At 27.8% G+C, this 72,089-nt stretch overlaps 3 protein-coding genes across 3 annotated transcripts in view; all 3 read right to left on the bottom strand.

Annotated features, from left to right (window-relative positions):
- Positions 1–290, bottom strand: part of LOC122505151 — a 1,767-nt gene extending 1,477 nt beyond the window's left edge. Inside the window, exon 1 of the mRNA XM_043616625.1 lies at positions 1–290. This exon is cut by the window's left edge and continues 3 nt beyond it. Within this exon, the coding sequence (XP_043472560.1) occupies positions 1–201 (201 nt within the window). The 5' untranslated portion in view covers positions 202–290.
- A 5,727-nt stretch (positions 291–6,017) lies between these two features.
- On the bottom strand, positions 6,018–10,307 carry LOC122505164. Its single transcript, XM_043616644.1, has 3 exons — positions 10,170–10,307; positions 8,316–8,674; positions 6,018–6,420 (listed from the first exon to the last, which is right to left on the bottom strand). Exons 1-3 carry the CDS (start codon positions 10,268–10,270, stop codon positions 6,140–6,142), a joined length of 741 nt encoding a protein of 246 aa, XP_043472579.1. The 5' UTR covers positions 10,271–10,307; the 3' UTR covers positions 6,018–6,139.
- Positions 10,308–21,586: 11,279 nt separating this feature from the next.
- Positions 21,587–38,406, bottom strand: LOC122505174. The gene is made up of 4 exons (XM_043616656.1): positions 36,932–38,406; positions 33,179–33,414; positions 27,997–28,907; positions 21,587–21,935 (listed from the first exon to the last, which is right to left on the bottom strand). Exons 1-4 carry the CDS (start codon positions 37,617–37,619, stop codon positions 21,797–21,799), a joined length of 1,974 nt encoding a protein of 657 aa, XP_043472591.1. The 5' UTR covers positions 37,620–38,406; the 3' UTR covers positions 21,587–21,796.
- Between the last annotated feature and the right edge of the window lie 33,683 nt (positions 38,407–72,089).

Here is a 72,089-nt window from a genome sequence, read left to right on the forward strand (position 1 = left end):
GAAACTGTCCTTCCGGAAAATTTGATCAAGAAGACTGAGAACTTTGTACTTCATGCAGGCGATTTCGTCGTTCTTTTGCGCACAATCAGCTTTGGTTTGCTCGACAATTGAATCCATGCTTGTACCCTTCCAGAATTCATTTTTAGTTGGCTGGGCTGTTGCCACTAGGAGAATGGAGCACAACACAATAATTAGCTTCATGACGATGGGAAGCCTTTGGAAAAAAGTTTTTAATTCTTTTACTAAACAATCTCGTGTTTGAAGAGAGTTTGTCAAGGACAAACGACAGTTGTGCGACTAATGCCAATATGGGTTGGGCATGTGCTTATTTATACGAGGCCTATTGTTGAATAAAATTATCCTCGCCAACGTTTCTTTTACTTTGTCCCTCTCCCTCCTTTTTTTTAAGTAGTGGACGAATTTTCTTTTCGTTCAGTATGGTCTTCGATTATTGAGGTCTCATTGCGAACATGTCGCGACTTGTTAATGAGAATGAGAGAAAGAACGAGATAGGGTTGAGTGGAAAAATTATGAACTGGTGCGAAGGTTTGATATTGAAAATTAAATCGAAAACATTTGTTTCTTTTTATTTAAAAAATAAATATTGGTGATCATAATTTCCTTTTGAAAATTGAGACATTTGTGATTCCAAAGAATTGGGAAAATAGTTTTAGTCGAAGTTTCTGAATGATGATCAATATTCCGCAGGGCACTTGGAAATTTGTTTTTGAGACAATTAGAATTTTTCCTAACATCTCTTAGTTTTCTAACTATAAATTTCTTTCGAAATCAATTAATTTCTTTTTGATTTGATTCATTTCTTTCTAAACCAATTAATTTTTTTTCGGCTTAATTAATATCTTTGGGGCCGTACACATAATACGTCACGCGGCTAGGGGGAGGGAGGGGGGGGGGTGAACTCATGTGTTACGTCACGATCTTTTAAATTCAAAGATAATAATAAATTATATGTGACAATGTCACTTTTTCTAAATAAAACAAGTTAAGAATGGTTTGAACTATTTAATATCTATTATGTATCTGTTTAACATCTATTGGCATATTATTTATAATATGATAAATAATATCCCGTGTAGAAATATCCCTATTATGGCCATATTAGGGAATGAAACACACGGCCCGACCTGGGCCAGATCGGGGCGACGATCAAATGTGGATTTCCTGATCAGGGCCATATCGGGCCGTGTGTTTCATTCCCTAATATGGAAGGCCCGATCAGTCCCTGATCCGGACCATAGCGAAATTTCTACACGGGATATTCTCTTAATTTGAATCAGTTAAAAATCATGGTTTTAACTGTCAATCAGCAGTGACTGACTTTTTGCTTCTGAATCAGTTAAAAATAACAAAAATTATCCACAAAACACCGAAATTTTTCTAAATATTGTATATTAAAGATTTGCTTGCATAAGTCAAAAAATTTACTTGCAAAGTTTATTTTAAAATTGTGTAAAGATTTAAATTTCTCACTCCAATCAATGTCTATCGTCAAATTTTCTTAAAAATATAGCTTGAAACTTTCCTGAACATTTGAATTGCATTTTCGACTATACTTTCGTGAAAATCTTCCTGAAAATTTAACTTAAATTTTCGGAAAAGTTTCCCGCTAAACATTTATTGAAGTGGGATATTTAAATCTTTACACAATTTTAACTAAACTTTGCATTTAAATATTTCGAAGCTTGCGAGTAAATCTTTAGTAAATTTTTAGGAAAGTTTCGGTGCTATGTAGGTAGTTAAACGTGACTAATTGAATCAATCAAAAACAATTGTATTGAAACATCAGTTATTTTCAACTGATTGTCAGAAAAAAATATTACTATTTGAATTAGTGACTGATTTTTTGCTTCTAAATCAGATATTCTTAACTGATTTAATAATTTAGAGTGTAAGATATAATATACATATATATTGTCCAATGTATAAAATTTACAGTGAAATTTACGTGTGTGACGTGACGTAGGGGGGAGGGGGGATTCAAGATTTGTGACGAAGTGTGACATAGGGGGAGGGAGGGGTTAAAAATGGTCAAAAATCGCGTGACGTATTATGTGTACAGCCCCTTTCTGAATCAATTAATTTTTTTCTAATTAATTAATTTCGGTTTGAATCAATTCATTTCTTTCCTAATGAACTTAATTTTTTCTGAGTCAATTAATTTCCTATCGATTCTTTTTCAAAATTAAAAATTATTTAATATACAGTTTTCTTGAAAGCATCAGTAAACGCACACAGCATCGAAACTTTTCTAAAAGAGGAAATTACTTTGACTGCAATGTTCGGAATCTTTAGTTACGAGGCTATTTAAATTTGAAGTAATTCTTTAAATTTCGACTGTTTTTCAAAGTTTGACGCGAAAGTTGACTGAACATTGCATAAAGTTTAAAATTTCTTCAACTCTCATGCAATGTTCAGTCAACTTTTACGTCAAACATTGAATAACATCGGGAATTTAAAGAAAAACTTCAAGTTTCATGAGCTTTGCACTAAAGATTTCGAAGGTTGCACTGTTGCAGTCAAGCTAATTTCAACTTTCAGGAAATTTTCGGTGCTGTGTGAGCATTAATACTAAAGTGTATCAATATGATACGAAAATGTGGATCAAATAAAAAATTGATGTACATTTTTGTATCAAATTGATGGACTTTAGTTTCAACTTTATACTTTCAAGAAAACTGTGTGATTAATTAACTTTTATAATAATTGTAAGATTGAAATAAATAAACAATTGTACCAACCCTCATCATCATAATATTACTTCATTTATTATACAATACAATTTCTATAATATTTTCTAAACGAAATTGTTTTCATGTGTGAAAGTGATGGATACAGTTTTAGAAATTATTAATGCGGACACATACTTCCGACTTCCGGACGCTATCAATCCGGAATCTGTTGATCCACATTTTTGACCTCTTCTTCGCACATAATTGAATAAGTCATTCTTACATATCAATGAATTCACTTTCCAACAGCAATTACCAGACTATAATTGATAGTTTTTGAACGAATCGTGCAGATAATTTATTAAAAAGTTTAAGATTCTTTTGGTAAAGATTTTTTCAAGTCTTATTCGTCTCTCTTATAAAGTCTTTGCAACTTGAAAGAATCTTTATCTAGTTCGGCTAAGTGCATTAAAATAAAATTGAATTTTGCTATATGTATCAACCATTTTAACCCTTTAACGCCCAAATGTGCTGATTTTTAACTTCGGCTTCAAGCTCATAATATTAAAAGGAAAAAATTATTCAAAATTCTACAAGGACATATCCATACGTTTTTGGGGTCGCTCTTTCGAATGGCATGGTCAAAATTTCCAAAAAGTGACGTTTAACCATTATTTTTTCAAAAATACTCAAAAAATACAAGATTTTGGACTGTAATTTTTTTTTCAAATCCAATTTTAGTTGTCATATTGATTTTTCCAAGTCATCTAAGGTATAAAAAACGTGTTCCCGATAGTTTTAGTTTGAAAATATGCTTTGCGTTTTAAGATTTTCCGTATTTTTTGATTCAAAATGGCGTTTGAAAGTTGACAATTTTCCAAAATTTAACACAGGATGGATACAATTTTCAAAAGTTCATAAAATCGATTGAAATTTGTTACTCGGGGGTTTTTGGGGTCGCTGATAACGAATCTGAAGACAGATTTAAAAAATTCAAAATGGCGGCTTCAATATGGCGGACGATAATATTAAAAATTTATCCTATTGGCTTCAAATTTGTTATAAGGGGGTTTTTGGGGTCGCTGATAACGAATCTGAAGACAGATTTAAAAAATTTAAAATGGCGGACGATAATAATAAAACTTCATATATTGTCTTGAAATTTGTTACTCGGGGGTTTTCGAGGTCGCTGATTACGAATCTAAAGTCATATTTTCAAAATTCAAAATGGCACTTCATATAATCCCTTCTACTTCTACCTGGCGAGTTTCCGCCGAATATAAATCCGACGTAGAGAGATTTGACTGTATATTAACAGCATGTGATTGTTAGGTTCTCAATGGTAATTTTTTCTACCACTTTTCTTTTTAAATATTTAAAACCTTCCGGAAGTTTGAAAATGTTTCCTAGACAAAGTATTTATTTTCATTAATATTTTTAATCTGAAGATCTTTCTGTCTTTCAACATCTTTCTAACGTTCATGTTTACAAATGAGAAATTTTTTTTTTGTTAGCAGTAATGAAAAATTTCTTGAAAAGAATTTTTTTTCTCTGTCAGTTAATTGTTTAGTTTGTTGGTTAGATTCTTAGTTTAGCATCCGTCGAACCCGAGTTCAATACCCAGTCCCCGCGAATTGATTTCTAAAAGTTTTCCATCAATGCTAGGCTCCAAAATGCAACAATAAAGGCATTAAATAATAAAAATAAACAACAAAGAAATTTTTAAATTTAAAAAATAAAAATAAAATAAAATTTTTTTAATTATAGAAAAGGAATTTATCATTCGGTATTAATTACATTAAAGGAGAGATTATTATTAACGTCTTCCGTTAATAAAAGATTTTTTAATTTAAGACATTTTTGAAAAATTGCGATAATCTTGCCGCAATGTAGTTGCAAATTTCTCTGCTCTCTGGTCATTTTACTCTATGTTTGCAGTAATATTTTTTATTTTTTCGTAAGATTGAAAACAGTAGTAGTAAATATCATTGTCAAATAATACATAAAAATTTCATCAATATTGTCAAGCAATATTGCCTAAAGTTTGTCAGAAGATAATTTATTCATTTTAAAGGTAGTCAAATTTTTCAAAGAAAAAAAATCTATTTCCAAAAAAAAATCGAAAAATATAAAAAATCCTTTTCTCTAAATATTCGATAAAATGGTCTTAAAATCGTGAATTATAAAAATAGTTCTTTGTTGTTCATTCTCAATATTAAACTTTACATTAGTGACATTGGCATTGCAATGAAAATCAATAATATTCAAGTCATGTTTTTTAAACTTTCCAATTTGTCTCTCTGACAAGTTGATGATTTTATCGTTTAATTTTACCCTTAAAACCTAAATTACAAGTGACACCACCACTGGAAGTTAGCGAAAAATTATAAAAAGAAGCTTCCCTTTTAATTACGTATGCCAGCTTCGTAACTGGCGTGAAGAAATTCCATTTAACTTCCTTACTCTCTCTCTCTCTCTCTCCAATCTTTGTAAAATATCTTGTGAGTCGACTGCAGTGTTTTTCTAAAACAATACCTCGTCAGTAATTGGAGTAAGAGGTCAATTTTTGCATAAACATTTAGATCGCGCCTAGCTTTGAATTTACGATCTCGCGGTTTTGTTATATCAAAAGCGTCGATTTCGAGAAGAAAAAATTTTTATTTGATTCTTTTTTTACAATGAATTATTTATTTTTTTACTTAATTTGAATGCTTTTTTCGTAATTAGTGTTTTTTCTACCTGTTTGATTATTTTATTTTGATTAATTTTATTTTGATAACTTGATTATTTATTCTTTACTGAATATATTTTTATTGCTTACTAAATTTATGTTTGTTAGTTTCACTATCGATTTCATTTATCATGAGGAGATTAATACAAATCTTTTTTTAATAATTTTCAGATTTTTTAGGCATTTACTTTTATTAATTAATTCTTTCCAATTACTTTTTTAAATATATTTCTATTTTTACAATTGTCTTTTTTATTATTTAATAAATTAAGAGAATTTTATGTTACAATTCAATTAGATTTTGTAAAATTTCTCTTTCTTTTTCCAAAAAAATATTTAATTCTTCCAGTTATTTTTTCCTGACCTTTTCTTCCCTCCTTACTTTTATTAAAAATTATGAATATAATTTTGTTCAAATTTATATACATTCCTCCCTCTTTTATTCACTTATTATTTATTATAATTTTCACACAATACAATGAAAAAAAGTAAATAAATTTATTTTTTGAATAAAATAAAAAATAAGTAAATGAATAATAAATATTTTCAAATACACAATGGAATTGGGTAAACAATGAAATACAAAACACTTTAAATTTCCTTAGGAAATAATGTCGAGACTTTATTTTTGTACACATAAATAATAAAAGTATCAAAAATAATATTTGACGAATAAATAAAATAATATTATTATTAATAATAAATACTAGAAACTAGACTATTTTCGATAGGCTCTATAAGGTCCTTGTGGCGATGTGTCCCAATGGGGTGGATGTTCAACAGGTGGATGACCGTAGTGTACGACCTCATAGGCAACTTTTGGTTTCGTTAATTTAAAAATAAGTAGAGCACCACTTAAAACTAGTGACAATAAGCCAAGTGTCAGAGCTTTCCACGTTTTCAATGCGATCAACGCCAGTGCCAATGGTACCAATGCAGTGGCCTTGAACTTGAGACCTAGAAGGAATGGAATCATGACCTTCTTGACGAAACCTCGACCTGTTCAAACACAATTCACAATATCAATTGCATTTCCAGCTGAAATCCAGTCGCCTTTTTAAATTCATTACATAAATTTGTAGTTAACTCATTATTTAATTGTCTCGCTAATTAAAACTGCTAACTACTAACCAAACAAATAAGAAAATTAATTAACTAGTCAATTAACCGTCAAAGAATTATTTAACTCTTTAATTAGTTATTATTTTTTCGAAATTATCACTTGGTAAAGAGTCAAAAACGTTGTGTTGTCGAAACGTTAAATGGAATTTTTATTTTATTTTTTTGCCTGTCTTGGATTAATTGATAATTATTAATCTTATAAATCTTTTATTAGTTATTTAGTTAAGAATGTAATTGACAAAAAAACTGAGTAGTTAATTAATTAACTAACTAATTAGGTGTAATTAGGTGTTTAAATAATTAATTATATTTTAAATAATTAGATAATAAATTCATTAGTTAGTTAACTAATTAGGTAATTAGTCAGCAATTTAATTGACATAATAATTAACTAATTAGATAATAAAAAAATTATTTATTGTTAGCTATTTAATTGGCTCATTAATTAACTAATTAAGTAGTCAATGGATTATTTAGTTAAAAATGTACAAAATAATTAACTAATTAGATAATAAATTGACTATTTAGTTAAATATTTACTTGAATAATAATTAACCAATAATTACATAACAAAATAATTACTTACTTATTTAGTCAAATAGTTGAGTAACTATAAATATAATTAATTAATTAATTAGCGTTTTCATCAACTGTTTAGTAAAGTAATTATTTGTTTATTCAATTAACTATTTAAGTTCGTATAAAAAAGCTTTATAGTTAATTACTTAAATAAATATTTAACTAACTATTCAGACAATGATTTAATTAATTATTTAATTATTGTTAAAATAAATTAAATTAATGAATAAAATGAAATAAATTGTTTATTGAAATATTTAATTAATTGTTTAATTAAACACTTAGTTGACTATTTAATTATTTAATTTACTGTTTCTTTAAATTTACTATTTATTGTTTTGTTAACTGTTAATTTTTTAATTGGTTACTTAAATTAACCATTTAGTTAATTAATTAAAGAGTTGTTTCATTAATTTATTAACTATTTAACTAATTACTCTTTTTAGTTTTTTTATTAACTAATAAGTGCATTAAACACAAACATACTTGAGTAAATAATGTATTATCTAATTAACTAGCTCATTATGGAACTAATTTTTGTAATCAACTCGTTTTATGTTAATGTTTTAGTTAACTATTGACTTAGGTGTCAATTAATTACCTTATTATCTAATTGATTAATATAATAAAACAATTCATTATTTTCTTTATTAATGAAAATAAATATTTAATTAATCAATTAATTAGTATTGTTAATTATTTAATTAATTATTACTGTTAATTATTGAATTAATAATTATGATAACTTGTTTATAATATACTTTACGCAATTAAAAAAACAGTTATCTAACTAACTATTTTAATTAATTATTAGTTTGTTAATTAGTTAATTGAATAAAATACTGGTTAATTAATTACTTAATTATTTAAATTAAAAATGTATTATTAATTAATTATTTATTTATTTAACTTATTAGAATAAATTAAATTAAAATTAAAATATAAATTATTTTTAAATTTAAACTTTTAATTTTTAAAAATTGTGGAATAAAAATTGAAAATAAAGTAAATAATAATATTGTAAATAATTAAGAAATGAAGAATAAAATGAGAAACATTGAATTTTCGGTGATTTATCTGTAAAGTGAAAAAGAAGAAGGAAAAGAAAGAAGTTATGATTGAAGGTAAAAAGATACTACATAATTAAAATACCAGGTGCAATTTAAAAGAATTAAAAAAAGTAATTCACGTACCTTGATTTTTGTCCTGATCACAGAGAGGAACGCTGACTTCCCTTGGAACTGAATCAATGAGAGTTCTGGGAACGATATTTGAGCCGACAATAGCTTCGGGTAATTTAGCTTCAATTCGATGACTGGCGAGATAAGCGTCCAATTTTTCCAGCATCAATGATCGAAGAAGATCTTTTCTGGTAGGATCAATTGCATCCTGAGAAGTGTAATATTCTTCGAAACTATTTTCCAAATCTGGCATTGATCGCACAATTGATAAGTCTTCAGTGATTGCGACTTTGTCCTCCTTCATCATTCTACTTAAATATGCAAGGACCTTTGGCTTCGCGCAGGATAATATCGAGTCGCTGTCCACGCATCTTCAAAAAAATGTTTTTTAACTCATTACAACATTTTTTTTATTATTTATTTTTTATTTAAAAAAATTTAATTATTTTTAAAAAATATTGTTTATTTATTCTTCTATTTCATCAACTGCAGCATTAACTATTTCTTCATTTTTTCGCATTCATCATTCATTCAAATTTATCTTTCTACATCTTTAACTATTTTTTTATTTATTGAAGTAAAATTTCTTCCTTCATTCAAATTACTTTGAATTTAATAAATTTGAAATTAAATTGTATATTTACTTGTTCAATTAATTGTTTAAATTGCCTGTTTTATTAATTATACATTTTATTAATTAATTATTAATAATGCCTATATATTAATGAATACAATGTAAATTGAAAATAAAAATTTGAATAAATGAAAAATTTTAATTTGAAATTTGAAAAATGAAGTTACAAATGTTTAATATAATTTATAAGATTTAGCTAAAGTTTTGGTTGGAGAATTTTTAAATTAAAATTCAGAATTTTTTTTTAAAAAATGCTTGGTTAGAATTTAGAAGTTCTGGGTAAAAATTATTTAATTAGAATTTTTAGTTAAAAAATGTTCGATTAAAATTTAAAATTTTTTATTGAAAATTGTTTAATTCAGCAACCGTCACGGAATTAAAACAAAATTAAAAAATACTTTTGTTTTGATTCGGATATGGGTATCAAAATCAAAATTCCATTCTATTTAGTTTTGATTCCAATATCAAAATTCTTTTTTGTTTTAATTTTGATAAAATACTACTGCGCATGTATAAGTCTCATTGAACCTAAATTTTGTTGCAAATGTCAAATATATCAGAAGATAATATCGTTTTTACATACGAAATCTGAAATAGAATTCGAATCGACTTCTGTTTCTATAAGAAAACCGAATTGCAGTATTATATCAGAATCAAAATAGGAAGTAAATTTTGTTTCGTTAACGTATCAGAATCAATATAGGAAGTGAATTTTGTTTTGTTACATTATCGGAATCAAAATAGGAAGTGAATTTTGTTTCGTTACAGTATCGGAATCAAAATAGAAAGTGAATTTTGTTTCGTTACAATATCGGAATCAAAATAGAAAGTAAATTTTGTTTCGTTACCGAATCAAAATCAAAATACATTAATAATTTCGTTTTGTTTTGGAATATCGTAACAAAATCAAAATTTGATTTCCGTGACGGTCCCTGGTTTAATTAGAGTAAAAAATTTTATTTGAGCAATTTTTAATTAGAATTTAGAATTTGGTTTGAAAATTCCTTGGTTAGAATTTAGAATTTTTTGTTAAAAATTATTTAAATGGAATAAAATAAATGTTTGATTGGACAGTTTTTAATTCGAATTTTTGTTTGAAAAATGTTTGATTAGAATTTAAAATTTATTTATTTAATTAAAGTTTCAAATTTTTGGTCGCAAAGATTTTTAATTAAAATTAGGAATTTCTAATAGAAATTTTAAAAATTGAATTTTAAAAATTTGCTACTCACCGGTAGTAAATATTTTGAAGGACCTCGGCAGTGGTTTCGGGTTCCTTGGCATTGGCCAATGTGACCAAAAGGGCCAGAGTAGTAATTAAAAAAACCCTCATGGTATGAGACCACCGATCAATCGATTTGCAAAGTTAAACACCGAATGCCCCCTCGTACAATGACGATCCGGTTTTATACGAAATGGGAGCTTGAAGACGTTTTGTGAATTTTGATGAAGAACGTGATATACAAAACGGAAAGGAAAGAAGAAAGCTCCTTTATGTAGGATGCTAATGTTTCATTGAAAGCCAGTCTCATATCGGAAGGAACAGATTAATTATCAAGAGTGCTATAATTATTAATCAATCAATCAATCAATTAATAAATCAATTAACAAATCAATCAATCAATTCGATATCAAGTATATTCACCATTATTTATCATTTTTAAATCAACACAAATTTTTCAGAAGATAAAAATTTCAATCCAGAATAAAGGAGTATTTGTAAGTCGAAGACTTTTCTGAAACAGGAAGTTCCTTTCTTTGAAATTTCATTTTTTGTTCTCTAAACAAAATTTCGTGCAAGAAAATAAAATCGAAAATAATATTTCATTTCATTAGAGTGTAAATTTTTTAATAAATGGTCCAATTTTCAATTTTGAAATTTTATTTTACGACTTTTTTAGTAAAATACATTGTTTAATAAATTGAATTGAATAGATTTTTAAAAAACAAGTTTTCGAAAATTTCTTTAAACTTTTAAGGAAAAAAAATAAACATAATAAGTTTTAATATAACTACATATTTTTTCTTTAAACTGCAAATATATATGGGGCAAATTTTCTCAAGTGTACCAATCTCAAAATTTAAAAATAAAAGTTGTCAAATCGGACAAATATTTCCTCAAACCCAGTAAGAAACGAAAAATTGAAAAGTATTAAAAAGATTCTATTCTTTTGAATGCCATTTCTGTCCAATACTTTTCTATCCAGTGAGAGCAATATAAATAGTAATGATATCAATCCTCTTGAATACCCAGTAAGAAAGCAAAGATTAAGAAGCATTAGAAAAATTCTATCCTTTTGAATACCATTTCTGCCCTATGCTTCTGAATTCCGCGACAGTAGTATAATAATATAATACTAATATTGTTCACATATACAATGTTCAATTACTTTCAAATAACTGCACTCATGAATTTATTTGCTATTTTAAAAAGGAATAATTATTAAATTATCAGTTAAGAGGGTTAAAAGTGTTTAAAGGTCTCTGAAATTTTTAGGTTATGATTTATTGTCTAACAGAATAACGGCCCTGACTCGTTTAAATGACGTTAAATTGGTAAACAATCAATTTATCAGCAAGTTTTTCTTTGAACACAAACACTTTTTACAAAATCTGCCACTGTATGTATCTTATAAATTACAAAAATCCAGAAGATTGCTTGAATGCATGCAGAAACGCGGTTCCAATGAAAAATTGAAAAGTGATATAATGACAGGCTGTAATAATTTCGGATGGGATTGGAAAGCATTCAGAAAAAAATTTTGTCTTTGTTAAAAATTACAAAAAGAATTGAATAGCATTCATTTTTAGACGAAACGTGGTCCTATCATGGTATAGAAAAGTATTGGACAGAAATGGCATTCAAAAGTATTGGATAATTTCTACTACACCATACAGAGTTTGAATTATTTCAATCCTTTTCAATTTTTCGTTTCTTACTGGGAACTTTAGTACTTAAAAAAATTCAAAAATATTTTTGATTTTAAAAAGGGACAAATTTTGAATTTTTCAAAAAATGCATAGGGGAGACCGAGGAGGAAAGTAACAACGCTTATAGCTTTTAAACAAATTAGCCGATATACAAAGTTAAAAAATTTTTTTAATCAGTAGTGCCCCCTACAACTTCTCCATAGTGTGCAAGAGCATTTCCGGTTAGGTTAGGTCCGCTAGTGATATGACGTTACAAAAATACGTCAAAAGTAAGTTTACGTTTAAATTTTCAAAACCTCATATTTTTTTAATTACACAGTTTTATAAAATGTGCGTTTCGTTTTTTTGAAGCTTAATTATCTGCCTTTAAGTTGTAACAGTGTATTTTTAAATTACGTGTAATACTTTTCTGTAATTTTAACTTTTTTGTTGAAAAATAGAGTAAGGAGGAAAGTAACACGTTGTTACTTTCCTCCTCGTTTCAATATTGTGCATACTTTATGAAATGAGTGAAGTAAATCATATTTAAAGTTACAGATTAGATTTTGTTTGTTAAAAATAATGAATAACAAGTAAATTGACTTTCGTTTTGACATATTAACGTAACTTAAAAATTATTTATTGAACCAGAAAACATTTTTATTCTGCGTTCATATTTTGTTTTATTTTATGTTTGTCATAATTGTTAATTTTTGCTTTTAAACTTTAGATAAAGTTATTTTTATGTTTTCAAAGTTTAATGTTTTATTTTTTATTTTGTTTAATGCCAAAAATATGAAACATGAAAAATTTGGCTACTTTTTACGGTCAGAATACTTTTTTGAAAAGTTTAAGTACTAGAACAAAAAACAAAGAAATTTTATAATCACAATGTAAACTTTATATTTTATAAAGAATTTACTGTTTATTTTTTGGCAAAAAATCGATTACTTTACTCAGAAAGTGCGCCATTTTTACAAGAATTAATATAAAAAATCCCATATGTGCTACCAAAGTTTATATTATATAGATCATTAAATTTCTTTGCTTTCTGTTTCAGGACTTAAACTTTAAAAAAAATTATGCTGACATTTTGGCTCGCATTTTGGTCATAAGAAAATAGTCGATTTTTACTATGAAATTTATCGCCGCCATTTTGTTATAAAATTTTTTTTTATTTTTCAATATGTATTTAACAAACTCTCCAAAAAGAAATCCTATTTCGTTATTATTCGTTAAATAGTTTGAACGCTACAATGAAAAAACTGATTTTTGTTACTTTCCTCCTCGGTCTCCCCTACACAATTGAAAAGAGAAATTTTAAAAAAATAAAAAAAAATAAAATAAAAAAAATTATATTATATTTAAAAATTTTTTTAATTTAAAATAAAATTTTTAAAATTTTACACTTGAGAAATTTTGCCCGATATATACACGAATGTCCTAAACTTTGTCCATTCAGGTCAAAATTGCAAAAGTTGTGTACTAAAATGAAGTAGTAAAGCTTTTCTTAAAACTATTTTGATATCACTTTCAGTTTTAATACTTTATCAATCAATTCCAAAGTTTAACCATGCAGGTCAAAAATTGACCTAAATCGAAAAAAGGGTATGGAGTCAAAAGTTCCAAACCAAAGTTCCAATTCCGAAGGACCCAAATTATTATTTTCCCTAATGACATATCGAAGGATTTCTGTATTACAATTATATGAAAAAATAATGTGAAATATTGGACATGCCTTATTTTTTCAAACAACTCCAATACTTTTAACTTATTTAACAACTCAACACATTTTATTTTGGAAATTTTTATTATGGAAATTTCATACTTTGAAAACCATTTTAAAATCAATTTAATCAGGTGTTGAATAATTTTTTAGCAAGCTACAAAAAGATATGCAGGAATTTACTAAAGAGCCTTTTAGGTTGACAACCAAAGTTTAGGGTTTTAGGTCAAAAAATTTTAAAATTAAAGACAAACGTTTTTTTAAATTAAGTACAATAAAAGTCGAACAAATTTTAGCCTTTTAGGTTCAAAATTGTGAAAGTAAAAGCCAAGAACATTTTTCAAAATTTAGTAATTTTATAAATGTTTTGAAATTGCTATTAAAATTAAATCTAATCGGATTCTGTGTAGTTTTTCTGTAATGTAAAAGTAGAAAGTAACCAAGTGTACCAAAGTTCACCCTCTTAGATCAAAATTTTTATAGGTAGGTAAAGAAGAAAAACATTTTTTTCCTAAATATATCTAATTTTTGAAGTTTCCTTTGAAACAACTATTGAAAATAATCCTAACCATGATGATCGCTATATTTTTCCTATAATCTACAAATAAAACTCTCAAAGTGTACCAAAGTTTAACCTCATTGGTCAATAACTGTTTACGTTAAAAGAAAAACGATTGTCTTCAAATGTTTAGTATTTTAAGTTTTCTTTTTAAAAACATATCGAATTCAATGCCTTATATTTTTTCCTTATATTTTTTCTATAATCTGCAAACAAAAATCTAAAGTGTACCAAAGTTTAGCCTTTCTCAGGTCAATAATTGAACAAGTTTATGAGGAAAAAGATTTTCTTAATGAATTCAGAATGTTTTCTTTGAAAAGGCTAATAAAATGGGGGTTGGGACAAGTCACACCCAGAAAGTCTCCCCCGGACAAGTCCTCCCATGGACAGCTCCTCCCGCAGAGGACAAGTCTCCCCAGGACATCTCTCCCCAGTGAAAAATTGTTTATTAAGACAGTGACAAATTCAGAACAAGTCTCCCCGGGACATCTCCAAAATGGCGCTAATTTGAGGAAAAAATTATTTAATTCTTTTTATGGTGCACCGATATTTACCATGGCTATGAAATCTAACAGAACTTAGTGTTTATATGTTTTTGAGGTCGCTCATGACGAATATATGTGGACGTCCACATGAAAAGGGCCCATTTTGGCACTATTGGAGTTATCTGTATGGGCGTATTCCTGGCAGAAATTGGAAAATTTTGAGTGGTCTTAGAACTTTTTTGGTTAACAATTCGCTGAGTTAAGGAATTTCAAAGTTTAGAACGCCAAAAACGTCATTTCGAGAAAAACGGAATTAAAGATTGCGATACCAACTAATTGTTGTATCTCTGGTTCTTCTTGGAAGTTATTCAGATAAGAATTGTTTCCAGTGCAGGGCACCTTGAAGATAAAAAACCAACAGGTTTTAAATTTTTAAAACCTTTTTTTTTTTTTTATTTTTTTAAACCCTTTTCTAAAAAGGAGAATTTTTCTATTAAAAAACCATTTTTTACAAGATTATTGATTAGGTACAATTTTATTGTGTAATTTGAAAAAAAGGAATATATATATTAAACTTATTAAAAATTTTTTTAACAGTCTCTATTATGAAAAAAATAACGCAATATCCAAATTTTCATTTCGACAATTACGAAAAAAAGACATTAACATCAATATCTCTGGTTCTTTTGGGAAGTTATTCAGATAAGAATTGTTTACAGTCCAGGACACCTTAGAGATGAAAAATCAAGAGGTTTTAAATTTTTCCACACCTCCATTTTTAAAATTCGGATTACTTTTGCAAATGACCGACAAAATGGACCCTTTTCATTTTTCTAAAGAACCAATGAAATCAAACAGTTAAATTATCGATAAATTAATGAAAACCGCATGATTCGACTTGTCAAAACATGTAGATTGATAATAAAAAATAAAAAAACATTAAGATTTTGCTCCAAAATTACTAAATTGCGATTATCTCGAAAACTGGAACCGACAATATGGGCCCTTTTCATGTGGACGTCCACATATAATCGTATTTTCAAAATTCAAAATGGCGGATACAATATGGCCGACAAATTTTTTTTTATTTACTCGATTCGTTTGAATTTTGTTACTCAGGGGTTTTTGGGGTCACAGATTATGAATTTGCAATTGGATTTTCAAAATTTAAAATGGCGGATCCAATATGGCGGACAAAAATTATTTAAATTCAGTAGATTCGCTTGAAACTTGTTTCACAGGGGTTTTTGAGGTCACAGATTATGAATCTGCAATTGTATTTTCAAAATACAAAATGGCAGATCCAATATGACGGACAAAAATTATTTAAATTTACTAGATACGCTTGAAGGTTTCCTATCTGTCATCTCAAATTGTTTCATCAACATTGTTACGTTTTAAGTTTGAAAATATTAAGTCTTATGATAGAACAGTGTTAAAAGAATTTTTCAAAGCTAAGCCAATTAGATTTGGAACAACAATTTTTAGATTGTGTACTTCTGATGGATTTTCTTTGTATTTTGTCTTATTCTGACTAATAGATGGTCATCATTTTCAAATTTCAGGCGACTAGAATTGATTAAATAATTTTTGTCCGCTAAATTGGACTTCCCATTTTGTATTTAAAAAGTCCAATTGCAAATTCATAATCTGCGACTCCAAAAACCCCTGGAGTAACAAAATTCAAGCGAATCGAGTAAATTTAAAAAAAATTTGTCGGCCATATTGTATCCGACATTTTGAATTTTGTACATCCGATAGCAGATTCATAATCTGCGACCTCAAAAACCCCTGAGTAACAAAAATTAAGCGAATCGAGTAAATTTTAGAAAAATTTGTCGGACATATTGGATCCGCCATTTTGAATTTTGAAAATCCGATTATATATTCGTCATGAGCGACTTAAAAAACATATAAGGGGAAATCTCACGAAATGGGGACTTTTTGTTGTAAAAAAATTTTTATTTTTCAAATTAGTGGCACATTTTTTTTACCATAAATTATTATTCTTCGACTAAATAGAAGTATATTTTAACCGGTGTAATTCATATTTATTAATTGCTACTTTATTTAAACTATTTTTTTCATATTTATGGTGATGAGTGCAGGTAAAACGTATTTATCTTCAAGAATTTATAATATTTTACAATCCTTCAAAAAACATTTTCCTTTATCTACCTAAACTTACATTTATCAAAAATCTACACGCGATATAGTTTAAATATATTTTTTCCTAAAATGGCACTATAATTGACTAAGTAATATTATCTCGTACAAAAATTATTCAATATCAACCACAAATATTATTTTTAGGGGTGAGCATTTTGCACACATATTTATTAACACTAAACCAAGATATTACACGAAGGTGAATATATTTTTTTAAATGCGATTTCTTGTGCTCGTCAAAAAACCATTTTTTGACAACGAGTTACGCACTCGTTGCGCGTTTTCGCAGAACGATTTCGTAGATGTTTTAAGTGACACAATGTTCTGCCACCCATAATTCTTTTCCTGAATACCTAAAAATATAAATAATATAATGGGCGAATTTTAAATAATAATCGCTCAACAAGTATTATAAGAAAATTAATAATTTTCAAAAAAAGGTGAAAATGCAATTACAGTTATAAACAGCTTATTATCTCGAATATTATAATTGGCACACTTGTCTAATTTACCTTTTTCTACCCTTCACATAACCTATAGATAAATGACAAAAAATCCCAAACATTAAAAAAAATTGCTCAAAATGTTATCGCTTAATGAAAATTCGATTTTATGCGAGTTACGTCAAGAATTTCTCAATTTCTACAATTTTAATGAATAAATCAGGTGCATAATTTTTTAATTTTTACTAACAAGAATTTTTTTTATATCTCATAGTCGCGATATAGTATTAGCAAATGTATAAAAATGTGGGTTAGCAATATGGAAGCTTCTTGTGGCACATATATCTCAGAACCCAATTTGTCCCCATTTCGTGAGATTTCCCCATAAACACTAAGTTCTGTTAGATTTCATAGCCATGGTAAATATCGGTGCACCATAAAAAGAATTGAATAATTTTTTCCTCAAATTAGCGCCATTTTGTTTTTTAATTTCCGCTTTTGCATATTTTGAAAGTTCAGTAAGTTTGTGCCAAATTGTGACACTTGTATTCGTGTGAAACAAATATTTTCAGTAAGAAATAATTATTTAAAAAAAAAATTTTTAATTTTTTTTTGCAATCTGATGCACACAATTCGCTATATTTAATTTTCTTTGCGATAAATTTAAAATCTGAGCACAGAATCTTGTTTAGCGACCCCGAAAACATAAAGAAACACTTCAGTTACTTGCAGGGAGTATTTTCAGTATATGAAATTAAATCTTTAATTAAACAAAAATTTTCAGAGGTTTCAGGCGTTAATGGGTTAAATAAAAAAAGATATCGACAAAATCCTTCGTCAGACGAGATTCAATACTATGTATATGACAACCATATTTTATTTTTTGGTTTGGATCACCCAGACGTGAGATTTCATGTACACCGTTTGTGCCCCTAAAAAAAGGCGAAATCGCGCTTGAAGGAGTGCCACCACGGCAATTTTGAATATGTAGAATTAAAATTTTTTTTATTCCTAATGCACAAAAGTGGCGAATTCAGATAGCAGACGACAGGGAGTAAAAGTCATTCACACACTAAAAAAAAAGTTTTACTTTTAGCCCGTTTTCGAGGCTGAATTTACGGTGTAAACGGAGTCAGCCCCATTAAACAAGGACAGACTTATGTGAAATACATGGGCTGAATTTAAGGTGTAAACGGAGTCAGACTTTTTTTTCCTGTTCACTTGTTCGACTTATAAGAAACTGGCGGCCGTTTTCTCCCATGGGCAAAAATAACGCATGGGATCAGCGTTTATGTTTGCACATGGGAGAAAATGGACGCCATTTTCATATGGTGGAACAAATGAGTGACTTTACTCCCTGTCGTCAGCTATCTAAAAGCGCCATCTTTGTGCATGTGGGATAAAAAATATCGTAAGTAACATTGGAATAAAGGCAGCCAATTTGTTTACGATGATTTTTGTGACACGAGTTTTTTACAAATACTTGAATATATAATATAGGATGGTTTAATTTAATGTCGATGTCGTATTTTTGTAGAAAAAAAATCCGCAAATATCGGCCTATTCTTTTCCTTGCCACAGTAGACTTCCTCCTTCATCCTGAATGTGCCACCGTTTTAATAAATAATTTTCACTGGGGAGAGATGTCCCGGGGAGACTTGTCCACCCATGGCATTATTTACTTTTAATATTTACATTTGGGGAGAGATGTCCCTGGGAAGACTTGTCCTCTGGGAGGAGCTGTCCATGGGAAGACTTGTCCCATGGGGAGTTATGTCTCTGTGGAGACTTGTCCTGGGAGGACTTGTCCGGGGGAGACTTTCTGGGTGTGACTTGTCTCATATTCATAAAATGTATGCCAACCGTTACTGAAATCAATATTTCAATCAAATTTGCTATATTTTTTTATAATTTACGAGTAAAAATAACAAAATATATACTAAAGTTTAACTTTGTAGAATAAAAAGTTGTTTAAAATCATAAGAAAAAATATATAGTCAGAGTTGGCCTAAATTTATTTTTTAAAAAAAGTTATAAAGAAAGTTCAAAAGGTGGTCAACAATTTCTATTTATTATTTAGTACAGTAAAAATTAACGTAGCGTTTTCAAAAAATTTTATTAATTATTTTATTATTTTTAATTAAAATTACAAAATACTTTTTTTAATAAAAAATAAAAAAACCGCTGCCAAGTTGAATATTTTTGTTATAATTTTGCTCATTTCATGAACACTTTGAGGAATATAATAATAATAGAAAATTGAAATATATGAATAAATTTTTATAAATATGGTAAAAATGATTGAATTTTGGGTCAATCAATGCATTTTTTAATACCCTACAAGATAGTTATAATAGTTTAATAGTTAAAGGAAAGTTTTCAAACAAAAAAAGTTGAGAAAATGTCATTTTACAGAATTTTTGGTTTTTAAAATACCAATAATTTCGAAATTTATGATCAAACTAAGTTCAAAAATAGACGAATTGAAGAGTTTTTCAATGCTCTACAAGTTGATAATGATACTTTCAAAGTTATTTCTACATTTTTCAACAAAATTTTCAAAAAAGTCTTATTTTCAAAAATTTTAGATTTTTAAAAGTTTAATGTCTTGGGTTAGTGTGGACAAAAAATGTTTAATAAGGGCTCAAAAGATGCGTCTAAAAAAACTCTAAAAAATTAGAGAAAAACATTAATGGGTGTCTTAACATTTTTTTTAAGTTATGGACCAAAAACGATTTTTTGAAAAATTAAAAATCCAAAAAAATATAGTTAATCTTTATGAATCGGGCTGAAAAGAAGAAAGCACGTGAGACGTACAATTTAAAAAAATTCATCCCTAAAGCTCTTTATAATCTCGAGATATTTTTGAAAATATAATGTTTACAGACACAGACGGAATGACATTTTTTAAAATGTCATTTTTTAACTCCTGAAGTCAAATAACATATATAGATATGTCAAAAAATCAAACTCGAAAAATTTTGGTATTACAATACAACTAAGTAATTAAATACAAACTTAACTAATACATTTTTCACTGGTTCAATAATAAATTTATTCCAAAAATCTTTAGTTTTACATTAAGTTTTCATTTATTATAAAATAAATAACGAAAAGCCTATATAATACAGTTTTCGATTTAATTAATTACATGCAAAAATGGTATAAAGCAAAACTTTTCATTTTTTCATTCCAACATTTCATTCAAAAGTTCATCATTCATTCATGTACAAAAAATTTACACGTATTTATAACTATTTTCAAAGAGGTCGCAAAATTTTGGGTATGGCACCCGAACGCCTAACAATAAATAATAATTTATTTCTACTATATAAATTAGTCAAATTACTGTCACAAATAGAAAAAAATAAATAATTATATAAATACTTTTAAATAATTTAAAAAGTTCCAATATTTCAATTTTAGTTTCTAACTCACAAAATTATGTTTCTATATGTAAAAAATTCTATAAAAAAATAAATAAATAAATATTAACTTATGAAATAAATTCGCCATCCTAAAACATAACAATAATTAACTGAGGAATTTACACTTAAATTGTTAACTTATAATTTATAATATACATAATAATTATTCATTTTACAACAATAGAACTTTACAAACAAGCGTGACTAAGATCCATGTTATGGGTTTAAAATCTTCCCACGAAAATACTCTAATTAATCATTTAGAATGTAAAGAATATTACGTGTGGTAGATTTTAGATTGCTGACAAAAAATGCTTATTATTATTAAAATTATTGTTTACGTCTATTGTTTACAAATTTGAGCGTTTTTACATTAGGAGCATAAATTTGTCTGATTAACAAAATTATATATAATTATTTGCTACTATTATGATTATAATTATAATAGTAGCAAGTAAATATAAATAAAAAATATAATTATTATATAATAATAATATTATTATAAATATTATATTATAATTACAATAATTATTATATAATATAATTATTTTTGTTATAATAATTTTGTTATTCATTCTACTTTTCAGTTTTTTAATTGTATATACCTGACAACAATTCTATTATTCACTGAGAAAAATAAAATTTACGATAACAACAAAATATTTTGCTGAAGATTTTTCTAATTATATATTCTTTTCCTGATATTTTTTTAATAAACAAACATTTTTTATTTTTATTTATGAAGTATTTTTTGTTTAAATACAAAACTTTTTCTAAAAAATCCCAAGAAAATTTTTGGATAGAAAAATGTTTGAAAAAGAAATGAAAAAATGTTATCTGTCTTAATTAATTAATTAATTAACATATAATTAATTAATATAAAGAATCAATAAATATTTAATTAATTAGAAAAAATTATTCTAAAACAAATTTTTTTTCGAATTTCAAAGATTAACGGAAGAAAAGAATGTTGTTTCACAACCAAATATTTTACAGTTATGGAAAAAATAATTTTCTCCAGTATTTCTACAAAAAAAAATATTTTTCTTGATTTTGACATTTTTATGATTTAAAAAAAAGGACGAAGAAAAATTCCTTCTTTTGAGAAAACAGTGATATTTTAAATTATTACAATTTTTTTATTCCGTATTTATGTGACATGAATACGTTCTTAGGCAATCTCCACCGTCCTGTCCTAATCTCGCTGCACCAAGATAGCGATGAAACCTTTGACTGGAAACTGTGGCCGAATTTCCACGCTTCAGCTCTTGAGGATCCCTGTAAAAATGCAATTATACCGTAAATTTCAAAGAAAACATTCAAAGAAAGAATAATTCACTAAACCAATTATTATTATTATCTTCATCATCAATTTTTTTTAATTTTGAAAAAAAATATATAGACTAAAAAAAATTATCCCGCGATTTTGTAAAGAGATTTACGAAAAAGAAAAATAAGAAGCAAATATTTTTTTATTCACTACTGTGAATATCCCATTAATTATTTATAGTAAAAGTGGACATAAAATATTTAATAGATAATAATTTATGTGCAATTAGATTCATAAAATGTTAGGAAAGTAATGAGGAGGGAAAAGTTGACCATTCAGATAAAAACGAATGCTTTCTACTAATTGATAAAAAGTCAACGTCTTAATATATTAAGGCTAATTCAATAGTAATAATATTATTTCTAAATAAATTATTTTCGTTTCTCAATGAATTAAGTTTTTGAGAAATAATTTCTGAGATCTACAAATACAATAAGAATTTTTTATTTTCGATTTATTTAGCAAAAATAATAAAAAAAATAATAGAAAAAATAATAAAAAAAAAAATCTTTAAATAAGGCAATATTGTGACATTATTGAGTCGATACTGTGATTTAGCTTCAAAATTGAGGCTACTTACCGGCAAAATTTTGTCAATAATTTTGCAATATTCAATAAACATTGCAGCAAAATTAAATCAATATTAAAGTTTTTCTGTTAAAATATATTATCAATACTTTGTCAATATAATGTCAAAACTTTTGAAAAACAGTGGCAAAATAATGTCAAAATTCAGACAGTACTGTGGCAATATTCTTGAAATTATGCGGCAGTATTATGGCAATATTTAGTAAATATTGTAGCAAAATTAAATTAAATATTAAAAATTTAAAACTGTTCTGTTAAATCTATTGGAAATTTTTTTTCTTAGTATAATGGTAAAAGTTTTGAATCACAGTGGCTAAATAATGGAAAAATTAATGCCATTCAGTGGTAATTTTGTAGCAATAATGCGTTTTTGTATTTAAGCAATATTAATTCAATGCTTCATCACTATTCTATCAATATTGAGGCAATATTGTCAAAATAATTAGTCAATATATACCTACTGTCAGAAACAGTAGGAAAATTCTAGCTATATGGAGGCAATATAAGTCGCAATATTTTGGCAAAATGTGGCAGTTCTAATTCAATATTGTAGCAAAATTAAATCATTTATATAACGATGTTCTGTTAAATCTATTGGATATATTTTGTCTGTATAATGGCAAAACTTTTGAAAAACAATGTCAAAATAATGGAAAAATTAAGGCAATTCAGAGGCAATATTGTGTGAATATTATTTCAAAAATTTTAGCGAATTTGTATCAATATTGAGGCAATGCTATTTTGGCAAAATTCTATGAGTATAGTGGCAAAATTTTGTTTATGTGGTGGCAACACAGTGTCAAAATTTAGGCAATACAGTGGGAATATTGTGTCAATTAGGCGATAGTATTGTAGGAATATAATGTCAATACTCTATATAAAAACTGTAGTAATATAGAGACAATACTCTGGCAATGCGGTGGCAAAATTTTGGAAATATTGTGTCAAACAAAATACAAAACTATGTCAATACGGTGGTAATATTATGGTAAACAAATGGCAATACAGTAGCAAAATTTTGTCAATTCGAAGTTATGCTGTATTGCGGCAGTATAAAGACAATTCTGGGAAAATGTTTGCCTTATTATTGAAGCCAGAAAGTAGAAATTCACTGTTAATACTGTGGAAAAATGTTGTCTTCATATTTAGTTAATTGCTGCAATATAGTGACAAATTTTAATTTGCAATATTAAAAAAATATTGCAGCATTACTGTTGGCAAATATAGGAAAATATTTAAACAATATTATAGCAATATTATTGACAAATAGTAAAAATATTCAAATAATAATGCGAAATAAAAAAATTCTTGATAAAAACTGTCTATTATTTATCAAACTTCTTTTAAAATCATGTTGACGATTTTACACTGTTTTTTTATGTCATCCATTCGCATTAATGTAACAGTACTTACAAATGCGTCGACTTGAATCAAAGCCAACTGTCTGAGAAAGCTATATAAGCATTTCAGATTACACACTAAGTGTGGATATGAAAATAACATTTTTTGTCTGTAAAGAATGATGATATTATAAGAACGAAAGTAAGGTCGTTTTTAGATTTTATTTCATTTTTTAAGTGCCGATTCCTCTCTTGTGGGTACATTGAGAAGAGAAATTTGTTTTTACAGTTATACTTGAAAAGGAGACAAGTCGTGAGTTTAAGGCGTTTATGACGTGTCTTTAAAATACCTAGAAAGCTGGATTTTTATTTAATGACCTTGAATTTTATTTGAGGTACATTCTTATTCGGAATGAAAAAAAAGGTTTCATTTAATTGTATATGTCAATGGTTGTCTTTTTTAAATGTTTGATTTAGATTTTAATTTTTTCTATACCAGCATTTTTTGGTATCGCTACTATTTCAAGAGGAAGAATATGAAATTAAACTGTATTTTTAGTTGTAGATATATTTTAGAATTTGATTTTTGATTGTTTATGGAAATATTTTAGTTTTTAATTACAGTTCTTTATTGTTGTAAATTTTGTTGTTGTTCTGGTATATAGTTTTCTTTGTTGACAATATTGATTCAAGTAAAATCGTTTTTGACACATTTTTTTCTTGTTAACAAAATTCTATCTTTCATAACAATTTTGTTGGTAAAAGTATTCTTTTTCATGGTAATATTTTTGGTACCAATATTATATTTAATACTAATTTTTCTGGTACCACTTCTCAAGTTGTAAAAGTTTTACGACCAATAATTTTTACAACTATACTACTGCTACTAAAATATTTTACTCATAATAACTTACTTAGAACAAAACTTTTAATATAATAACAAATATATTTCTGTGGCACAAGAGATTTTTTGTTTTAAAAATTAATTACTTATTACTTATTCTTAATTGTTAATTTTTTAATAAAGCCTTGGTTTATTTGATTTATTTTTATTATTGCTTTTGGTACCACTTATTTTCATTATTAACAACTTATATTCTTGGTACCAGATTTATTCCTGTTGACAATTATTTTGGTACCACTACACTGAAAAAACTGTATTCTAAATTTAAGAATATATACTAAAATAGGTGCCAAGGATATTCCCCACTTAAATTAAATGAGAAATATTCTTATAATAAGATAATATTCTTATTGAAAGAATATTTTCCACTTAATTTAAGTGGGGAATATCCTTGGCACCTATTTTAGTACTATTCTTAAATTTAGAATATAGTTTTTTCAGTGTACCAATATTAAATTTATTCCGCTTTTAATACTTTCTAATTATTATTTCTAATTATTTCTTTCTTACCACTGTATTTTTTTAATACCAGTATTACTTTCGTTACCAAATTTTCCGGTACTGGATTTATTTTCCGTGTTAATTAAGATTTCAGCATTGTTTTTCTATCGAAATTCTTACAAAAGTGCCGAATTTGTCCCTTTTTGCCAAAATATTTCTGGTACCACAAAATTGCTCATTTTGAAAAGTAATTCAATTCTTTTTATACCATTAATACTTATTTTCCTACTAAAATTAAGTCAGTACAGTACTAATTTATTTTTTCAGACCGCGAAATTAATTTTGTTTAATCCAATATTTTACAATCAAAAATCAAATCTTGCCGTCTAGAAAAAAAAATAATAATTTTCTTTATTAAAACTTTATTACCCTCTTACGCTGTATTCTTTACTTGAAAAATAATACGTCGAAAAATTTAAATCAATTAAACTGGAAACAATGAAAATTTCACTACAAACCATAATAAAAAAATTCAATAAAACTCTAATTTCAAAATGCCGTAGCATTAACCCATTTATCTAAATTTAACTTTAAAAATGACATTCTTAATATCAATTAGCAGTATAAATCTCCGAGAATATCTTTGCAAAAGTGACGCATGGGTAGCGTTACCTTAATGACTTTAAATTCCAATATTACTACACACGCATAAATAAATAGGTACATATATATATATATATATATATATATATATATATATATATATATATATATATATATGAAGGAGTTTACACCGTAAGCCTTAAATATAAGCCTCCGCGCGCATAAACGGATATACCTCCAGGAGCATATATTTGCCCCTGCGCGAACACGTGGTCAAGGCAAACTCTTTCACAACACAGCTGCAGGCAAACACTTTGCGCAGACGCAAGTATATGCTCATGGAGGCATATCCGTTTATGCTCGCGGAGGCTTATATTTAAGGCTTACGGTGTAAACTCCTTCTATATAGCATGTAGATAAGAATTGAAAGGAGCGTAAAGAAAGATGTGTATCCCAGAAAAGAGAACACAGAGAAAGAAGGAACCCCAATAGCACGGATACTTTTTTATTCACATTCCTGAAATATTCCATTGGAACATTTGCAATATTCCTTCAGAATATTCCATAGAAACTTTGGAAAGATTCCTTTAGAATATTCCATCGGAATATTTGCACTATTCTATTAAAAGTTTGGGAATAATAATTTAGAATATTCTATTGGAATATTGAATATTCCTTTAGCAGATTCCACCGGAATACTATAGAAATATTTCTTTAGAATATTTCTCCCGAAACCTTGGAAGGATTCCTTAGAATATTCCATTGGAATATTGTCACTATTCCATTGAAACTTTGGGAATAATAATTTAGAATATTCCATTTGAATGTTGAGAATATTCCATCGGAATACTAGACATTTTTCTTTAGAATATTCCTCCCGAATAATGGTAAAACTCCATCGAAACGTTGGAAATAATCATCTAAGATCTGCCATTGGAATATTGAGAATATTCAATTAGAATATTCCATCGAAACTTTAGAAATAATCGTTTAGAATGTTCCATCCGAACAGTAAAAATATTTCTTTAGAACATTCCATTACAACGTTGGAAATAAGGATTTAAAAGACTTCATTGGAATGTTGAGAATATCCCATTTGAATATAGAGAATATTCCATCAAAACTTTGGAACTAATCATTTAGAATATTTCATTTTAATATTGGGAATATTCCTTCAGAATAATCTATTGGAGCATTGGAAATATTTGTTTAGAACGTAAGGAATATTTTTGAGAATATTCCATTGGAACATTGGAAATATTCATTTGAAATATTTGATCCGCATTCTAGAAACATTAAAAGGTCTGACTTTTGAAATAACGTACGAATATTTCATTGGAATTTTAAAGGAAAATTCTAATGGAATATTACATTTTAATATTCCTAAAATATGCTTGGAATATTCCAAGGAAATATTCTCAATGTTCCAATGGAATATTCCCAATTTACAAATAGACAATATTCTGTGCTAGAAGGGAAAGATATATAAAGAAACAAATAGGGAAAGACAGAAAAGAAGAAGCAAAAAGAGAGAAAGAAACAAATAGAGAGAAAGGGACAAAAAAAGAGAAAGGAAGAATACAGTAAGAGACAAAAAGAGAGAATGAGACATAAAGAGAGAAAGGATCAAAAAAAGAGAAAAACACAATAATAGAGGAAAAGACAAAAAGAGAGAATGAGACAGAAAGAGAAAAATATAAAGAAAGAGAGAATACGACAGAAAGAGAAAAGATGTAGAAAGAAAGAATTATACAGAAAGAGAAAAAGATGCAGAAAAATAGAAAAATACAGACAGATAAAAAAGAATTAAATTTAATAATTTAAATTTTTAATTTTAAATTTAAAAAAAAATTTTTTTTTTAAATTTTTAAATTTAAAGTTTTAATTTTAAAATTTTTAATTCATTCTTTATTCACTCATTCTTTAAAGAATGAGGAAGGTAGAAAGAGCAAAAAAAGAAAAGAGGATAAAGAATGAAGGAGACTAAGAGAGCGAGAGGGAGAGAGGTGACGACTCCTCGTACAGGCTCAATGACCCGATTGAAGTAATTCGGAGCAGTGAGGGCGACGGCCACCTTTCTCCTTATGATCCACAATTCCAGAACCGATCAACGATCGCCATACAAGCGCTTACCTGGACAGCTCGTTGGACACAAGATTACTGTGTGGTGCAAAGATCGCCGGGTTCTTGTACATACTACAAACAAGCCTCTCCCTGCAATTCTCCTCAATGAATCTCAGTTGTCCGAAGATCTCGTCTAGCCGGCCAACAATTGGCCCATAAAACTCGTCATCATAAACTGCACGTAATCCCTGTGGTTTAGCTAACTGCACCACCTTTTGACCTTGACCCACTCTCGTCTGCTGATTCTGCAATTGCTGATGCAGCTGTTGTTGTTGCTGCTGCTGCTGTTGTAATTGTTGTTGTTGCTGCTGTTGCAATTGTTGTTGCTGCTGTTGCAATTGCTGTTGCTGCAAATGTTGCTGAACTTGTTGCACTGGTTGAGCAAAAACTCCATAAGGATTCTTCTTCGTCACCTTAATTGTCGATGATGGCACAATATTCGATTGCGGATTTTGAACAACTTGAATTGCAACTGGTGCGGATGGGGAATTCGCCTGTGGTCCCGGTGAATAAACCGGTCTGATATTTGGTCCAGGGGGTAAATTTGCAGCAGCTGATTGCACTTGTGCACGTTGTTTATTGAGTTTAATTTCATCCAAATAGCCAGAGTATGCGAGATTATGAGCTTGATTACGTGAATTTGGTGAATATTGTGGACCATATGGTCCAGGATAGACGGGCGACAATGGCGTTGGACTAATTGGACCTAAATGCTGATTGACCTCTTCAATTGGCTCCTCATATGGTTCGATGCCCCATTCCTTTAGTTCCTCTATATCCTTACGATATTGAATATGAGGATGTGCATAATCATAACCACTAAATTCCTCCTCGTGATGTGGCGGATGATGATCGACGTAAATTGGACTTGCTGCTGGTACGGGAACTGGAACTGGTACATGATGATGATGATGTGCCACCTGAAAATTAAACAGTTTTTGCTATGAAGAAAAGTGACCATTTTTTTATTGTTGAAAATTTTATGAGTAAATAAGATGTTTTGGAATTTTTCATGTCCCTACTTGGGTGCTATTTCATTGTACATTAATCGACTTTCTTTGATTATTTCTTTGCATATAAAAGAATTGACAGGTGAATAATAAATAGTGGTACCAAGAGTTGTAAGCAAAAAAATTATGGTACCAAGCAATTTATTATTGATAAAAAAAAGACTTGGTACTTGAATATTAGAAAAAAGTAGAACCAAAATTTTTGAAGCAAAAACAATTTCTGTATCAAGGAATTCTTTGCTAGCAAAGGAAAGATTTGGTACCTAATTACAAAAAGAGAGATTACAAAGAAATTACAAAAAAGAGAAATAGAAATTTGATTCTGGCACCGGTAGATTTATTAACAGAAATATCTTTCATAGAGAAAGAAAACAAAATAATTGCTGCTTTTCACATTATTATTGAAGGAAAATAGTGGTATCAAACGTTGTAACCAAAAATAATTCGCAAACAAAAGAATTTAATGTTTGACAAATAACATGATCCCTAAACATTGGGAAAAAATAGCGATACAAAAAATTTGGTAGCAAAAACAACGTTTATATTAGGATTTAGGAAATTCACCGTTAGTAAAGAAAAGAGTTGATACATTCATACCAGAAAAGAAATAAATTGAATTTTGATATGGTAAAAGAGAAAAAAAGAGAAGAAAATAATTGTTATGTCTAGTAATATCTTCTAAAAATAAAAAGTACCAAGGGTTACAACCAAAAGCAGTTCTGGTACCAATTTATTATTGACAAAGGAAATAATTGTTACCTTAAAAAATGCTGACAGAAAAAATAGTGGTACCAAAAGTTGGGACTAACCACAATTTTGGTACCGCAAGGAATACATCTTTAACAAATAAAAGCGTTGGTAGCTGAATACCAAATGCAAATGAATTGGATTTTGATATTAGTACCAGAAGATTTACTAACAGTAAAGGTACGAAATTAAATTTTTGGTACCATCTAAGTTAGATTGTTACCATTAATAATATTGTTCAGAGAAAATAGTGGTAACAAACGTTGGTACCAAAACGGATTCTAGTTATTCGAGTTTGAATTTTGCTACTTGTGCCAAAAAAGTGACTAACTGTAATAATTCTGGTACCAAAAAATAAGTTAACAATGTTAACAATTGTTATCTTCAAAAATATTAATAAAGGAAAATACATACACTACCGTCGGGAATTATCGGTACGGCTGCCCGCACAGGGCCCAAAAACATACCAATCTTTAAATCAAGATATTTTTGAAAATAATAATGTCAGAAAAATAACAAATATATCATTCGAAAGATTATTAAATTCTACAATTAATGATACATTACTGGAAATTTTAATAACTTATACAAAGATTGCAGCAATCGACAAATTTGACAAAAAATGAAGAAAATAAAATTTTTTTTGAAATTATTTAATGCCTTGCATATTTTTTAAAAATTGTAGGAAAAATTTGAAACTTATAATATAGGTGTAATCATTCAAGTCTTATCTTTAATTTAAGACCAAAGGAGATAAAAAATCTTATTCGGTTCGTGAGATATCATTATAAACGTCCGATCATTTTCAGCAAAAAACCGTTCAAAATCGACTAATTCAATGCATGTGCCAGCAGACATACTCGGACGTTTATAATGATATCTCACGAACCGAATAAGATTTTATAACTCTTTTGGTCTTAAATTAAAGATGAGACTTGAATGATCACACCTATATAAGTTTCAAATTTTTCATACAATTTTAAAAAAAATATGCAAAGCTTGAAATAATTTCAAAAAGAATTTTATTTTTTTCATTTTTTTGTCAAATTTGTCGATTGCTGCAATCCTTGTATAAATTATTAAAATTTCCAGTTATGTATCATTAATCGTAGAATTTAATAATCTTTCGAATGAAATATTTGTTATTTTTCTGACATTATTATTTTCAAAAATATCTTGTTTTAAAGATTGGTATGTTTTTGGGCCCTGGGCGAGCAGCCGTACCGATAATTCCCGACGGTAGTGTAGTTGTACCAAAAGTTAAAAACAAAATTCAGATACCAGAAAAATAAGTTAATAATGAAAACAAGTGATACCAAAATAATACTAAAAATTCAACAAAAAACTTAAACCAAGAACTTATTAACCAGATATATGTAAGTAATGCCGGGAATTTTCGTAACATAGGAAAAAAATTATTACTTTAACAAAAAATTGTTAAAAGAAAACTGTGGTACCGAAAGTTGAAAACAAAAACAATTCTGGTACTAAACAATTTATTGCTAAGAAAAAAAAAATTGTTACCTAATGTCAAAAAATGTGGATTATAATCGAAATGTTTTGAATTTTGCTAGTGGTATGAAAAGAGTTAATTAACTAATAATTCTGATACCAAACAAATAAGTTAACTAAAAAAAAACAAGTGGTACCAAAATAATTCTGAAAATGTGACAAAGAATCAAACATCAGAACTTATTAATAATGAAAATAATTCTTGGTACCAAATAAAGTTTTATTAAAAAAAAATATTTTTATTTATTATAAAACGAAATTTTGCTATTAATAGTTTATCATTAGTAAAGAAATTTTTAAATAACTGAACAAATGGTACCAAAAAAAGTATTATCAAAAATAATTTTGCTTTGTAAGAAATTGGATACATATTTTTTTACTATATAAAAAATGTCAATGTTTGTTTACTAATTGTAACCATAAATTTTTGCTCAACTAACAAGTTATATTTTGGGATTTATTTATGTTTCAGCTGAATGCTACTATCTGATTTTAAATTAACCGGTTTCAATTAATTAATTCACTTGCCCATAAATATGACATTCTAAATGAGAATAAATTTTAATGAACTTTGTTGATATTTATTTAAATAAGTGTTAATTAAAATTTCCCATTTTAAATTTTAAATTATTGTCATAATGAATTAAAAGTCGTTTCTTAAAAATGAAGAGAAAGTCATTAAATCTAATTTAAAATATTAATGAGAATTCTCATTTCTGAATTTTAATTTTTTTTCTTTACTTTTAAATAATAAATAAAATAAATAAATTTTTTGTCTTTTTTCTTCAAATGTACAGACTTTATTTCTTTACGAATGAGTAAGTTTATTAAGATCAGAATTAATTTCTAGTAATTTTGCAAATTGAAATCGTTCCGTTGCATTTTAATGCAATGAATATTGTAAGTAAATTATTTTCCTTTTAAGTTCGTTAATCTTTAATTTTCTTCTAATTTTTTTATATATACTATGTCAGTTTCTTTCAAAAAAAACATTTTTTAATTTGTTTAATCTTTAGTGTCAAATTTAGAAGGTGAGAAAAATTCTATGAGTGAAAAAATATAAAGAAAATTTTTTTTTGAGAAGAAAAGGAAAAATATATTTGTAAACAGATTATAAAGGTATAAATTATCATAAGTATTGTTTACTAATTTGATTGAGTATCAAACGTCAACTTTATGATTTGTAAAATAGTATACGATTATCTGCAGTCAATTGTATGTATATGCATTTAGAGAATACGATGTTTTAAAAATGCATTTAAGTGCAACAAAGCTTGTCGGATGCTCGAAGCGCAACGATGCGCACTTGTATATTATTAAGTGATGAATGTTCAAATACAATCAACTAATATTCATCCAATTAAAACCAAAAGTACTTCTTTCAAGTGAACGGAATTTTCTAATACAGTTAAAATATTCGAATTACTAATTTTCCATTCTGTGAATTTACAATTTTTAATTTTTTATACAGTCAAACTTTTATATTCAAATTTATTATAAAAATAATTAATTATAACTGTTATAAATAAAATTAATAAATGAAACTTATTTATTTCAATTTATTTTTTCATTTAAATTTACTATAAAATTGATTAATAATTTTTCTATTTTAAATTTACTGTAAAATTAATTTATTGTTATTTTATTATTTAAATTTATTACAAAATAAATTTATTTTCATTTTTATATCTCAATTTACTATAAAATACATTTATTTTCTTTTTTTTAATGTTACAGTACAAAAAATTATAATACTTGTATTTAAATTAAAAAAGTAAATAAAAATCGAGGAGACCTTTCTCTCTTCTTTATTTTTATTTTAAAATGTGGATCAAACTCGAAAACCAAAAGTTACGCGACTTGAATTTCGTTATTTTTATTTATATATAGTATTTATTTGCGTTGACCCTATTTTATTTTACCTGATGATGATGATGATGTTGTAGTTTTGAGTGTGGACTGCTGTAATAGCTCGAGCATAATTTAAATACGTGAGCAAATGCTGGTACCAAAAACAGCAATAATTTCAGGAATAATTTTTTCGCTGCCCCTACTCCAAACAGGAAGGGAATGACGAACATGAATTTCAATTTAATTAACTTAATTATCAGCAATAGGGCCAAGAAGCTCATCAACAATTTATTCTGTATTGCCTTCCCTGCAAAAAAAATTAGTTCATTACTTTTTACAATTTAATTTAATTAAATTATGAAATAAAATAATAAAATATTTAAATAATAATGCAAAAAAAAGAAATATGTAATTATTGTAAATATTTAGTTAATTTGTTGCTTTAAATAATAAATTTATACTCTAAAATGTAACCTTTTAAAATTGTTCACAATTTTATTACTATTGTTATTACTATTATTTTTTTTCATTAAAATATTTAAGATATGGGAGACAATTAATTAATTCTATAATAAAACCTAATTATTTAAAAATATAGAATAAGATTGCAAAAAAAATAAATTAATTATTAAAATAAATAAGTAATAAACATAATCAATTAATTATTGGCAGAAACTAAATAAATGGAGTGAGAATAAATAATAAAAAGGATAAATAATTAATTAACAATAATGAAAAATAATAAAAAATAATGGTAAATAAATAATTAAAACAAACAAATAGAGGACTTTCATTAATTATTAATATAAATAATTCATTATTCTTCAAAACGGGACTATACGGATTATGAGTAAATAAAAAACATAATTAATTAACATATAGAAAATAATAAGGTAAATGATTGATAAAAATTGAAATAAAGAAATGATAAAAAAGGAGAGAAAATTAAAATAAATATATAAATTTTTGAAAGGAAACTAATAATAATAATTATTAAACAAATCCGAAAATTGTTGATTGTGAATGTGTAATTAAAAATAATAAACAATTCATTAACTTAAACAAAATTGTTATAATCTAATAACACAAGCCTGCAAAAAGATTTAAATTACCGTTGTCTTAGATCGAGAAGTCATTTCCCGCAGTATTTGGTGCGCTGAATCTGAATCTGGCAACGAAAACCTCCTATCACGTCAGGATTTTGAGAAAAGTGGGGGTAAATTCCTAAAAATCATGTTTTTTGCAGTTTTTGAAAATTTCTACCGGGTAAATCCGACGTGCTAGAGACTTGTTATAGGAGTAAAAAAAAGCTTAAACCCACTACTTTACAAAGATATAGCGATATTGCTAGCAACAAACTAAATTAGCTATCAAAAATTATTTTTTTAACACTTGTCAAGCAAAAAAATTGATTGACACTGCCTGTAAATAAAACTATTTTTATAACTAATTGGATTCGCTTAAAATTTCCAGGGTCGCTGATTACAAATATGTTGTCAGATTTTCAAAATTTAAAATGTCGGATCCAGTATGACGGACTGCTTGTTAAAAATCGATTCAAATTGCCTGGAACTCGTTACTCGAGGGTTATCGGGGTCGTTGATTATGAATCTAACCACAGATTTTTTATTTTGACATCATAATTGTAATCAACGACCCCGAAAACCCCAGAGTAATAAATTCTAAGCGAATCCAAAAATTTTTTAAAATAGTTGTATTTACAGACAGTGTGAGTCCATTTTTATGCTTGCTAACTGTTAAAAAAAATAATTTTTGACGGCTAATTTAGTTCGTTGTTATCAATATCGCTATATCTTTGTAAAGTAGAGGGTTTAAGCTTTTTTTTACTCCTATAACAAGTCTCTAGCACGTCGGATTTACCCGGTAGAAATTTTCAAAAACTGCAAAAAACATGATTTTTAGGAATTTACCCCCACTTTTCTCAAAATCCTGACGTGATAGGAGGTTTTCGTTGCCAGATTCAGATTCAGCGCACCAAATACTGCGGGAAATGACTTCTCGATCTCAGGCAACGGAAATTTTTATTTTTTTGCAGGCTTGTGTAATTAAATAAACAAAATGATTAATTATAAAATCAATTAAAGAAAATTTGTTAATATTACTTAAGCAAACTAATTAATCAACAAATTAATAAAATAAACAAAAATGAAACGATTAACAAATAATCAATCAAATAATCTAATTGATTATATCGAACGTGTTAACAAATAAACAAAAAGGGAAATATGAAAAAATAAGCAATAAACTAATTAATTAACAAATAAATAAACAATTGAATAAATGTGAAACTATTAATAAAGAAATAAATTAGCAAATAAGTAAAGGAACTAGTTGATAAAAAAATAGACAATTAAACAAATATGAATCTATAAATAAATAAGCAAACAAATAAGCAATTAAATAAGTGAACTAATTAATGAACAAATAAATAAACAATTAAATAAATAAACTAGGTAATGAACAAAGAAATAAACAAATAAATAAACAAATAGACAAGTGTGAAACAATAAACAAATAAGCAAATAAATAAAAAATTGAACTAATTAATTAAGTCATTAATAATTTAACAAATAAAAAATAAGTAAAAACCGCTGCCAAGTTGTACATTTTTCTAATTTTGGTGTTCATTTCATGAACACTTTGCTTCCTCATAGAAATAATAATAATTGAAATATATGAATTACTTTTTATAAGAGGGTTAAAAATCATTAAATCTTGGACCAAAAAATGTGTTTTTATATATTCTATAAGATGATAATAATAGTTTAATAATTACACATATGTTAATAAACAAGAATGTTTAAAAATGATATTTTTCACAATTTTTGATTTTTCAAATACCAATAATTTAATAATTTCTGCCCGAATCAGGTTAAAAAGTAGGTCAATTGAAGCGTTTTTTAATGCTCTTCAAGTTGGTAATAATTTTTTGAAGTTACTTTTACATAATTTAAAAAATTTTTTATAAAAGTCTTATTTTTCAAAATTTTAGATTTTTAAAAGTTTAATATCTCCGATTAATATGGACGAAAAATGTTCAATTAGGGCTCAAAAGATGCGCCTGAAAAAACTCTACAAAACTAAATACGAAAAAAAACTAAACTTCTACATTTTTCAACAAAATTTTCAAAAAAGTCTTATTTTCTAAAATTTTTGATTTTTTAAAGTTTAATATTTTCAGTTAATATGAACGAAAAATATTCAATTAGGGCTTAAAAGATGCGTGTAAAAAAACTCTACAAATCTAAAGAAAAACATTTATAAGTGTCTTAACATTTTTTTAAGTTATGTCCAAAAAACGTTTTTTTACAAAATGAAAAATGCAAAAAAAAAAAATAGTTAAACTTCATGAATCGGGCTGAAAATACTCTCGTTTTATGTCCCCCGGGGAGACCTACAATTTAAAAAAAAATTGATGCCTTTAGCTCTTTCTCGTTCTGAGATATTGAGGCAAATGTAATGTTAGTACACACACACACACACACACATCGGGACAAATTTTTAAAATCCGTTTTTTTGACTTCTGAGATAAAATTACATAAAAATTTTTTTATATTTATTTATAACATTTATACGGGGAGTTCCTGTGCATATATAAAGTACTAAAGTATTAGGCATAATAAAAAAAAATTTATAAATATGTCAAAAAATGACAATTCAAAATTTTGCTAATACAAAGCTTCCTTTATGAGGAAGCAATTGCATAAATAAATAATTAACCAAATAGACTACTTAGTTATCAAATAAATAATTAAACAAATAAAAGTGACAAATAAATGGAGATGAGAAAAAAATTCCCTTACTAATTTTTTTGAAAAAAAGTCGCCCTGTATTGTCGATATTTTTTGGTGCAAAATCAATTCTGACAAGTGCGCCATTCGCGTCAATTTTACGGGGGCTAATTTTAAAATTAGCTCCTTCAAAAAAAAGTTCCGGCATTTGTATCGCATAATCACGTGTTGCTAAGAATTTTATAGCTTTTTCACGAAGAGCATTTGTAATTTCTTCCAATGGCGTTATTGGTTCTTCATGAAAATCACGAGCTTCTTCACTATTTTCACATTTATCATTATCATCATTATCATCTTTTTTTTCCATTTTTCGTTTATTGAGATCATTATCATCATCATCATTTGAATTCTCCACTAAATTTTCATGGTCACTATCAATATTTGATTTTCGTTGACATGTTTGATAATTTAAATTATTTTTCGTTAACACAAAACCATCGAATACAGTGATATTATCACGTTCAGTGAATGTATTGTCGAGATAAGTGTAAGCATTCTTTTGAATACAGGAGAAAGTTATCCTCTTTTTGCAGTCTCTGATAAGTCCATGCCAGAATTCATTTCCGGTTTCATTGACCGGCAAATCGCGAGCATTGAAAAGCTTCGCATACGACTTGAGTTTCGAGAAACTGAAGAATTGGGAACTCGCGAACGTGACCGAGATACACAACAGTAAAAGGATAGCGTTATATTTAGACATTTTTGATTTGATGTTAATTAACTTTTTTCTCTTTAATCAAATTACTCAACAAAATTAATTTTTTAAATTTCAAAAAAATTATTACCTACAATTAAAATATTTGACTAATTTCTTTTTAAATATTTTTGTAATTTGATTCTTATTACGAACTAAATATAAATATTTGAAATAAATAGTTACGCACTAGGTAAATAAATTAACAATTTACACTAATTAAACTAAATTGAATTGGAGTCTGTGTGGTTAGTTTTTTTTTTAATTTACATTATCAAACATTTTTCTAATTGATAATGTTAAAATAATGCATCTATAATCACGAATGTAGTTTTGAAATTTTTGTTCTAATTTCCTGATGATTTTTATCCAACTTCATCTTCACGCTAAGTGGACCAGGAATGTAGTTTTCATCGTTACGCGTGATTGGTGGTTTGGTTTGAATTTATTATGTGCATGTTGATAAATTTTTTTCACACACTTTACAAATGGAATAATCATGTCAGGAAATTATTAAATGTGGTGAGGGGGGGGGGTAAAAAATAAAAGTGATGTTAAATATTCTTGTTCACAAAAAATAAACACGTCACCGGAATGTCACCGGTTACACATTGTACGGAGATGCGTTCTCGACGATATCTGCTTTAGAACTAAAGTCGTGGGTTCTTGAGAAGTTACAATTCACCTGGTGCGTCAAGTGTGTCAAAGAACCTCCTACTCCTTGAACGTTCAGTCAAGGAAGGTCATTACGATCTTCTTCCTTCTCTTCATCTTCGTCTTCTTATATATTTTTTCTCTTCTTTTCTCTTATTCTATATTTTCCTCCTTTACCTTTCTGATATTCTCCCTTACATTTTTCTTTAGAACCTTTTCCTTTTTTAAAATTAAAAAAATTTTTTCCTTTCTGTTTTTTTTTAAATTTTTTTTGTTACCCTTAATAACATTTATACCACCTTTTTCCTATAATATTATTTTCTTTAAAACTTTCTTCTTATTTTTTTATTTTTCACACTTTATTATATTATTGTCTTTCTCCTATTCTTTGCTTCTTTTTCTTCTTCTTTTCTTTCATCTTCTGTTCCTCAATTACTAATTTCTTGCTTTCCTTTTTCTTATTTATTTATTTATTTTACACTTTAATATTATTATATTTTCTTTATTCTATTCATAGCTTCTTTTTTTCTTATTATTTTCACTTCATTATTTTCTTCTTCTTTTTCTTATTTTTCTACTACTCTATCACTTGTTTTTTTGCTTTCTTTCTTCTTTCTTTTCTTTCATTTATTATTGTTTTCTTCCTTTTGTTCCCTTCATTATTTTCTTCTTCTGTTCTTCTTTCTTCTGTTTTTCCATTACTTGTTTCTTGACTTTTTTCAACTTTTCTTTATTTTTTATTTCTTTATAAGAGTTTTCTTCTTTCTTCATTTTATTTTCTTCCATTTATTTATAAAAATAAAGAATTTTTAAAGTTTTTTATTGTTTACTCTGATCTTCTTTGACAATTTTTTTTATCTGTTTCTTTATAAATTTCTTCTTCCTTTTTTTCTTTTCTTTCTTTTTTCATTTTTTCGATATTGTATAAACTTTCACATTCCCATATTTTTTATTATTACTTTTTATTTTTTTCTTCTTTTTTTCTATACCTTTTTCATCTGTCTTTTGATTTATGTCTTTATTTATTTATTTTACATTTCCCGCAGGAAATAAATAAATCGCAGGCCCATAAATGGGTATCTTTACAAAAACTATTTAAACTTATATATGAAATTGGTAAAAAAGTAACAAAAAATAAAGTAAGATTATAATTCTTTTATAAATTAATAATATGTCGTCGAAAAAAAAAATAATACAACCTCTTACAATATTTACTATTCAATTTAAGCCATCATTTATTATTCACAGGAAAAAAAGTCTGACTCCGTTTACACCTTAAATTCAGCCTCAAAAATAGGCTGAAAGTAAGAATTTTTTTTAGTGTGATAATATAAGATTCTACTGCTGAAATAAAATTATTTTTTGAACAAAAAATCAGATCTAAATTTGAATTCACAGTATTGAACATTTGACTTATATGATAGCATGCATAAAAAATTGGAACAGTAGAACCTACGAAAGCTATCTGATTATTTAAATAAAACGGTTTATTCTTTTTTCTATTTCGTTATTATTTATCTATTCTTCTTTCATTTCTCTTTATTTATTTATTAGTATACTTCTCTTCCTTTTTACTTTCTTTCTTCATTCATTTTTGTTATTTTATTTTTTTTCATTTATCTTCTTTACTATTTCTCTTTTATTCGCTTCTTCAGATTTTCTTCTTCCTTAAATTTCTTCAAAACTTTGTTATTAATTTCTTATTTTTTATAATTTTCTTTTTCTTCTATTCTTATATTCTTTTTATTTTATTTTTTTGGATTTTTATTTTTTATTTTTTCCATTTTTTTCCTACCTCTTATTTTATTATTATAATTTTATTGGTCCTTTCTTATTTATTATTTTAAATTTTACATTTGGCCTGTTCTTTTTATTAGTTTCTTCTTTTGCTCATTTGTTTTATCTTTAGGGTAAGTCCGGGGGAGATGGCCACAGTTCTTTTAAAGTACTATCGAAATGATAAAAAAGCGATTTATGTTTAAACTTTTATTGATAATTAAACATTGAACACTTAACTTTAAAGTAACGAAAAATAAAATAAAATATTTTCATAGGAACAATCTTAAAATTTACATTTTTTATAGAGTGCATTTGGCGTGGATTATGCACTACTCAAAAGAACTTAAAACTAAAAAATATGTTAATAAATAACAATAAAACAATAAGAAATGTGAAATTATCAAATTATTTTGGACCCATGCAAAAAAATGTAGAAGGATTACACTTACATTTTCATTATTTTTTAACAATTTGTTGTCTTCATTTATTAGTAGTCACAAAAGGTTGAAAAGTAACCAATTATAAGTGATATTTCTTTACAAATTCTGTAAAATATTTGAACTGGACATCTCTCCCATATGGCCATCTCCCCGGAGTTACCCTATTACATTTCTTGTTTTTTTCTTTTCTTCGATTTTTCTCGTTTCCTTCTCGCATTATCATTTTTAGAATTTTATTTTATTCGCTTCATTATTTACTTCTTATATTCCTTCTTTTTTACTTCTCTATTACTTGATTCTTGCTTTCTTTATCTATTTCTCTAAAATTTACTTCTTATTTTTTTCTTTTTTACTTCTCTTCTTTCTTTACTCTTCTGCCTTTTTATTTTTTATTTAATTATAACTCTCTTTCTATATGTAAAAAAAAGTTCTTGTAAATTCCTGTTTTTATTTTTCTTTATTAATATCTTTTTCTTCTTCTTCTTATTCCCCTATTTCTACAAAACATGCTTCTTTCTTCCTTTTTGCTTCTTTTTTCTTTTTCAGAAAAAAATAGTTTTCCTCAAAAAGTGTATTTAAAATTATACTTTAAAACATTTCTAAACATTCTGCATTATTTTTTTTCTCTTTTAAATATTTCTCTAAGTTTATAAAAATCAGTGAGAAAAAAGAATGATAGAAATCTGCAAATTTCTTCTTGTTTTGTAAAATTGTGATAGGTAGTATATTAAGTTATAACCTGAACATCCGGTGTAGAACACTTTAGTCCAACAAAGTATAAAATCTATTTATTACATTTTGTTGATGAAGATTACAGAATGATTGGAGATTATAAGCAGTCTTTTAGTTCTTCTTTTTGAATCAAGTCAGGTGTAATTATAACGAGTTTGATTACCGGTGAATCTGATTCAACTTGTGACATTGATAAATAAACCACTGAATGTCTCTTTTTTTAGAATGTTCTTCTCAAGAAAACGTAAATTGAATGTTTTCCCGTTGCAAATTGTATCATTTTGTATTATTTTTTTTTTTACTTCTTAATTATTTTAATTACTATAGTTCAATTTAATTTCACAATTTAGTTGTCAAATTAAATTTAACTATATTATTTTAATTCTTTTTTTCGTATTGACTCTGTTATGTAATATAATATAAATTTCTGAATATAAATAAAATTTTGAAATAAAAATAAAATTAGATGTTACAAAAAAGTGAACTGCAAACAAAATTAATTACAGAACCAATACAAAAATTGTGAGTGTGAAATATTCAAACAAAAGAAATTGCAACTTTTCACTTAACTCAAAAGAAAATAATTGAATAACTGTGCAAAATTTGCGGTGCGAATTCCACAAAGATTTTATGTAACATAGTATATTATTTACTTTTTGCATTTTTCAATTTACTTTATTTATCTCCTCCCTTCTTCTAATAGATATTTCCATTTTTTATTTAATATATACATCTTTTGTTTCACTCACACACATTAGAAAACCAACGTAATTTATTTATTTATTTATAAAAATAAACCTAACATGCCCTTTTCTACAATTACTCCTAAATTTAATGTTTAAATCCTAAATCTATCTTAAATTTTAAAGGTTACAAAAAAATTTAATTTTACACCAAGAAAAAAACAATATGAAACCAATTTTTATCATTTGAGAAAAAGCCCAAAATTATTTTTGAAACCATAATCATATTTTGGTAAAAATTATCATAATATATCAGAAAAATGTTTATTGTTACTTTCGATTAAGAACAAAATTGTCCTATAGTAATAAAAACTTTTTTAACAGAATCCAGAAGTTAATAAAATTAAAAATAAATAAATTAATTTTCAATTTTATTGAAAGGTCATAACATTGACACACATGTATTTGAGATGAAAGAAAAAGATTTTTTGAACCGTTGCTTTCATGTATGTAAACATATACCTATATGTGAGACAAGCGTCGATTGCAGGCAAATTAAACTAGAATGTAATTGAGGAAAATACTAGTTTTTAGTGTAATTACGCGAGACCAGTTTTGCGTGGCTAACGATCGCGAGCTTCAAGAAGATTGAGATACGCGAGTCATCATATTCAACAACAGGATTTCTCAAAAAGAAATTATTTTGTCATGAACATATTTGATATAAGTCTTTTTTTTAAAATCCCATGGAGATTGCGTGACTAGATAATAGATATTGAACTCAACTCGTGACTGATATCGTGTATTGTCATTGACACTGGAAAGACTTCTATATATATGCGATAGTCGTTCATTCAGGTGATTTATTTACAGTTCACTTGGCTATCATTTGTCTGCAATTAAAGTACATCCGTTTTCAATGTACTATTTATCCGGAATAATGAACCGTATATGATGAGTGCTTCTTTTTTGAGTATTACAATCAATTAGTATTTTTTTATATTTCTAAAATTTATATATATTTTTAGACTCTTAACTATTAAATTAGTCTTAATTTTTAATTAATACAATTACTAATAAATTTCATTTTAATTTAATTTATTTTGTTTTTATTAATAAATTAAATTGAAAAGAAATTTACAACTGAAAAGAAAATAATGAAGAGAGAATATGAAAAAACTGAAGAAAAAAGGAGAAAATGAAGAAGAAAAAAATAAAGAAGTAAAAAGTGAAAATAAATAAACAGAAACAAGAAATATAAAAAGGAAGGAATCAAAGATAAATGGAAAAGAAAAGTAGAAAAAAACATAAATAATAAGTGCAAAACAAGAAATTGAACAAACAGTAAAATAAAAATTATATAGAGAAAATAATAAAGAAACAAAAAATAAAAAGAAAAAATTAAAAATAATTAAAAAAAGAAACAAAGAACAATAAAAGCAAAAATGAAGAGGAAAAAGAAAAAAGTAAAAAGTGAAAACTTAAAAAAATAATGAGAAAGAAAAGAAGAAATATAATGAAGAAGAGACAGAAAATGAAAATTAAAAAAAGGAGAGAGAAAAAATAAGAATAGAAAAAGTGAAAAAAATAGAATAGAACACGAAATATAGAAAAAAATTAATAAAAAACAAAACAAAGCAAATAAAAAATTATAGAAAAAAGAATAAAACAATATAATATATTATACGAATTGCTTAATTTTTTATTATAGAATAATTATTTTAAAGTAAAATTTATTAATGACTGCAATAAACCTACAAAATTTCAAGACAAATCCATTAAAACGTGTCTGAGATAATTTGTACACAATATTTTGTGACATACACACACATACATCTGGACATTTGTTTAGAATTTAATATACATATATTCTAGATGAAAATGAGTCCATATAACATTTTTTTGAAAAATTGAAGATCGTCACGAATGCAAAGCTTCCTCATGAGAAAGCAAAATAAAAAAGCACAAAGAAGAAGAAGAAAGGATGAAGGATAACAAAAGAAATTAAAAAGAAATGTAGAAAAAAACAAAAAGTGCAAAACAAGAAAAGGAAAAAAACGTAAAATGATTAAAAAAATAGGAAAGAAACAATTAAAAGTAAAAGAAATAATGAGACTGGCAAAAAAAAGTTTAAAAAATAATATGAAGAAGACAACAGAGAATATGGAAAGGAAAGAGTGTAAAAAATATAAAAAACTGAAAGTAAAAAATAAAAAAAGAATTAAAAAAGAGAACATGTAAAAAAAGAATTAGAAAATTACCTCAAATGTCAAAAAGAAAAAATGATAAAGAATAAAGAGAAAAAGAAAAATGAAAAATATAAAACAAGATAGAAAAGAAACAAGTAAATTAAAGAAAAAATAAGAAAGAACAATAAAAACTAAATATTGGTAAATAAATAATGAGAATAAAAACGAAAAAAGGAAAAAAATAAAAGTAAAATAAAAAATAGAATAGGAATTAATAGAAAAGAAGAAAAGAAACAGAATACATGAGAAAGAAAAAATTGAAAACATTGAAATGTAAAAAATAAGAAATGGAAAAGATTCATGGGAAAAAGGAAAATGAAAATAAATACATACAAAAAAAATGGAAAAATACAAAAAATTAAAAGAGATAAATAAAAAGAAAAAAATGCGAAATGTAAAAAAGGAAGAAATCAAAAAGAAAAAGGAAAAATAAAACGGAATAACAAAAAAGAAAATATGTAAAAATGCAAAAAAGAATAAACGGAATACAAATAAATCAAGAAATCAAAGAGAAAATTAAAAAAGAAATAATGAAAGAGAGAAAAAAAATGAAAAAAGAGAAATTGAAGTAGAAAAAGAGATTAATTATAGTAGTTTAATAATTAATACTAATTACTTTTAAATAGCAGTAATAATTTAAACTAATTAGCAGCAGTTAGTAATTACTTCGATTTTTTAAACTTCGCTATCAAAGCTTTTTTTTCTATTTTTGAATACTACTTTTATTGTCGTCATAATCGGCTAACAATGTTTCGTTCTTTGCAACAAGAGCATTTGCAATTTCCCAGAACGTTTCGTCATTATTTGCATTAATTACCTATTCAACTGTGCTAAATATTAAAAAAAAAAATTTCGAAAAAAATTGTTATTTGTATGAAAATTGAGGTGACGATTGGAAAGTGCTTTTACCTGTTTAACAAAACACATAACGGTATTGAAAAGCAATGTTGTAATTTTTTTTCCACCTGTCAAAGTCAAAGTGTAAGGTAATTGACTTTAAAATATTTCTCCAGTTACAAAGACCATCCGAAAAGTCAATATCCGGAGAGAAGAGACTCATTTTTTGTTAAAAAAATTTAAAATATTTTAATTTCAAACATTCCGCTTCCAACAATAGAAAAAAATTTAATAAAAACTAATAGAATGAAAAATTAAATAAACAATAAAAAAATTGAATAAATAATAATAGAATAAAAAAATTAAATTGTCAATAAAGCAATTAAATTAATAATAATAATCAAAGAAAAAATTAAATGACCAATAAAAAAATTTAATAAATCATAATAAAACAAAAAAATTTAATGAACATTAAAAAAAATTGAGTAAATAACAATAGAACAAAAAAATTAAAATACATAAAAAAATTCAATAAGAAATAACCATATAAAATAATTTAAATGAATAATAAAATTAACATATTAATCAATCTAATAAAAATAATTAAAAATATTTATATCAAGAAAAAATTAATAACTATAAATATATTTCAAGAAGATATAAATAATATTAGGGATAATTACTCATCTGAAAATGAATTACAACAACAGAATGGTTGATAATTAAATAAATAATAACAATTCAAATGTAAATTAATTTCTAGAAAATGAATGAAACGTTTAGATACTGATTTACTTTCGCAGTTGATTTCATTTACACGACTGTCGCGAGTCAAGAATCACAAAAGTAAAAGTGTTAAATTTATCATTTAAATTTTTAAAAATTTTTCATTACCATTTTTTAATTAATAAATATTATTATTTATAAATTAATTAAATTACTTTCAACACTTTTTCACAAAATTTTTTTACTAAGTTCAATATAAGATAGTTTTGAAAAAAAAATAATAATAGTAATAATAATAATAATAATTATTATTATTATATATAACAATAGAAACAATGTTTAAATAATTGAGGAAATAAATCTTCCTCTCGATAGTCAAAATTCTGTTAGAATGATAATGACATCCTTAACGTACGAATTAATTATAAAATTACCGTTTATCGTACAACAGTATACTGACAAAAATCAACAATAGATGTTCATCGTGAGAAACAGGAAATTCTCAAATTAGAATTCCTCGGTGTCTTATTACGAAGTAAAAAGAACAAAAATTAAGTGCATTATAGATTTAGCATTGTGTGAAATAAACGAATATAATAATTTGAAAAACTAAAACCGTTTAAGATAATAAAGAGAAAAAAATTAATAATTACTAATCAGCATAAAATTATGATTAAGGTACATGTAATTAATATTGTACAATATTTTTACTATAAAATTAAATTAAAGTAAATGAGTTTCGAATTATTATTAATATGTGGGTGATTAAATTTAAAATGTCATTTTTATGTCCTGCCCAAAAATCTGGAATACTAGTTCATATATAAAAGTTTTTGAAGTCAATTAATTTTCTTAATCACTCCTTCTACTGGAATTAATAATTCTAAGGGCCAGTTTCACCAACTCTGATTAAAAGTTAATCAATGATTAAAGTCATTTTAACCGCCCATGATTGGTCGGTTAAGGATTTAATCATTGATTAACTTTTAATCGGAGTTAGTGAGACTGGCCCTTAGTCGCTAGAAATTCTCTGAAAAAATTTGGCAGAAGAATTAGAAGCAAAATGTCAGTGGTGCCCCTTGTCCGCACTTAAGAAATCAGAACTTTACCTAATAATAAAAATTGTTGATTCTCACATTTTTAGTACCAGAAAAATTATTTTGTACAGCTAAGAGTCTATATTTTTATATAGTAATTGTGCTAGCAGAATCAATTTGATCCAGTGCTAGAAAAAAATAATCAAAATCGCCTGTCCGTAAGTTTCATATTTTTAAGTAATTATCGCAAATTTTGAATATCATGCCTGATATTTAAATAACCTAGTGCAGATAATTGCCTTATTAAGCGTTAATAGTATTGGTGATATGTATAGCTTCTTAAAGAAAAAACATTACAACATTCTGTCACATCTATAACTTGTACGGTTGCGGTGGCAGAAAGCAAGTAACACCCCGAGTCGAAATTTAAGCCCTACTTTCACCCTGAATTTTCAGGGTCTATTGAGTGTTAGGAGTAGTAAAGTAGGGTCTAATTCTAATACGATTAGACCCTACTTTGACTCCCAAAATAGGCGGAAATTTGCCAATCTTCCATTTGGAGAAGCAAAGAAGGGTCTACTTCTAAGAAACCTATACCGTACTTTTAAACCTCGTAGACCCTACTTTCATACTCCTAGACCCTACATTCTAAAAGAAAATTTTGAATTATTTTTTAATGCATTACTTGAAACACTGCAAATGCAAAAAGTACTCCAAATTCATAAATACTGATGTGTTTTATAGCGTCTATATACACTTCGTGTATATAGACATTATATATATTTATATATATACACTTCGTGTATATAGACGCTATAAAACACATAAAATTCCACTTTTACACATCCCAAGTGCTTCAATTGAATCTGAGCAAATCTTCAAATTTTTCTTTTTCTAATTGTAGGGTCTAGGAGTATGAAAGTAGGGTCTACGAGGTATAAAAGTACGGTATAGGTTTCTTAGAAGTGACCCTCCTTTGATTCTCCAAACGGAAGATCGGCAAATTTCAGCATGTTTTTGGAGTCAAAAGAGGGTCTAGTTTTTAAAAATTGTATTGAAATCAGACCCTACTTTACGACTGCTAAACCTGAATAAGCCCTACATTTTCAGAGGCTAAGTAGGGTCTAAATTTCGACTCGGGACTTTGTCGAGCACACCATGTCAGTGGTGTCCCCATCAAAAAATTGTTCATAATATTAATATTTTTTAAATATTATTGTATCTCATTTTCAGTTATTACACGTACTTTAAAAACCGCAACGACTTTAACTTAAAAATAAAGTCTTTCTTTTTCGAAAATGAGAAATTGAAGCAAAATGTCAGTGGTGTCCCCTCAAAATTCTGTTTCTTGCAGCTTATTATTTTATTTTTAATAAATTTGTGTTAAATTTACTTCTTATATGCAGTTAATGAAGATTTGATACTGGATTGTAATTTATAAGCTGATTTTATTCTCACCATTCAAAAAAAAATTATCAGTGAAATCTTTCAAAAATGTAAGTGGTCTCCCTCAATGTTCATATGTTTTTTTGGTCTTCAAAAGTATATTAATTTATGGCAGAACTCATTACAAATATTTTTTAAGTCATGTTGAAACATTTATTATCGTAACTTGAAATATTTTAACTTTTTAAAGTTTGTAAGAATTTATTTGAGAAAAGAATAAACAAAAACAGAAAATTTCTTATCATTTCTGCCTATCGTTTTTCACTTTGGCACTATTGGACTTATCTATATGGTCAAATTCTTTATTAAATTTAGAAGATTTTTATACGTCTTAAGTTCAATTTGGTGCAAAAATTGCGGAATTATAAAATTTTAAAGTTTAGAATGTCAAAAACCTCATTTCGAGAAAATCGAAATCAAAGATTGTAATGCGAATATCTTTGGTTCTTTTAGGAAGTTATTCAGATAAGAATTGTTTTAAGTCTCCATTTTAAAACAATGAAAAAATAACGGACGTCCGACAAAGTGGTCCCTTTTCTAAAATTGCGTGAATAATCTCAGAAAATATTGAAATTTTCATTTCTAAAAAAACGAAATTAAAAATTGTAATGTGAACTTTTGTGGTTCTTCTGGGAAGTTATTCAGATGAGAGTTGTTTTAAGTCTAGTACACCCCGTGTAGAAATTGAAAATAGGACTTAGTAAGGCCCTGAATAGACGCCCTTTCGTTTAGTGAGGCGCAAACTAGGAAAATTAGTCAGGACCCGTCTAATCTCGTCACGCTTGAAATATCAGGTGATGATGTGGAAATATAGAGACGTTCTAACTAGATTGCCTTGTCACTGCCTGAATAGAAAAGCACAATGTGGGGATTTAACTAGAGGGCCTCTTTAGCGCCTCATTAGTTTTTCTAAATACATAAGCAAAAATTTTGGACAGACGTAATATTGACGTAATATTGCCAGTAATACTGAACAAGTCACTGAACAAACACACATGTAAACAACACTGTTTCGACCAATCAACCTATCACTAACTTAACACTAACGCATAACTAACACTAACTCGCACGCTATGAATCTACATACTTTCTCGTTGTCCTTATATACTAAACAGAACATTTCTTTACCGCTTGTGAGAAAAAGTGCAATATTTTGAAATTTAAAAATAGCAAATATTTTTGCTCAAATAGTTTTTATATTTTAAATAGTATTTTAATATGCGTTTAGAACTATTTTTCTGATTAATTTCATTGCTTATTATTTACACGCAGAGAAGGGCGTAGTAGATTCTACTGACATGGCAGTTAAATCTACTAAACAGAATCGTTAGGTTTGGACTGACGGTACAGACAGTGCCATCTACTGCACTGTTTAGTAAGATAGTAAGATACACTGAGCAAACAGTATATTCTACTAAACAGAGAGGTGTCGTAGTGTATTATACTAAACATACAGTTGGCGCCACTAACCGGTGCACTAAATGATTTACTAAACGCGTTCTGTCACATTTACTGCAACTCTTCTCTCCGTGTAGAAATTAGGATTTTTCAATGAAATTGAAAATTAATTTAAATACCTAATAGGGGCATAAATAGATACCAGATAGATTTCCCTGTTTAGACAAAAAGAGCATTCTAGTCAAAGCCTGATTGAAATATTTAAAAGGGGCATAAATAGATCTAGTTAGATTTTCCTATTTGGAAAAAGAAGGCATTCTAGTCAGTGCCCTATTATCACCTATCTAGACATTACTAGTGTGGTTGGCCTCACTAAATCCTCATCAGTGCCCTCTTTCAAATAAGGCGAAGTCGGGCAATTTTACACACGGGACCCTTAAGATGAAAAATCAAAAGGTTTTGACTTTTTCTGCCCCCTCCATTTTGAAACAGAAACAATTTTTGCAACAGACTGACAAAGTGGTCCCTTTTCATTGTTTTGTCTAACAACGAAATAAAATACTTTAAGTATCAATAAATTAATGAAAAATACATGATTCGACGTGTGAGATCCTGTAGATTAAGAAAAAAGAATAAAAAAAGATTCGATATTTTTTTCAAAATTAGTAAATTGCGATTATCTCGGAATCTAGAACCGACAAAGTGGTCACTTTGCGGATGTCCACAAATAATGTTGTAAATCTGCTCGACTTTTGCATCAATCGAATAGCAATTTTAAGTCACTGAACAAAATCTTATCTACTTTCGAAAAATAAAAAAAATTAATTTTTTTACATTTCTTCTTGTTTATTTATAACAATTATAAAAGTATGTACGAGACTACTGAAAATTATGCCCGGCTGTTTATTTTGTATATTGCAAAAAAATAAAATCATCAAAGTTTTACAGTAAAATTGTTTTATGTCAATAAATACAATATATGTTACAATGAATTTTTTATTTGTTTAAACAAATTATTGTTGTTATTTACCAACTTTTTACAGAATGCACCCAAAAAGTTGCAGTTTTTCCTAATTTTGAAATTCACTAAACTCTATATGATTACAGATAAAGCGTAAAAATTGAACTATTGTTTAAACCATTTTTAAATTTTTGTTGTTATTCACCAACTTTTTACAGAATGTACCCAGAAAGTTGCAGTTTTTTCTTAATTTTGGAATTTACTAAACCTTAGATGATCACCCCAGTAAACAAAAACTAATTAAAATAAATTAAAAAGAATTCACAAAGAGTTTCAGTGAATCCCGCTTTGTGACAAATACGAATTGGAGCTATGTTGCAATTTTCCTGAATTCGTCAAACTGTATTGAACTTCCAAACCTTCTATTCTTACTAATTCAATGGACAAGTTTTGGGGCCTTTAATTTTTTTTAATTCGTCAGCACGAATTCAATGCATGCCTTGGTCATTTCTTACGAATGCGAATTCGTTTGCACAACTTCAGGCAAATTGAATCGAATTCAATCGAATATACAAAGAGCTTGAGTGAATCCCGCTTTCTACCAAAAATCTTAATTCATTTCAATCCGTTTGAATTCGTTTGTTTTTACTGGGACAGATAACGAGTAAAAATTGAATAACAATAATTTGTTTAAATAATAATTCAATTTTTATTCTTTATATGTAATTATATAGAGTTTAGTGAATAGCAAAATTAGGAAAAAACTGCAACTTTCTAGGTGTATTCTGTAAAAAATTGGTAAATAGCAACAATAATTTGTTTAAAAATTGTTAAAATAATATTTCAATTGTCACTCTTTATATATAATCGCATATAAGGTTGAGTAAATTAATTATTTATTTTTATTTATTTATACACTCGTCTTTTTGTCTTAATCTAGCGTTACAAGTGTCCCCGTGGAATTTTTCTTACAAACTATACTTATATATGAGGAGTTGTATCGAAGAACTCGCTCGACGCTCGAACAAAAGGGATAATACCAGTCAGGCAGCAGTGAGGGCCTGTGGGTCGTTCACTGCTACCTGGCTGGTATTATCCCTTTTGTTCGAGCGTCGAGCGAGTTCTTCGATACAACTCCTCATATGTATACTAAATTTTGCGCCTACAGAGCGACTTGAAAATTAGGAGTACTCGCATTTGCCTGGACCACCCGTCAATGGGTTTTCTCGCCAGAGAAGAGGGAAACTGTAGAAAACCTCTCCGAGTACAACCGGTTTATCGACAGTCGAATTCTAATGGTGTGTACCGGACAATAATCGACGGTGCACATCATTATACTTCGACGTCAAACCTCCCGCTCAGATTATCTCACGTGCCGGAAAAATCCCAGGCTAATGGGCGCGAACCAAGTACCCTTGGTCCTAAGCGTCCGCCGAGCCAGACATTTATCCGACCGAGCTAATCTGTCGGTTTATAAGGTTAAGTAAATTGCAAATTAGGAAAAAACTGCAACTTTCTAGGTGCATTCCGCAAAAAGTTGGTAAATAACAATCATTTGTTTAAATAATTGTTAATACTTATGACTCGTTTTAGTAAATATTGTCTTTAATTTATTGATTTAATATTAAGTAAAGCTAAAAAAAGAAAAGTTGTCAAAAATGTTCTAATCTCTTTGTTTACTTTTAAATGATATGATTTTGTATTAATAAATTTTTCAGTGAAAGATGTTTACTGTTTTTTCAAAAATCAATCCACATTTATTCAAAAAATATTATTAAAAATGTGAATCTTTTCGTCTATCGTCGATGGACCTCTTCAGACAATATATGAATAAATTGTTTAAACAAATGCAATATGCATAAAAACATTATTAAAATACAGTATTTGTATTAACACATAATCATATAGAAAAACTTTGATGAATTTTAATCGTTTTTAGAATATAAAAATAAAAAAGCATTGGCCGCCCCGGGTGGCCAATCGGTAGTCCTCGTCAAGGTTAATTGAATTTATTTAATTTCTCTTAATTCTTACTTTAGTAACCGAGTACGGAAACAGGTGGTTTCCTACACGCAGAAAAATAGTTGGATACAGTATACTATGTGTTGGATACCCCAGCTATTTTAGATAGTGCCTGGAGCGCGATCTATTTAGTTGGACAGGACAACCAATTTAATTGGATTCTTAGATGTTGGATGTACTATCCAATTCTGTTGGATAGGGGAGCCAATTTATTTTGTGAACTGTCTATTTTTCTTGTTATCACCACCTTCAAGTTGGATAATGCAATTATTTTCTAATAGTGAAATAACCATTTATATTTTACATATTTAATTAAATTTACACATGAATATTAATAAAATTATTTGTTTATTTAATTTTACTAATTTAATTTTTATTGAATGTTTTAGATATAATTACGATTTAAATATCATTAGTTATCACTGAAAATTAATTCTCTTTATGATTTTTTTACTTTAAAATTAACAAACATAACCTAAAAATGTTTTCCGCGTTAGGTATTCCTCATCGTGGAGCGGTTGTTCCTCATCACAAATAAATCAATTTATCAAAATCATATTCTCTTTAAGAGATAATAGTGTTTCATAATCTATAAGATTCTCTGTAAAAGCGAAGACAGAATTTTACAAACTTTGATTTCAATTATTTGCTACTTTATTACTTGACCCTTTCACTTTCACTTAATCACTTTCGTTTAACAATGTTATTAAATGTTCACAGTTTGTTGGCGCGATTATTTTCAAAAAATGTATCGTGTTTTCGTCCATTATAGTATTTTTGTCTTGACAGTTCACGTTCACGCACGAAATTGTCGGAATCGAGTCGCAACTTCTTGACAGCGCATGCGCATCATAGGAATCGGGACTTACAAATTTCAGTTGGCTGCTACATCCAACTCGTTGGAAACCGTATCCAACTAAACAGATATAATGACTAATCATAAGTATAAATTTAAAATTGTCACTGGAACCAACGCCGTTTGTTCATATATGATTTAGATTTTACATAAATATAACAGCTAATTTCCTTCTATCCAATAAAAATTGGATGTATTATCCAACCTTTTTTTGCGTGTACCCTAGGAAGTAAAATATAAACATATACAATCAATAAAATAATAAATAATAGAATAAATTTTTAAACATGTTTTTAAATTCACTGCCAACTTGAAGGTATCAAAGTACAACGATTTGATGACAAAAAAGTGGATTAAATAATAAATTGAATCAATTTTGGTATTATGTTTGGTATCAATTTAATCCTATTTGTTATCAATTTGATACTTTCAGGAAAACTGTGTTATTAAATTAATAAAATTATTTATAATAAGAAAATTATTTTGGAAAAGAGTATTTACCTTATTAGTTATGGATGGCATTGCAAGGTGACTAGATTCTCCTTCGGATTTTTATTTTCATTTTAGAATGAATGGACGGAAATAAAAATATCTTAGAAATATTTCGTATAGACGTTCACATTCTTCAGAGAGTCACAATCAGCAAGAGATGGGCCAAGATATTGTTTGCGTAGAGAACATGAAATTCATTGACCTGAAGATAGGTTGGTAGGTTGCTAGGTTGTACGTGTTAGGTCGCACCGTTGCCTAAAAACATTCTCACATCCGCGATACACGCATTCAGATTACAAAGAAGTCACTTTCCTTGTCAGTATTATACAAAGTTTCACGTTGTCTTTAAATATTTTACATTTATAAATTATAATTTCGTTAATTTACATACAAAATCAGTTTTTAGAGTTGAAGATAATTTTTCGTACATTTTTTTTTACAGTTTCGAACAAAAATGTTCTCTTTTTCTTTCTCATTTATGAGGAGATGTTTTTTGTTTATCGCAAGAAAAGTTATTTATTCGAAAAGAGGATTTTTTATAACAAATGTAGAAGAAAAAAAATTTATTTCAATTGAACTTACATTAATTGATTTAATTTAATATTAAATAAATAAATTATAAATAAATAAATTATAAATAAATAATTATAAATATACCTACATATAATTATGAAAATTTATAATTTAGTATTAAGTATTTATTTATATGTAAACACCCTTTTGTGTAAAGTATTCAAAATAGGATTAATAATTTTATACATTGTCAAGAATATATTTTATACTGTTATAATACTTATAATACATTCTTTATTTGCTTAAACAATTGCAATTCTTTCTTAATTTTACAATTTATCAATCTGCATAAAACAGCTAGCATAAAAAAGTATTACAAAATTAGTGCTGAAACAATTGTTAGAACAAATTATTATTTATTGTTATTGTTGTTTTCCTAATTCTGCAATTTATTGAGTTAAAATTTTTATGCTATTATGTTTAATAATAGCATAAAAATTTTACACGAATTTATTATTTTAACTATTGTTTCAATAAATGAATTTTTTGTTATTTACTAGTGCCTCCGACGGCCGTCTCCGTTGCTTCTGTACGATTCTTTTCTTAATTTTCTTTAATTTTTTAAAATTAAACTGAAGAGAATAATACTTAATAAGATTAAAAGAATTTTTACATGTACAATAAATTTATTTGTGTTATGAAATTTATTTATACATTTAAAAATCCAGTTATAATTATGTAAATATATTATACTTTTACTTAATTTTAAGTTAAATACATTATTTAATATATTTTTTTAAATTATTAAACAATTACTAATGACCATGCATACCACACACACATATTTTAGAGAGCGTTCAGACCTTCTCATGCAAAACTTATGCATGCAGGTTGCCATAGTAGCGTCTAAGAGTGAGAGAGATAGAATAATTTCCTACCTCTCTCACTCTTGAATGCTACCATGGCAACCTGCATGCATAAGTTTTGCATGAGATCGTGTGACTGTACCCTTAAATGAATTCAATTAATTTAATTTTGCTCTGTTATCATTTAAGGCGATTCTACAATCCCTAATTTTTTCACACTTGATTGACGAATGGTCATATTAGATGCAACTGTTGACAAATTACTGTGACATTATAATTCATCACGATTAATGTAAAATTAATTAATAATTGTTAATTATTTATAACTCGATTAATTTATTAAAATAAACATAAAGCACTATTTATTTTACATATTTTGCATTTTTGAATTTAGCTTTTATGGGACCGTATCTTATACATAAAAAGATTAATTTATTTAGCACATCATTATATAATATTAATTATTATTATTATTAAATTATTTGATCTTCCGCCTAATTGAGGCCGGCTGCCTACGCAGGCAGCTGTTGAAAAGAGATGTGGCAGTACCTTTATGATGGATGAGCAGTGCGACTGTAGCTCCATCTCTTAAGTATATGTGAATTTTTAAGGCACTACAATTTCATTTGGAAACATGAGTTCGCCCTTCTATTCATATTACCGATGCTTATTCTTTTCGATACTTTTCGATTTACACTTTCGAGTGCATTCGATTCTTTTAGCCACCGACAGATTAGCTCGGTCGGATAGATGCCTGGCTCGGTGGGCGGACCAAGGGTATTTGGTTCGCGCCCATTAGCCTGGGATTTTTCCGGCACGTGAGATAATCTGAGCGGGAGGTTTGACGTCGAAGTATAATGATGTGCACCGTCGATTATTGTCCGGTACACACCATTAGAATTCGACTGTCGATAAACCGGTTGTACTCGGAGAGGTTTTCTACAGTTTCCCTCTCCACTGGCGAGAAAACCCATTAGACGGGTGGTCCAGGCAAATGCGAGTACTCCTAATCTCAAAAAGTCGTTCTGTAGAAACGCAAAAACTAGTTGGTATATAAGAGTGTGTGTTCTGACAGTTGGCCTAGCTTCAAGTCATTTAAGAAGAAAAAAAAAATTCTTTTAGCCCATGTCTTTTTTTAGAAAGGATATCCTATTTTATTTAGAAATTTAGAATTAATAACTAGGTAGGGGAGACTAGGTGCGGTTGTTACGCTGTGCAGTTGTTACAAATGAAATATCTCAGAAATAGTTAGTTATAGAGATGGGGTTCCAAAGAGAAAAATGTTTAGTTTTTATGTACGAACTTACTGCAATATGTTTAAAAATTATATGCAAGCTTTACAAGTAAAAATAGGCACATTGGTTTTTAGAGGCCAATAGTAAATATTTCTCTGCCTGATATTTTTTAAATAATTAATAGACTTTATACTTAACAAAGTAAATTTTTTTAATATCAATTCTATGAGGATTAAGCTTTAAAAAACTGCCTTGGTTGTCCACATTTAGTGTATATACTTTTTTAATAAAGAGTTTTATTGTAAAAAATGAACCTGTTGTGCAGTTGTTACAAGTGATAATGAGAACGGATATTTTTTCCAAAATTCAGCAGATTCGTTTGAAATGTAAAATATTTGTCAAAAATGTAATCACACTTATTTTTTATGAAAAATCTCATGGTTTTTCTAAATTCGTCTTCAAAATTAATGAAAAAAAACCTTGCAGAACTTAAAAAATCCTTTTGATTAACTTATTTTCTAACCTAATATCCAAAGTTTAATGAAATTCCAGATAAAATAAATAAATAATGTCCGCCATATTGAATCCTCCATTTTAAATTACTGAATTTTAACATCAGATTTAAATTCAGCGACCCCAGAAACCCTTATACACTAAGTTTAATAAAATTTCGGGTAAAATAAAGAATCACGTCCGCCATATTGGATCCGCCATTTTGAATTTTTGAACTTTGACCTCAGATTTGAATTCAGCGACCCCAAAAACCCCTGACAAACGAATGTTATAAAATTTTTTTCTCTTTTTCGACTTTTGCCAATGTTTTCGGCTATCTGGACCACTGTAGCACTGAAAATTATGCACTGAAAAAACAGTTATATATTAAAAGATACTCATGGAAAAAGGGTATTTTTAGCAAAACCTGAGGATACCCTGACATCAAGTCAGAATAACATCATGTCTATCCTAAAGATATCCACAGGATATCTAAACCCCCAATCCTTGGATACCTTGGAGATATCCTTAAGATTTCTGGGTATTCATTATCGGATTTCCTTATGCTCATCATCAGTAATAAAAATTATTTGATGCACTTTTGACTTAATTTTAAGATACTTTATTAATGAGTCCTTGAACATTCAGAGGCTTTATTTTCTTCCATCTCTACAAACAACTAATTAGAGAATCGAAATAGCAATAAGTTTTGTTTTAATTTGTTATTTGACGCTACTAACTTGTAAAAAAAATTTCCAAAAAACGTGTTTTTTGCACTTTTAGGTTGATACATTTCAAAAAATTGACGTTCTAGGTAAATTTTAAAGTTAGATTCAAAATTTAGCATGTCAAAAACCTTCAAAAAATTAATTTTCGATTCTAGGTTGAAAAAGTCGACAACATTTTGTAGAAATCCAAACAAAATAACAGCACAATATTTTGTAGAATTGTCTCAAAAAAATACTTTATTTACTTCCAAATCTTCAAGCAATTTTTTTAATAGGGTAATCGAAAAAATAAATAAAATTCTAATATTTTGTTTTCAACTTTAACTGATTATTTCAAATATAAGGACAATTATGAATTATCGAAAGAGAATAGCCAATCACTAATACGTGGAGTAATATATGAACAGAAGTGGTTCTTTTTTATTATCTCCGATTGAATTGCTTTAGGATTATATGTAAAACGTATATTGTTAAATTTTAGGTATTGTTACGTCCGTAACCTATTACTCTATAAATTATATTACTAATGTATGTGTGTTCTTCTAATATATTATATTTACCTTATATATATTTTCTAACCCTTATAATCAATATTTTAATTATTGCATTATATTCAGTATATTTCTCTATTAAAACATTGTAATTGTCATTTATACACATTTCTATTTTAGTATTATATTTAATACATTTTTCTATTTTAATATTGTATTCTATTGTCATATATTATTCGCATATTGATTACTGTATGTATTTTACTATATATTTTGAAACTGTAACAATCCAAGAAAGGAAAGTAATATTATTACTCAGGTAAAAAGAATAACGATGAAGCGACAATTCGACAACCTTCTAAAAAACGTAGGCCGGACGAAAGAAAGTAAAAGCAGCAAACCCCAAGAAGTTTAGGTGAACAACAAACGCCGAGAAACTTAAAGAAAGGGCGATGTACAATCTCCCGGAGGAAATATCGACAATGCATAGAGAGGTTCTTTCGCTATTAACTAGCACAAGGAGAAACAAATTTTAGCACGTGTACAATTTTTCCGGATCATTACATTTATGAAAATTCAATATAAAAAGGGCAAGCAGTTTCATTTAGACAGAGAGTAATAATTTGAAAGCCAACCTCATAACATCTTCAGTAGAGAGAGTAATTTTTTGGGAATTAACCTGAACACATCGATCTAGTATTGCTCTAGTGTAAAGAGTATATCATCAACGAGTGAATTACACCTTCAAGTTTTATTTTGAAACAAAGTTCGAATCAGTATTTTAAAATACAACTTAATAATTTCCAAAAAAATATTAAATTGGAAATAAACTTAAGTATCAACGAAAGTATAATATTGAAACACAGTTCCAAGTTTCAACAAATCTTATATCGAAGTATTACAAATTTCGAAGCATCGAAATTTGTTCAAGAGGCGACAACTGTCTGGAAGAAAGCAGATATTTTCAAAATACAATACACTATCTCATTAGTGTAAACAAGAGGATCAACACTCAACCATTAAGGACAACTGCCACAGGCCCCATTGAGTCTAGCCCTCAACACCATTGGAGATCGGACAACCAGATACAACCACCAGTTCATACAACACCAGTAATCGTTATTCTTTAAAAGTAAGATTTTCTAAAACTCAATTATACTCATTGTATTTTGTCAATTCTTTTCTTTCTTGTTGGTTTTTAAATAAATTATTCTCTCACTACATTTAGTAGGCTCATTGACTTATCCTCATCCCAAATTAGATTCATTTATGAAACTAATTTAAAACGAGGAACGTTAGAAATATTTAAAAAGGTTTCTTGTTTATTTGACGTAACAGTATATAAAAAAACTTTTCTGGAATCCATTTTCTACTACTATTTGATACAGATTCTGAAGGCCAACAAGAGTTCGTTGAAAACTCTTTATGGGTAAAAACAATTTAAAAGTTGCTAAGGGATCATTTTGTATCATTACATTTAGTTCTCCTTTTGTAGCTTTATGAATACTAATAAAATTTTCAGCATCAGAAATAAGACATAAAGATATATTTCTATAATCACAAGTACTGCAAACAATCTAATTTATTCCCATCATTTGGAACAAGCAAGGCCCTATTGCTCAATTTTTTTAATACAGTATCAATATCTTTACCTATAGCACGATTTGTACTCTTATTGTTATTGGTGGTAATGTATAATTGGCCAAATAAGCCAAACTCAACAATTCGGGTTTGGATTTCCAAGTTATGTCAAAAATTACGGAATAAAAATATCCTGAATAGACGATGCATAAAATTAAAAGAGTGACAAAGAGGATTTTTCCTTGAAATTTTTTGGTTCTTGATTTTCTGTAATTCCCATTATAATTTGATTAATGCACAAGGTTTACAATACACTCTTCGAATTTCATAAAGAAAGCTAGAAGTCGAATTGTGATGATGCAACCACTTGTTATAAAAGGCATGGGAATAAATTCATTTAATAGAATCATGTACACTGTAAAAAAAAGGAGTTAAATTTTAACTCCCCAGGGGATTCTATAAAAGTCGCACCCATTGGGGAGTTAATGCCAGGGGAGTTAAATAAAGAGAGTTAAAACTTCACACTCAAATGCTAACTCCCCAAGGAAAAAATAACTCGCGCGGGTGTTGAATGAAGGGAGTTAGAAATTAACTCTCTTTTGGAGTTGATTTTTAACTTGAAAAATTTCACTCCCAACTCCCGAGTCCGTTAACTCCCTAAATTTTTTACAGTGTATTGTTTCTGTTCATACGCAATCGGAATTTTTGATTTAACATAACTAATTTGTAGAACTTTATTTTCATACGAATTTACACCTGCTTGATGGACAGAAACTGGACGTATCCTGATTTTGGTTAATTAAATGTTCTGTATATATTCCTTAATAAAAGGATTTAGTTGCCTCAAAAATGGTAAATTATGAGAACATTCTTTGATCTTATTTACACATTGGTAATCCTGTGTCATTAGAGTTATGTCCAAAAATTTCCATATACTCTTCAAAAATGTTTTGTTTTTTTCCGATAATCGTAAGTAGGACTTGAATTACATTCGAATAATCGTAAGTGTAGGATGGAAAATTTTTATTGACTTCTTCCATAAGGGAATTCATTATCGGATATACCTTATGTTCATGGACAAGAAGAAAAATTACTTGGTGCACTTTCGACTTATTTTTGAGATAATTGATGAATGCATCATAGTTGTTTTTTGAAGCAACTGCTAAAATTTCCTTCCAAGAAATACCTACACGAAGAGAAAAACCAAGCGTTTTTAGTATGGAGCCCTCTACGCTCATTTTGCATGGACCCAAGTAACCTGTAAGTTTGCAGCAAACTTACACCACTTACACGTAAAAGTTTGCTGCAAGTACTAAAATGTCCTACTTGCTGCAAGATTGCACAGCAAGCTTAGGACAAGCCAACACTGCAAGTTTCTTAAAAATTCCCAAATATTTAATTATATAATATTCAGCAAATTATTTAATATTTAGTTTTTATTTAATTTTAATATATTTAATATTTATTTAAAATAATATAATGGCAACAACGTTATAATAAAAATGTCATTAATTTCTCCAATCCACAGAATTGTAGTTGTGTACTATTATCCGTGATCAGTGGATAATAGTAAAAAAATGTAAATGTCGTGGCAGGCATTAATTATTGATATTATGATCTAAGATACTATTGTGAAGCACCTGTTTAGGGGACTGATACTCTCCGCGAGACAAGTCGTGCGCGAGAGAGGTATTTCTCGCCATCTATCAGGGAATTGGAAAAGTAATAGAAGTTTCTCTTATAATTCTCTAACTCCGTGATAGATGGCGAGAAATACCTCTCTCGCGCACGACTTGTCTCGCGGAGAGTATAAGTATCAGTCCCCTAAACAGGTGCTTCACAATAGTATCTTAGATCATAATATCAATAATTAATGCCTGCCACGACATTTACAATTTTTTACTATTATCCACTGATCACGGATAATAGTACACAACTACAATTCTGTGGATTGGAGAAATTAATGACATTTTTATTATAACGTTGTTACCATTATATTATTTTAAATAAATATTAAATATATTAAAATTATATAAAAATTAAATATTAAATAATTTGCTTAATATTATATAATTAAATATTTGGTAATTTTCAAGAAACTTGCAGTGTTGGCTTGTCCTAAGCTTGCTGTGCAATCCTGCAGCAAGTAGGACCTTTTTGTACTTGCAGCAAGCTTACGTGTAAGATTGCAAATCTTGTGGTGTAAGTTTGCTGCCAGCTTGCTGCAAACTTACAGGTTACTTGGGGATGTTCCTGCTTAAGGGGCGTGGCCTTATACTACAGTTGCATGAAACTCATACCGAAAAAGCATGAATTCTTGCAACTGTAGTATGCTGATGTCCCATGCATTTAAAAGTAGAACGTTCATGCTCATATCGTACAAATTTTATACAAATACAGCAAAAATTTACGCCTATAGTGCATGTAAATTCTTTTACGAAATAAGTATGACTGCTCATACTATAAAAGCTTGGTTTTTCTCTCCGTGTACTTAGAAGCTTTTTTGGAAGATCATGCGGACCTAACGAAAGCTTCCAGGAAGATAGCGTCCTCTGCTTAGAGAATATTTCATTTACTTTCACCTCTTAAAGTTCTCTAATTGGATAATCGAAAACGTGAATAAAATTCAAACATTGTGTTTTCAACTTTAACTGTTAATATATCAAATAGAAAAACGATGATAGAAAAAGAATATCCAATGACAAGTACAGAAAGAAGTACCAAAAACAGTACATCTTTTTGTATCATTTCTGGTGCCGTTATTAGAGTCAAAAGATGCGTAAAAGTACGATAAGATTTTGGTCCATCAACAAGAGCATTCTCTAATCCATGCTCTATTATTATTCTTTTATAAATTGTATTAAAAACATCGAGATGAGGACTTCCATTGTATGGTCCTACGATGAATTTACTCCACACGGAGAGAAATCTGTTGCTATTATTGCTTGCAGAATCTTTACAAATTGTATTAGTCACTGCTGAATAGAATTTTAGATTGAGGTTATAATAATTTATATACGAAATCATCTATTTAATGTAATGGAGAGTTCGATGCAATAAAAACAAAAAGCAGCTGCTAATTTTGCACGAAATCTTTATTATAAATATAAAGAGAACGTGCTATAAAAGTATTAGATTCTTCTTATAAGAATCGCTCGAACTCCGACTGATTTTCAGGCGGACTTTATACAACACAATCTTACTTGCGTGTACGCACATATAACTCACACACACATAATATTTCTCTGGATGGTTTCGAGGAACGGAACGCGTACAAGTCGGTGACGTTTGCAATAACATAACCTAACAATTTTCACATGTTGCTTATACATTCAAACACGAATAAAAATGCAATAATTTTTAACTAATATCCTTACTATTAAATAAATATTATCTTTTTATAACAGCAACAAGTATTAAATACTACATATTATAATATATAATGTTTTACAGGACAGAGAAATATCAAATATAGAGAGAGAGAGAGAGAAATATATGTGTGTGTGAGTTATATGTGCGTATACAAAGGTAAGATTGTGTTGTATAAAGTCCGCCTGAAAATCAGTCGGAGTTCGAGCGATTCATATAAGAAGAATCTAATACTTTTATAGCACGTTCTCTTTATATTTATAATAAAGATTTCGTGCAAAATTAGCTACTGTCTCTTATGCTTATTGCATTGAAAGTATTTTTACAATAAGTATATGAATCCATGCTAAAAATATATGAGAAACGTTAAGCAATTTAAGTAATGTGCTCTTTCGAGTAATATTAGCAGCAGATTTCTCTCCGTGCACAATACAGATTCCGGAAGTATTCTAAAATTTAAATAAGCTCTTACAGTTCTGAACAAATTCAAAAAAATTTCAGCAACTGGTATCAAACATGCGGATATATTTTTATAAACTAACAAATAATGCAGACAATCCATTTCTGTTGCAACATTTTCAAATTCTAATGTCCTTCGACCTAATTTCATCACAAAATCATTATTGGACAAATTCTCCAATACGTATTTCATATTAAAAATTGTCATTTGTGGCAATGGATAATTCATCAAATCTTCAAGAGTTGTGATTTCAGGTGACGATTGCAAACTAATGTCCAAGATTATTGAATAAAAACATCCTGAATAGATGAAACACATAAATAAATGTGATCCGAAGAGGATTCTCTCCTTAAAATTCTCTGGTTCATGGTTGGTGGACATTCCAATAATAATTTGACTAATACTCAACGTTTGCCAAGTAATTTTTTCGAATCTCATGAAAAATGCTATTAAACGAATTATAATAATCGTACCTATTGTGACAGTTAGCATAAGAATAAGTTCAGAAGACACAATCATGGTTTTCTCTTTTTTGACAGTATTTCGAATTACAGCTCTAATACTACTTATACGAAGAACTTGTTTGTCAATGTCTGGCGGTACAGTTACTGTTGGTCTCTTTAAGGTATCTGAAAATTTATACATTTCCTTAAAATCATAGTATATGTATTTGGGAAGTTTATTTGGAAACCATTTACTCTCAATAAAGGATACATTACTTTCTGAGTATTTTTCACCAAACGGATAGAATTTACTTAATTTGGGAATCATTTCTGAACATGTTTGAACCAAACTCTGACATTTATAATCATATGTCATTAAAGTTAGTTCCAAGTATTTCAAATGTTTCCAAAAATATTGCAAAACTTCCCTTCGTTCCTGATAAGTTGAATGTGGAGAAGAATTTACAATTAGTAGTCTTTGTTGTGTGGATGCTGGTAGTAAATGAAGCATGAAATACATAAACTTATTTCGCTCACTTAAAGATGTTATGTTAGTAGTTTGAAAAACAAATAGTGTTGTCCTTTTGAATTCTTGTTGTGTATTGAGTACTATACTTAATAGACCCTTTTTATAGTATTTATAATTGAAGCTTATAGAAGAAAATTTTTTATTTACCTCTGTTGTAAGAGAAGTCATTATTGGATCTACATTATTCAGATCATCTTCAAGAAAGAGAATTACCTGATGTAGTTTGGAATCTTCTTTCAAATATTTTATCAATCTGTCATAGTTATTATTCTCACCGGCGATTTCGTTACAGAAAAAGAAAGAAATAATGAAAATACTCACGAATTATTACTAGTCATAAATGTCAATTGTTTTCTCCCCTCCTTGTATAAAAGAAGTGGGATGGAACTATAAAATTCAACTGTTTTAAATTTTTTGATGATATGCTCGACTTTGTAAACAATCGCTCAACGAACAACACTATTCACTACCACATTGTTCAACTGACAAACATTAACTGCAATTTTATGCCACTCTTCAAGATATTAAATTTCATAAAATTAATTCGAAATTTGTTGGACTTGTTGCTATAGTAATGAAAAACAACACAAACATAATAATTTGATAGGCGCAATTTTTATGGAATTAGAAAAAAATCTATAATACATTATTCAGTATAAAATTATTTCACTGAGAAAAAAATTATATTAATACATAAATCATTTACTTTGAAATATATTTTCTCATTGAAAAATCGAAAACGTTAATGAAACCAAACATTTCCTTTTCAACTATAGCCGTGAATATTTTAAGTGGAAAATAGATGATAGAAAGAGAAGAGCAAAAAAAAATTCAAGAAGAAACATTCATCCTTTTGAATAATTTCCGGTGTCGTTATTGGAGACGAAAATAGTTTTGTAAAAAACCTAATGAATTAAATTTTTTTTCATTGATATTGATATTAGAACAAGCAAACTTTTCTTTGTTTAAAATTATAAAAATGATTTTCATATAAAAATAATAAAATTTTGTTTTTTAAATACGATCTTGATATCAATGAAACATTTCGCTATTTGTCACAAGTCGCGTGCTTTGTGAAACACCATTTCTTCACGGAAAAAATTAATTTAGTACATTTTACGAAACTAATTTTGGAATAGCGGATACGGAGAGGAGTTTAGTATAAGATAAAACAGAATCAATAGTAATATATGATGACTGCGTTTCTCGAAAACTCAAAAAAAATTCTATGGAATTCACAAATGATCGGTTGGACGTTCTAATTCAAGAGTTTTGTAAAATGTTTAGCCTGAAGCGCATGCGCCACGGAAAAAAATATTCACGGAGAAAAAAACGAATAAAGCAGAAAAAAGAATTTCTTAATGTACCAATGAGCTCTCAAGACCATTTTTTCTCGTCTTCTATAGGAGATAGATGATTGGTTCGACACATGTGACTGCACTCTACAACGCAATGGTTCGCTTGGATTGGCTTATTTTATTCTGACACTAACTTAACGGAAATACGCATACATATAAACGAATTCTGACGCAACGCACATACAATATAACTCGCACTTGTAGATGAAAGAATTGAGTTTCTTTATATACTAACTGAGGAGATTAAAACTGCGCTTGTGAGAAATGTCAATATACTGAATATTAATTTTTAAAAAAATCATTTTTTTAAAAGTTATACAAAATATTTTATGGTTTTTAAAATAACATTTTTTGATTATAATTAGTTATAAAATCTCTATAAAATTTTTCAATTTTTAGAAAATAATTTTATTCTTAATTTTAAATTATAAATAAAATGACAAAAAATTTTCAAAATTAAATTCAAACTCAAAAAATGTTTATATTAAATTGTCTAAAATTTGAAGTAATAACAGTTAAAACTTGAGAAATTAATATATATATTGTCATCGGTAAATATTATGATAAACTTTAAAATTTATTGGACTGTAAATTAAAAGAAATTAATAATAATTAAAAGTTTGGATTACAAAAGCACATAAAAAATGTTACGAATTTGGAACAATGAAATGTGAAATACGTAAAAGAAAACAATTATCCAAATGTTACCGGCAGGTAAAGCAGTTCTCTTTTTCCTTCCACATATTATCTCTATATACAGCAGACAAGTTAATACCGACGCGACGAGACGAGACAAGCTTCAACATATCTATTTATAACGCGACTTTTGGTACACCCCGTATAGAATTTTACGAAACTTTGTGTTCGAGAATTCACGATAGACAGCGAAGTGGAAACTCAAACCACGCGTTTTTAGATTGCACGAAACATTTTTACCATTTTCTGATAAAATGTTCACCAGAAAATACGAAACATTTCTACATTCAAGCTTGTTTTATAAATTACAACACTGGTTGCAGTTTCTCGACAATTGTTCTGCTTAAAGTAGTGAAAGTTTCTGGGTTTTTGAAAAACTTCGTCTAGGAATCTTAAATATCCGCTAGTGCGAAATTAGTTTCGTAAAATCTGCTGAACTTATTTTTTCCGTGTTTAAACTTATCAAACTGATTTCCAAGAAAATAACATTTTGCAATGTGTATAGCTTTTCTAAATGGAAAATCTGAACCTCGTGTAAACATCAAAAGATCTTGTTTTCAGTTTTTCTATTAATATTTCAAATAAAAAACTGTTAGAGAAAGAGAAAACCAAATTTCAGCTACACATAGAAGAACAAAAAGCAATTCCTTACTACTCTGACTCAGTTTGGATTTTGTTGGATTGAATAATTCTGAAAATGATTTGTGATAAATTGTATAATAACGCAATATATCATCATATATTCCATATTCTAATGCATTTTTGTCACCAAGGTAAGGACTAATACTGGCATCATAAATGTATACAATTTCATGGAAAATAATAGTTTCAGGTAGTATTTTCAAATTCACCTCTCTATTATCAGATGCATAGATTCTCAAGAAATTATCAGCATTAAAAATAAGACAAGAAGATATATTTTTATGCTTAGTCAAGTACTGTAAACAATCAATTTCAGTTTTATTGTGTGGAACTAGCAAAGACCTTTCTCTCAATACATCATTAATAGGTTCGACATTTTCTTCTGGAATAGTGGAATCCATAACAGTCTGTAACCATTAGGAAATTTGTGATAAGACAAATCTTCAACATTTGAAATTTCCAATTCCGCTCGAGAATTAATATCCAAAATAACTGTGAAAAAATATCCTGAATAAACGATACAAGTAATTAATAATGAACCAAACAGTACTCTTTTCTTGAAATTCTGTGGTTCATGATTTGCAGATATTTCCATTATGATTTGACTGATGTTTAATGTTTGCCACGTACTCTTATTGAACACCATGAAAATAGCTTCCAAACGAATTACGATAATTGTACCATTTGTTATAAAAAGCATTAGAAACAATTCAGGTAACAAAAACATGACTTTATCCTCTTTATATCTAACTAGAATTACTGCTTTCATCTCCGTTAGTTTGATAAATGGATTTCCAAGAAGTTTGCTTTTAAATCGAGTATTAACATTTGCTTTTGTCCATGTATGCAAGAATTCTTCAGTTTTACTTACATCACGATGAATGTCTTTAGGCAGTTTATTTGGAAACCATTGACTTTTGGGCGACACAATTTGTTCAGAGTATTTTTTAATGAAAGGATTTAGTTGACTCAAAATTGGAAAATTATCCGGATATGCTTTAATCAATTTTTCACAATTGCAATCCTGTGACATTAATGTAACATCCAAGTGTCTCCATTCTTCCCAAAAGTATTGCAGAGTTTCGTTACGAACCCGATAAGAAGAGGAGGAAGAATCAACTATTAATATATTTTTGATTGCAGTGCTAAATCCAGTAACTGATCCACGTAAAATTTAAATTCTTTACTTCCTTTGAAAAAACTTTCGGTCGGATTTTGCATAATAAATAATGTTGAATATCTAAATTCTTGTGGTCGATTTAGTAGCAGATTTTCAAGAACATCATGTATATTTTTGTAGTTGACGCTTAAGAATGGAAAATGTTTATTTACTTCTACCATCGCAGAATTCATAATCGACGGTTTTGCATCGTTAAGTTCATCATCATTTAGAATGTAAATTACTTGGTAAACTTTTGACTCCTCTTTCAGATACTTTATCAATCCATGATAGTAATTACTTGTAGAAAGCACTCCCAGGATTTCCTTCCAGAAAATCAGAAGAACAATATACGTGTTTACTAGTTTCATACTGCACCACCACTTCGTTTGAACTTCAAAAATTATCTAAAAGTATTTAAACACGAGCAGAAGTAGAAACTTGTAATATCGATTTTGATATAAGAGTGATTCTCCGCGTAGCGCACAATTTGGATTTTACTGTTTTTAAAATTTTTTTTTAAAATTAATTAATTTTGTGGTCGATTCTTACTTTTACTTAAGTAAAAGTCGATATAGAATTTTAAAGTTCAATATTCGAGAACGAAATATTTGTGGTGGGCCAGACAAAATAATTATAATTTTCTTTTTTACAATAAACACCCATGTAAAATTGATTACACCATGACGCTCTGATTCGACCATGACGCACAAGAAAAACTAATTTTTTAAGCAAATTATTATCGATTTCAAAAATTCTTTTTTTCCACGTCTTTTGTTTTCACTTACTTTATACTACTAAACTTGTTTTGAGGTAAAATTTAAATAATTATTCATTTTATTGCAAATATATTATGATTCGACCATGACGATTCTGTGATTCCCTATGCAACTTTCATGCTTGTAACACATATAAAACAGAAAAATAAATTTTTTTAATGTAGGAAATTATTTGCTGATTGAGAATTTTTAATTAAGGAAGATTTCGACTATATCAGCAATTAGTGACATCTATTAGACGTCAATTGAACTCTTTGGTTTAGAGTCAGGTGTTATTCTTAAGATAATTATTCCGATATGGTTGTCGGTAAATAATTATATTTTTGAATTTAATTTTTGATCTGAAAAAATAAGCTGCGTGAACGACTGCACTGTGCATCTGTGAGGACTCGAACCCCAGTTAATAGCTGCCTTTCGCGGGACTAACGCCTACCAATGCACCATGCCAACACAGCCTGGACGTTCACGTTTCTTATAATCTCAGATCAAGCCCATACACTAGTCGAAGAGCTGTATAGTTAATGTAGGAAATTATTTGCTGATTGAGAATTTTTAATTAAGGAAGATTTCGACTATATCAGCAATTAGTGACATCTATTAGACGTCAATTGAACTCTTTGGTTTAGAGTCAGGTGTTATTCTTAAGATAATTATTCCGATATGGTTGTCGGTAAATAATTATATTTTTGAATTTAATTTTTGATCTGAAAAAATAAGCTGCGTGAACGACTGCACTGTGCATCTGTGAGGACTCGAACCCCAGTTAATAGCTGCCTTTCGCGGGACTAACGCCTACCAATGCACCATGCCAACACAGCCTGGACGTTCACGTTTCTTATAATCTCAGATCAAGCCCATACACTAGTCGAAGAGCTGTATAGTTAATGTAGGAAATTATTTGCTGATTGAGAATTTTTAATTAAGGAAGATTTCGACTATATCAGCAATTAGTGACATCTATTAGACGTCAATTGAACTCTTTGGTTTAGAGTCAGGTGTTATTCTTAAGATAATTATTCCGATATGGTTGTCGGTAAATAATTATATTTTTGAATTTAATTTTTGATCTGAAAAAATAAGCTGCGTGAACGACTGCACTGTGCATCTGTGAGGACTCGAACCCCAGTTAATAGCTGCCTTTCGCGGGACTAACGCCTACCAATGCACCATGCCAACACAGCCTGGACGTTCACGTTTCTTATAATCTCAGATCAAGCCCATACACTAGTCGAAGAGCTGTATAGTTAATGTAGGAAATTATTTGCTGATTGAGAATTTTTAATTAAGGAAGATTTCGACTATATCAGCAATTAGTGACATCTATTAGACGTCAATTGAACTCTTTGGTTTAGAGTCAGGTGTTATTCTTAAGATAATTATTCCGATATGGTTGTCGGTAAATAATTATATTTTTGAATTTAATTTTTGATCTGAAAAAATAAGCTGCGTGAACGACTGCACTGTGCATCTGTGAGGACTCGAACCCCAGTTAATAGCTCTTAAGAATAACACCTGACTCTAAACCAAAGAGTTCAATTGACGTCTAATAGATGTCACTAATTGCTGATATAGTCGAAATCTTCCTTAATTAAAAATTCTCAATCAGCAAATAATTTCCTACATTAACTATACAGCTCTTCGACTAGTGTATGGGCTTGATCTGAGATTATAAGAAACGTGAACGTCCAGGCTGTGTTGGCATGGTGCATTGGTAGGCGTTAGTCCCGCGAAAGGCAGCTATTAACTGGGGTTCGAGTCCTCACAGATGCACAGTGCAGTCGTTCACGCAGCTTATTTTTTCAGATCAAAAATTAAATTCAAAAATATAATTATTTACCGACAACCATATCGGAATAATTATCTTAAGAATAACACCTGACTCTAAACCAAAGAGTTCAATTGACGTCTAATAGATGTCACTAATTGCTGATATAGTCGAAATCTTCCTTAATTAAAATTCTCAATCAGCAAATAATTTCCTACATTAACTATACAGCTCTTCGACTAGTGTATGGGCTTGATCTGAGATTATAAGAAACGTGAACGTCCAGGCTGTGTTGGCATGGTGCATTGGTAGGCGTTAGTCCCGCGAAAGGCAGCTATTAACTGGGGTTCGAGTCCTCACAGATGCACAGTGCAGTCGTTCACGCAGCTTATTTTTTCAGATCAAAAATTAAATTCAAAAATATAATTATTTACCGACAACCATATCGGAATAATTATCTTAAGAATAACACCTGACTCTAAACCAAAGAGTTCAATTGACGTCTAATAGATGTCACTAATTGCTGATATAGTCGAAATCTTCCTTAATTAAAAATAAATTTTTTTATTAATTTCTTTTTTAGTAATTTACTTAGGAGAGTTTATTAATGCTTTTTATTAATGTTAAGTAATTTTTCGATTTGATTTTTTATGTAAATTAGGCAATTTTACAAAGTGATGATACCATGACGCGAAAACGGGGGACAAGAAATATCTACAAAAATATTTAAAAATAAATTTTGTTTTCCATAAGTGTTTTGTTTCTCTCAATTCTACTAATTTAGACAATAAGAAAATGTCAATATTCATTATATTTATTATTATATTTTACTAAAAAAATAACATTTTATATATGAAATGGTAGTGGGGACCGATTACACCATGACGTTTTGACACCTTAAAACAGATTTTTAAGTAAAATTATAAACTTTTAAATGAAAACGACTATAGACTTTTATTTGTTATCATGGAAATAAGTTATCCACGTTGAATTAATCAGAATATATGAAACTGATTTCTTAAAAAACATGAGGGACATTAAATTGTGTGCTACGCGGA

Source organism: Leptopilina heterotoma, unplaced genomic scaffold (assembly GCF_015476425.1).
Source record: "Leptopilina heterotoma isolate Lh14 unplaced genomic scaffold, ASM1547642v1 Lhet_347, whole genome shotgun sequence".
Lineage (NCBI taxonomy): Eukaryota > Metazoa > Arthropoda > Insecta > Hymenoptera > Figitidae > Leptopilina > Leptopilina heterotoma.

Bases quoted from the DNA above. Each gene is read 5' to 3' on its own strand.
- LOC122505174 (XM_043616656.1), bottom strand. From the start codon at position 37,619: ATGTCTAAATATAACGCTATCCTTTTACTGTTGTGTATCTCGGTCACG. The intron at 33,415-36,931 runs GTAAGGGAATTT...TTTTTTTTGCAG, and splicing joins ACTTTTTTTCAAAAAAATTA to GGAAGGCAATACAGAATAAA. The intron at 28,908-33,178 runs GTAAAATAAAAT...TTTAATTTTCAG, and splicing joins AACATCATCATCATCATCAG to GTGGCACATCATCATCATCA.
- LOC122505164 (XM_043616644.1), bottom strand. From the start codon at position 10,270: ATGAGGGTTTTTTTAATTACTACTCTGGCCCTTTTGGTCACATTGGCC. The intron at 8,675-10,169 runs GTGAGTAGCAAA...ATTTTTTTGAAG, and splicing joins CTTCAAAATATTTACTACCG to ATGCGTGGACAGCGACTCGA. The intron at 6,421-8,315 runs GTACGTGAATTA...GTGTTTGAACAG, and splicing joins TGATCAGGACAAAAATCAAG to GTCGAGGTTTCGTCAAGAAG.